We start from the raw sequence: 72,089 nt of genomic DNA, 5'->3' as shown, positions 1-72,089 counted from the left end.
TACACCATATAGCCCATAAAGAAAGAAAGGGGGCAGTAGTGAGCAGTTCAGTACTGCCTGCTGTTGCCTGCATTAAAATGTGCAAATACTGGTTCTTTAAAAACTAGCGCAGAACAGCAGGCTCATGAAGGTCGGGCAAGGAGCCAGGCTCTGGCAGCCATGCAGACATGCCTGTTTCCACCATGGACCTGAGCCTGACATTTTTCAACTATTTTCCTTCACGAAGTCATGTTCACACTAGTGCTCTTTCTACAAGTCATAGAAACTGAATGTGCATTTGACAAGCAGTTTTGTGTGTGCAGAATACTTGTATTTTTCAAGCATTTACAAATGTTACTTAAATGCCAAGAAGATGGGATTTTATGCACATTGATCCAGTTTCCTTGTCCTGGTCCTACTGAAACTATGGTATACAGTTACACCTGCCTACACAGGTGGTTGAACATGTGTGAACAAAGTCTAGGTGTCCATCATCAAGAATTCTAATGATTATGCAGGACCAAGACAAATTACATTTTTGCATCTTAAAAACAACCTGTTCTATATTTCAAATCAGTTTGCAGAGAGATACTCTGACATTCCTTTCCTGTGTTTATTGATACATGTCAGAATTCTGTGTTCCCTTAAAGTCTGTTATCTAAGTTTTGGGCACCAACTATATTACTCCTACTACAAAAAGACACTATTTATGTGTCTTTTTGACAACATGTTGTGTATAGTTTTTGAATATGTGTATGTGCACTAGATACATTAGAGTGTCTATTTATAAGCAGTAACCAAAACATCCACATAGGTATCCTACTGGTTCCAATGTTACATAATCAATGTAAAAAACACAATGTTACACAGTTGTGTACAGTAGTGCTGTAATGTATATTCTTTACAATTGAGAAAAAAAACATTTTGCTAGATGTGATCAGTTCACCTCTCAGTATCATCCTGCTTTGTTTACTTAGCAATTAGAAGCTTATTTCCTGCTCTCCAAATATCAATGCATATTTCATTGTGGGTGCAGCACACTTTGGTGCAAGTGTCATAATATTGTAAAAGTTGGTCAGTTAACTATTTCAGTTTCTTATTTTTAAACAGGATTCTGTTCCTAGAATTTATAACGGTGTAACAAAAGTATTAGAAAAGAGGGGGAAATTCTGACTTTTAACTCATTTCACATTGTCATTCACACGGACATGCTTAAAAAAATTATATTTAGTAATGCCGACACATGCCATATTGATTCATATGAAGTACTTATTCTGCCTGGTTTAGTTAGATGTGCAGTAAAATGTAATAAATACAACCATCCAATTTCACTTGCTGAAGTGAGCACAAATTAGTTCCCTATACTTCAAATTTGAACAAACTTGAAAACAAGCCAGTTAACCTTCCAGAAAGTCATTGAAAGTTGCCTAAGTGGAATAAACTGAAAAAAGAAACTCCATGATGGTATACAACTATTTTGACATATATACCAAATTTTGGCAAAATTGAATAAAGGAATTTAACAAAAAAAATTTTTTTTATGTGTATATAAAATTATAATACAATATGGTAACATACCTTGTTTGCTTTTTACCAATATATTTTTGTGCTTTGTTTAATGAATGTACAGTCTAATATTCCTAGCATGTCTAGTAAGTTTGTCACTGAGACCCATAAATCTTCTAACATGTCTTTGGACTGTGTGCACCTAGGGGACCTGTGCACTCATGGAAGATATATGCAAACTTGATGTACATAGTGTCCTAATAATCAAACCCAGGACCATAGATGATCCTTTTCATAAATGAGTGAAGCAGAAACAAGCATAGTTATATCACCGGAGCCCAGATATCATGAAACAGACCCCTGGCATCGACTTTATTAACTGTTAGTCAATAGTTTCTACCAGAACTGGAACTAATAGAGTTATCTAGGGGACCAATAGCGATAACAATCATGCAATATGACCAGGATTGGGTGACAATCCATATAGTAAAATGATGTTCAATTTTTGGTTGTTCAATATTACATAATTCCTATAACACATGCTGTATTATTGCTCTAGTAGGTTTATATGCTAGAGAGATTTATTTTTACATTTTAAACCACTAGTAATTTTTCAAGGATACTTTGTAAACTTTTCGCAACAGGTTAAGTCAAAGATACATTCTTATCTGACAGCAGCATCATGTTTCCTGGTAAATACCAGCCCAGCAAAGACAAGCTGCCTTCTTTTCCAGGTAAGACTTTATGGGAGAAAGAAGAAAGTCGCGACCATGTTTTTGGCTACTTTGTGGGATGTGTTGCACAGGCAACTGCCTTCTAGATAACCCGAAAAAGCTGTAAATGAAATAGATAATGGAAAGGGAGTATTTCAGTGCTGTGTAAGGCTTTGTACAACAAGAATAAAGTAGGTCTGCGTGGCTTGAGGTGGTCTCTAGTTAGGATGTATATAGTCTGCCTCTGTTACTTTTTAATAGGGGACTTGATAGGTTATCTTCTTTAAAAAAAAAGGTGTGCTGCACCCTGGTTATCTTAAGTCTCTTTCATGTTGTTCCACTGGATCTCTACCTCTCCAGGGTTGCCTAACCATGCTATAGAGTCTATAGTAAAGGTTACAAGGTCAACCTTATGATCTTAGCATTTATTACAATAAAAATACTATAAGTGGCCATATACAATACAATTTCAGGCAAATTCAGACATCACTTGTCTACAGGGATGGATTGGGCTGTGTAGGGATTTCTTGGCTATGGGCTGACGAGTTCTTTTGACCATTGTCTGATGACTTTTTATGTGTTAACCATTTCTCAGAAAGGCTGGAGAGGATACACTTTCATCAGTGAAGCTTGGTGATCTATCAAACCTGGAATAGATTTGGTCCAAGATTGAAAACATTTGTTAACAAACAGCAAATGATTTTAGGAAATCTTTCATCAGCGAAGCTGGGTGATCCAGCAAACCTGAAATAGATTTCCTAAAATCATTTGCTGTTTGTTAACAAATGTTTTGAATCTTGGACCACATCTATTCCAGGTTTGCTAGATCACCGAGCTTCACTGATGAAAGTGTATTCTCTCCAGCCTTGGAGAGCTTTAATAAATCAGACATAATGTGGGGGTTTAAAGGTGAAGGATGTCTCACCATCTCTCTTCCTTTATATATGGGCATTCTTACTCACTCGCTCTATACTATATATATAGATACACACACACACACAAGAAAACTGGTACACTGTGAAAAATTTACCACTGATATCTATTGTTTTACTAAGTGTAAGGCTACATACACACGTGCAATGGTTCTCGTCCTGATAATCGGCTCAGGGCTGATATCAGAGGAGAATCTGGCGTGTGTACAAAGCTAGTTGTCCATCGTCTGAATGACCATCCTGGCGAATCCACAGACAATGGACGACGAAGGATTCTAATGCAAGTGAAGGGGACAATAGGGTACGGGGATTGTGAAAGATCCTTTCCAACAGCAATTATTGCATGTGTGTATGTAGACTAAGATCTTCTGACTGAATATTTTATCTAGTTTAGTCATTCTGCATTCTGTTGTGAAGTAATATCTGCACATGGACAGGTAATAAATATAAAGTTATTTATAGTTCAGCGGCTAGCTTGTTTGTGCAGTGGAGATACTACAATGACAAGAAGAGGCAACAAAAAGAGGAACCAGATGAAGTAAGAGTAAATGTAAAAAGTAAAGAGAACCTGTTGCTCATGCAACTGAACCATAATTCATATATATATTTTTTTTTTTTTGCTTGCTATGGGATAAAATATCTGCTTCTAACAAAGCAATTGAATCCAACATTCTCACTGTGACATTTAAATTAACACAGCCCCAACTTAAAAATAATTCCTAAAACCATTCAAAAGGGAAAATGCTATTTAATCATTGATGACTGTGATAGCATTTGCCTTATGGAACTAAAAAAAAGGCATTTTGTATTACACGAGACCACCATGGGCACATACTAGTATGCAGTTAACAGTAAGGAAAACAAGGATAACTGGAGTTATTACATTTTCCTTGCGCTAAGTGAAAAGATTACTGTTTTAGTGAATTAATCAATTCTCTCCTATTCAAAGATGGAGTGGTACTCAAATACATAAACCTGTTAAAACTCTTTTGAGTGCTAAACTGACAGGTTCTATGCAGGTGTTGAAGTGCAGAGGAATGTTAAATAAAAAGCAGGAAATAATTAATTCCTCCTACTAAGATCTAAAACAGCCATATGACTTCTTATTTTAATTAGTACCAACAACAAGTAGAGCATAAATATGATTGAGATCAGACTTCAAGCAGGGGAAGCAATAGTGTTAAATACAGGTGTGTTATGATAATCAACTTCCAGGATGGTGAAAGCAAAAAGTGTCACTTTGTTATGACACAATGCAGCAGCTACCCTATGGCATGGTGAAAGTTAACCCAAACCTCAGTGATTGCTCTACACCAGCAGCTGACCCTGATCACCTTCTGATCAGTAACCAGATTATCCTTTCATCTGTATTAATATCACTATGTGTCTCTTTTGTAGAACAAGAAGACTGTTACAGGATTGGCTTGATAGGTTACAAGATTGCAGCATGCCTGTATTGTCAGCTGAACAAAAGCACATCTATGTCCTGTACACTAAGACACAGATCATAGAGATTTATCCAACAAATTATTTCATCAAAGATCTGTCCTGAGTTGTGCCTTCAGAATCAGGATTAATACAAATGTTCTATTACAGGTGGATTATTTGTCAGGTTACAGGTGCAGCATACAGGAAGAAATGGCATTCTGTCGCCTGCCAAATACCTTTTGTCCCCTGCTCATAAGCCAGAGAATAAAGTTTATGCAGCTGACAGCAGGCTGAGGTTTGCTTCTATTGGGCTTAGGTACCTGCACACTGTATGGGAATGCAGCAGTCCCAGGTACACACATTGCAAGTCACTTACCTGAAGAAGAGCTTGGAGAAGATGTTGGCTTTCTCTAACGGGGATCTCTGCATGGTGAAGCTGTGTATTGCTCCCAGCAGGCACAGCCTATATTATAGATCCTGGCACTGGAAGTCCAGCTCTCCCACCTTATTCTCCCAGCCTTCTGATGTCACTGCCTTCTTGACTCTGCCCAGGTTTAAGAAGAGGTAAGCAAAGGGAGACAGCCCATTCTTTCATATCTTCCTCTTCTCCTACTTTTTTTTCTCTCTCTTCTCCACTCCCTCTCCCTCTGTTTAGGTAACACACCAGGGGTGTGTTGCAAACAATTAGAATGAGATTGCATTACCCAGGTAGATTGTATTTTGGGTTGGTGTAAGTTAATGGACCTTGTGCTGATTGTAATGACTAAGAAGGTCACACTTTTTTTCTGGGGAACCACACTTGAATAATATCAGGTCAGGAAATCTCCAGAATATTGTATCATAAATTATAAGAATGTGATATAAAAACATTTCTGATGTTTGCAGACCCAGCCTAAATATGAGAAATGGACCTATTTGTTTTGGTGAGTTCTTTTGATAAAATATACTTGCATTATTAAGAAATGGGGATTTCAGATATTTTTTTGGTAGTACATCACACAATGTTAAGTTGTTATTATTCATAGATTTGTAAATATCCCCCCTTTTCTGCTATAACTTTAGAGGGGTACTCAATGAACCAACTGCTGCTTTTTATCTTCTATTTTTCTATAATTGTTTTAGGCTGGAGTTCTGCTTTAACATTGCAAAGGAAATGTAATTGGTTAACAATGTCTTAAACGTTTCTGTTTGTTCTGATAAAAAAAAAAATAATGTATTGCCTATTCAAATGTCCAACGGACACCTAAGACACTGTAAAAAGCAAATGTAAAGTCGAAGGTCCACACTTTTTACTCTTCCATCCCAAATAATTGGTCCTTTAAATATATATATACAGGAAATTTTGTTTTAGTTATCGATAAAGTATGGAAGGGTTAAGCCCCATACAGACATCAGATAGAACTAGCACTGTACACAAAGCACCCATTCTGTTCTATAGAAAGGAAAGAGAGACAGCAAGCAGCACCCCATTATGCCCTCCAGTGACCAGTCATTCCCCTTTGGTCATTTATCAATCTGCTGTGGTTGCCTGATGAACGATATCGGGGGACTGCTGTTACCATAGCAAATTTTTGTCCAAGACAAGCCTGACCGTTCCTCCTAAGTGGGAATCATCTGATAGGGTGTCTAGGTCCTCACTAAGAAAATTTTGTGTTTTTTTTGTCCTAGTGGCTAATGTCACTAATATAGGCAAGATCAAATCCAAACATTTTGAGTTTTCATCAGAACAAGAGTTGAGGGTAAATCCTTAATTGGGGCACCTGTTAATATGGCACCTCTATGGTATATAATTTTGTTCACTTTTGAGGGAATTTATCAATTACCTCTTATATCTTTAGGACAGCAAGTGAATCTTCCTAGCAAGGCAAACACAACAATAAATAATCTGACAGATATTTCAACCCCATTTTTATGCTATACAAACAAAAAAAAAACATTTGGCGTTACACACATGGTGATCAAGCTCATTAGCTAGTAGTTCAGCTTCGGTCAACAACACCAATGAACTTTTTGGCTATCTATCTGTAAGGTGACATTCTTCCCACCCCGCTAATGCACTGTGAACTATGAGTTTAGCAGATATAGCAGCTGTTATATAAGAACCAAAAGTTATTTCAAGGGGTCCCCCAATGTTAAAAAGGTTGAGAAATACTGATGTATATAAAGGTGAAAATAAGATCAATCATCTGAAAATGTTTACCAGAAGTAGTGGGGTTCCATGCAATCTTCTGCCACTACAGCCATGAGGATCTTCACCATATTTGATTGACACCCGGTGGATGGCATGATGATTTTTGTCTAACATTTATTATAAGTAGATAAAAGATTTATCATAAGTAGATGTATAATAAATATAGACCTTTTTGGGTCCTATAGAAGAAGAAAGCTGTGAAATCAGCAGTAATATTGTCCTGTGTGCAGGTATGCTTTTTTATCACATTGGTGGCCTACCGTAACAGATGAATAGAATTTTGAGATAAAAGGTAGTTTATGTAATTTCAGAAATATTATAGAGCTTCCTCTTCTGTGTTTAAATGTTAACTAAAAAATAAGGAACAACCAAATGATAGATTTAGAAAAACACAAGCCTAAAACAGGAAAGACACCAATTTTTTTTTGGCCAAATGATGTTTCTGTTTCAAACATGACAGGTCAAAAAGGGAAAGGGTCAAATAAATATACTAAACTATCTTGCATGTTTCCCAAAAGAAAGCAATGCCTAAGGCAAGCCCAGGTTACTGGAATACAATACGTCATCTTTTGGTATACAAAACAACATAGAAAGGAAATCTTTCCCAAAGCCCATAAATAACTATTATTGTATTATTAATTGAAATAAAGTCTCACAGTATGACAGTCGCTACCCTCATCAAGGCGTTCTAAGAATATGAACAGTAGGTGTATGTCAAAGCAAACTGAAAAAAAAAACATTTTGTACATCTCTGGAATACACAGACATATTCCTGTATTTTATCTCCTTAAACATTTTGTTTGTATGAAGAAATAACTTAGAATATTTTCCTACCATCATTTTTGACATGACAACACATCTGTGATTTCCTAACTGGTGTCTATCCTGCCTACTTTATGTCTGATGTACTAAAGAACACAACCCCCTACTCAGGTCACACGTTTTATGACAAAATAATTAGGTAATTTTGTACTTGTCAAACAGATATAACAGTGGTATATATTTAGCAAGCCAAAAGTGGAGCAAAGAAAAAAAGTTTATTGTTAGGGTTAAGATACATGTTATTACTATGTATAATAGGGATAACTGAAAGTGGTTTAAATACAATCATCATAACAAATGCATATTACACATAGCCATAACCCTTCTGCTAGGTTACCTCAAACCAAATTATGAGGTAGTAGATTTGCTTATCTTTGAAGCTCATCTCCACTGCCCCTTAATTGTAACATCACCATAAGGAATGCAGCAACACACCATTTCTGTCCAGTGTCCTAAACATATTGTTCTAGATGATTAATACAAGACAGAGAGCTCTCACCAGCAGTCAGCTCACTTAAAAGATAGCCACTGGTCAGATGGGAATAAATAATGATGTCTCGATACTGGGTTGGATGTGGAGCCAAAATGCAGAGATCAACAACATGGGCCTGATTTATTAAAGCTCTCCAAGAATGGATAAGATAAATTATTATGGGAGAACCTGGGTAATTCAGTAAACAGATTTGCTAATGTTTGGCAAAAGTTTTAAATACTAGACCAGATCCATTCCAAGTTTGCTTTAGTAATTCAGGTTCAATTATTGGAGTTTGCATTGAGGTTCATATTTCTCTCTAGTAAGAAAACAATTAACACCACAGCAGGGACTTTACCAACTATCACTCAATATCCCATGGCCCTAGCACTCAGAGACAGCAGTAATGTATCCTACACTGATGATCTTACACTGCAGCAATACAGCTACTAGGTTAGAGTAAATGGGTGCTTAGGGGCATTATTTTTCTGGAAGAGTTCAAAGCTAAAGTTTTTAGAGTACTGCCAATCTACAATTACATTTTCTACATGATGAATATAAGAAAACATATTCTTTTCAATTTCACTTTAGTTCAGGACCAGATGATCCCATGAGAGTAGACCTGAGTTTTACATTTTAATATTTGCTTGCACCATCTATAGATCTGGAGACTTTTTTTCTGTTTGCAGTATTTTAGAAAAGTAGTTGAGTTGTTCTCTTCTGCTATTGGAGTAACTGTAAATCCAAAGGTGTACTTAAAGTTCATGCAGTATGACAAATGTGTAAATCATTTGCTGTACAAAATTGCAAATCCTTTGACAGTTAGAACTGTAAACAACTGTAAACAACTGTAAATGAGTTTCAATTGTATATGTAGCTATTTGCTTAGAGTTTTGCTTTAAAGGTGCAGGTTGTAGGCCAATTTTCTGAGTCAGTAAAATACTATAAAAAATTAACAGCAAACTGGAATTTTGACAAGTTAGCAATAGCAGCTTTCATATTTACATCCTAATAGGTTCACTTGCCGATGCTGATGCCGATATATTAACTAATTCAGGTTTTTTACAGAGCTTTAAAGAGAGTTTTAAGAGTTTTAAAGAGAACCTGTGTTCAGGATATAAACATTTAAGTATTTCCATTCTGTTGGCAAGCAGTAAATAAACTTTAAACATATTCCTACTGACCTCTGTAGCTGCAGGTGCTATGGTGTTATTCATTTCCAGTTCACTTCCCAGCAAAAGGACTTATGTCATCCAAGCCATTTTCTCAGCACCTCTGTTTACTTTGCTTCTCCTTCCTAGCAGTAAACAGGGGGCCTTCATTAATTCCTAATGTCACTACATAGAAGGTGCTGTGGAAGGGATACTGCTAGCCAAACTTATTTCTTTTGTCTTTAAAAACAACATTTTACCATCAGCAGAGTGGTACTATTATCTATCCCACTTGAGGACTCAAAATGTCAACAAGTACTGGTTTAGTTGGAAAGTCATGCAGACCTGCAGACCTTGTTTTTTGGTTCTAGATAAATTTGTTTGCAAGCATTGTAAAGAGCTTGACATTAATTGCAGCTCAAGGCCTGAAGTTTCATGCCCATTTGTATGAAGGATCAACATTGGCAGGTCAGAGGTGAGCAGAGCTAATCACTTCAGTAATTAGGTACCACTTAGTTGTAAGTAAAAGTAATCATTGTTTATTTAATTTTATCAGCTTCTGGTCAAGATGACCTACTAGGTGTAAAATTGCACAGAGGACAAGAGATAGAAAATCTGGATACAAAAATGCCATTAGACAAAGAATCATACTCAAGTCACACCATAGATAGCTGGTATGGTTTCTGCAATGGTATTCTGCTTCTCCTGGTAGTGTTGAATACCTGACCTACCACATAAACTGCCACCAGCAACCAGCAGGTGGCCTTCAGGAAGGCCTGTCCTTGGAGATTGTAAGTGTTATTTAGCCGATTCCCCACTGTGCTCCTTGGTCCTGATCCTGACCCGCTATTTACCTGACCAGAGATATTTGGTATTTTTGTTTTCATATTTTGTTGGTTGGTTGGTTGTATTTGTTATTTCTGGGTTTTTCACAGTGTTTGGATTTTTTTACATATATATATTTGCACCTCTCACAATCTCAGTTTATGTTGCTATTAGTGATCACCTGCCTCACTGCTTTTGCAGTTTGTAAATGTAAAACTTGCTGAGACAATATTTGTTTGTTACACACTTTACTTGAAGACACAGCACCATCTACTGATGACCAACAATAATGGACAGAAGATAATTTCCAAGTTAAACATCATAACCAACTCAAAAATACAAAATACTTTACCTGTAAAATTTGGAAGTGATTTTTTGTGACGACATTTTTTCCACTTTAAAATAAACATTTTAAAAATACTAAACAATGAATGTATTTACTCAGATCAGATGATTACAGTTTTGAATGTTAAAAGTGAGGACCACATTTCATTTTGTGACCCTGGGTTTATACTTGAGTTCAATTATTTTTCCTGTTTTTCTCAGGTAAATGTAGGTAAGTCAGTTTATATTCAGAAGGGTTTATTTTCATACTCTAAAGCAAAAACATGCTCCTGATGTCAAATAGTTCTTGCAAGCCTAAATGTATAGTGGCCAAGCTAGTGTATGGTGGAGTAACAGGAAACAGTGGAAAACAAAATGAACGAATTTAAAAAAAAAAATCAGAGAAATAAAAAATTTACATTAGGTACTAATAAAAACGCATTATCGTTTTTTTCCCAAATACCAGCCACAATTGAAGATTTCCTGGAACTGATAGTATATGCCAGTCAAAATAATAGACTGCCACACAGGTGCAAAAAAAAAAAAAAAAATTACATGCAACGAGAATTAATCTTATGGTGAAATCAAATGGAACAATCTGTCTTTGGCCTTACTTGTGCCCTCCACCATTAACTAGGCAGGCACATCTTGTTCTTCTGGGTCAGCCAGGTTCTGAGTACCATGGCCAACATAAACAATATATATAAGGTATATACCATTAGCATTTTCTCACACATGTACTGGTTGCTGAAAGCAAAGGACATAGTACAAACCAATTAAAATGTGTGTGGCCAGCTAAAATCCTGATAAGTAAGCAATATTTGTGCAAGTAATATACACATTTAAATCTTTTTCCGATTAGCTAACTAACCAGGTTTTCACATTGTTTCAACATAAAAGTGTAATTTAAAAAAAACCTGCAGTGATTCTGCACATTGGGAATTACCTGTTTCTTAGATGTTTTTACACTTTTATGTTGTAAGCTTTGTTGCACTATTCACAAAGGGAAAATCACCAGTTGCAGACAAGTTGTTATATATTACTAACATTGTCTGCCACTAGAACATGCTTCTGGATACAGCAATGGCTTTGTTAGTAACTTTGTTATCTAATTTTTTTAATAGAAGACATTTATACAAGTCTAAAGGCCTTACACCCTACAGACCTCTGATAGACATCACATTTCTGTCATTGGAATCAATCCGCTATGATCATTTTCAGTAACAGATGAATGAATGAGCAATGTACACACAATGTTGTTCTGTTCTATTGGGAGGGGAAGATGAGCGGCCCCTCCTGTGCTCGCACAGTGTTTGTTTATGTAGATGCTTTAAGTCTTAAGTCTTAGTTTAAGCCTTAGTATTAGTCTTAGTTGTAACTTTAAAGCCTTGCTGCAGGGTCACAGTTAGGGTAGGGCAAACTAGGCAATTGCCCAGGGCCTCATCTTCTCTAGGCCCCTAATAAACAGAATGGCAGAGGTGAAGGTAGCTGTCAATTTGAGGCCTCAACTTTCCCAAGACCACTAATTGTATCTCAGATCACCCCTGCCTTGTGTATACATCCATAATGAAGTGTTTGAAAAAAAGATGTGGATGCTACAACTTTTGTAGCAGAACCAATATTTTACTGAGAACTTCTTTAACATAACATAAATTCAATTAATGCCAAGAACTTTTTGCAAGATTTTGGCTGCTCCACATGAATCTTTCCAGAAGAAGGGTATGGCACATATGGTATGGTAAGGCAAGAATAATCTAACTTTTTATCTTTCCCAGTACTTTTTTAATTTACTTAGTGCTTGACTTGGGCAATAATGAAACAATCAAAGATGAACATTTTTGACATCTGTGTACAATTATTTTGTCAAGTTGTCAACATTTTATCAAATTGTGGTAATTTATGTCAGGGGTGTCCAACATGTGACCTGTTGGCATTAAACCCAACCAGAATGCCATTCTGTTTGGCCTGGATTGTGTGTCCTAGAATATGAAATCACAGTAGTGTTTTTTAACTTATAGATTCAGTATGAGTTACTGCTGTTTGTTTTATGCCAATAAAATAATAATACAGACACATTAGAGGGTGGTATTTTTCCTGTGCTTTCAGCCAATCAAAGATCACAGCTTTTTATGGCATTACGTTTCATCTTGGTAGTAATTATCTGCTTGGGCCCCAGTACAGTATTACATTTATTTTTTGGCTTCTCAGAATAAAATGTTTAAGCACCCTGTGGTATACTAAGTTGATTACCAAATGTTTTGGGTGTTTTGGAAAAAAATAAAGTGTGAAAAGTGAAACAGGTCCAACAAGTCCAATGAATTGTAGCATGACTATGATGAATGGCACAACAAATTAGGACAAAATAAATTGTGGAAGATAATCAAATATATTCAGTCTAATCTGATTACACTTTCAATCCTAATTCCTATTTTTTGTTTTTTCATTCTAAGTAACCCATGGCCCCATGGTAAAGGAATTTACAAAAAGAAAATGTTAACAAGTTTAGATGTCCTGTCTCTTTAAGTATTCAGTATTTAAAGCCTGACGTTTTGGGGAAAACGTTTACTAGGATAATGATTAAAGGTATATGCTGCACATGATCTATAGATTTGTAGGTAAAAGTGCACTTTGTTACTTTTATAAAATATTGCCAGCATTAGTTTTTTATGTTCAAAGTTTTTTTCTTTATTTTCACCTGGTGAGCCTTCTAGTGACAAACTACCTGCCAGTTCGGCAAAAGATAAAGGGGATCTTAGGACCTCAGTGATAGCTGGTAACAATGTAAGAAATAAGAATACAGGAAGTTATCAGCTGACATTTTTAACAAGATAACATTGTTTGAGATAACACTGCAGACTACAAAAGACACTGATTTCCAGCAGGATCATCAGGGTTTTGAACATATCAAACATAATTACCAGAATGCTTGCATTGCTATATTTATCAAGGCAAAACAGAACCAAATCTGAGAAGTCCACAGGTAGAGTTTAAATACCCCTTAAAAAGTATAAAAAGGTTAATGGTCAGCAAATAAATATTTTAGACCTTAAAAACATCATTATTTAAATGTATCAAATATACATTACTAGGAAGGTCATTAGGTCTAAAAAAATTAAATATAGTGTCTCTTCTGAAAGGAACTAGTCTTGGAAGGCATATACTTTAAATTAGGTGGAGAGGTGGCAATACATCTTGGTTTTGATATACTTGTAAATAAAGCACTTGTATCAAAAATAACTAAAATAAAAAATAAACCAATAACAGATATTTAAAAATCACATATCCTAGCATACGCTACATAAATATTGCCAAATGTGAAAAAAAAAATTAAAAACATTACCATATATGCATGCATAAATTTAGTGTCAGAAACACCAATGGATCACTTGCCATGGAACAACTGTAAAGCTGATGTAGTCATAATGTATGATCCAAATATTTAGAATGGAATAGGCAACTAGTATTTTCAGAAGTATGTATGAATGGCAGCTGTGATTGTTCACAGGACGGATTTTAGTTCAGTGATGCTTCATTTCCTCCAAAGCTCTCTTTCAGTGCTGCCACCTGGTGTACTTTACTGGTGCTGTATCTTCTACAAAGACATTAACAACCACTCGTTTTTTAGCATTTGTTGCAATAAATATATCACCAATATGTAAAGGAGTAAGGTTACAAAAATGTATACAATGTGTGGTTGTATTTTTATCAATATATTTTATAGCAAGAATCACTTTCAAAATGTTAAGTAAATTCTACCATTAATAAAGTAATATAGAATATGTTAATTGCCAGTATTTATTCTCTGTCCCTAATATCAGATATTCATGTGCATTATACATGATAAATCAATACTATACATGTATCCAAAATTGATTTTTGTTTGCATAGAAAAAGTGAACCATCCAACCTTGCCCCCCTTCTCAATTAATTGACCTAATAGTTGAACAGCTCTAAAGTTACCAATGAAGATTGGTGGAAGCTCCCAGTCCCTCCCAATCAGCAAAAGGAGGACATAAAGAGAGGTTTTCTATAGTCGTAAGTGGAAAAAACCTAGACAATAATGATCTGATTTTCTGTTTCTGTCAAAACAGATTTGATACATCTGAATTTGCCTATCATTGATATTTTCTGTTATAGTATGTTTTTCATGAGTATTTATTCAGACTGAATAACAGCTGTGTGCAGGTTCGCATGGGTCAAAGTACCCTTGGTTTAAGCTTCAAGTGGCTGTGTTGACAAATTGAGCCAGATTTCCTAAAGGTCTCCAAGGCTGCAGAGGATACACTTTTATCAGTGAAGCTGGGTGATCCAGCAAATTGATCCCAGGTCTGCTGGATCACCCAGCTTCACCGACAAAAGTGTATTCTCTGCAGCCTTGGAGAGCTTTAATAAATCAGGCCCATTGGGTCTGATTCATCAAAGCTCTCGAAAACTGAAGAGACAGACAATCATGAGTAAACATGGATGATCCAGCAAACCTGGAATAGATCTAGTGTAGAACTGAAACCATTTGCCAAATGATTTTAAGCAATTCCAGGTTTACTGAATCACCCAGGTTTTCCCAAGAAAGTCTATCTTCTCTAGTCTTAGATAGCTTTAATAAATCAAGCTCATATTCGGAAGGCATAGTCTGTGACAATCACACAGCTGTCCTAGAGCAACTAATAGGGTCCATTTAAACCTGTGGATTACTGGGGCAACCAGCAGTGAGTCAAGTGCATGTAGACAGGATATGAGTAGAACTGAGATCCAAATAAATAAACATGAAAAAAGGCTAAACTGTATTTAATAAAAAAAACAGGAGCATGGCCATGATGAACTTTGCTTTATCAAATTAAAGCTGAATTAAACCCAGTGTATTCACACCTGACCCTGTTCCATCAGGGGCACCACCAACTTCTTCCTTCTGATCTTTGACCATCTTGATTGGCTGAGCCAGGATAAGGCAACTCATGGACTGGAAGGTGGGAGTTTATTCAGTTCCAACACCTGCAGAATATACAAGAATTAGGCAGGTATCAATGATTTTTCATCTCCTGTGCCTTTCTGCAATTAAACCCTTTCTGGTGACAAATTTTGAAAGTGGGGGGCCATACTCTCCTACCTTTGCCTCTGTCAATATTCCAAAGGATTTCCTGTCCTGTTTAATATATATGGAAAGTAGCTATCACAGCATTATTAGCAGACCTACTGTTAGTTTGACAGGTAGCCTGCTCTGTTTACCAGGAGTACTATCTATAGCTCCAAATACACATGAAAGGACCAAATGTCAAAATAAGTTCTTTTATTATGCCTTAAAACACTAAATATTTTTATCCCATATTTAATGCTTTTCTACTACCGGTATTTGTATATTCTAAAATCAGTTTTTAAACATCACTTGACAAAAAAAAAAAAATACTTTATTTGTAAATAATTTCACATTGCTTTGCATCAATGGAACAAATCCAAAAAAATAAAATGCAATACAACCTACTGTGTATATTTACATGTGAAATGTATTACTGTTTTCTATCATACTTTATCTATATGCTTCTTTTCAGTAACATCAAACTGGTTAAACACATTTTGGCTCATGAAAGTATATTACATATCAAAGCACTGTTTTACACTAGCAGCTGGAAATATGTTTCATAGCAAAAACAAATTTAAAAAGCTGGGAAAACATGTCTCCTGATATGCTTGAAACTGCGTCACAAACTGCGTAGGAACAAAAACACCAAAAAGATTTCATTTTCAAAGATACAATCATAAAAATCTGCACCCAAGGAGTAACCGTGTGGAAAACCTTTCTCAGCCAATTGGTAATAGTTGCCAAATAATATCAAATATAACAAAATATTATTAAATACACCTTTATTCAACAGCTGATTAACTAAAAATGATGGTATGCATACAGCAGAAACCAGATTATCCTAGTTTTGCAACTGATTCATGCAGAAAGAATAGATGAAGCCTTTCTAATGGGAATGGGCAACACCTGCTCCAATTATTATTTGAGTAAATCATAACCTAAATATTATTAAAATTAAATACAAACAAAATTATACATTTGTCTAAACCAACATCATAACGTAGGTGAGATGCACCAAAATCCTACTATTGATAATATAGTTCTTTATTGTGTTTTTGCAATTATAGAGCAATGAATAGGATTAAATATTTTAACAAAATCCATGAGACTTATATTTCAAGAAGTTATTGATAGTCTGCACACAGGATTGTAAGNTCTTCGGGGCAGGGTCCTCTCCTCCTGTATCACTGTCTGTATTAGTCTGTCATTTGCAATCCCTATTTAATGTACAGCGCTGCATAATATGTTGGCGCTATATAAATCCTGTTTAATAATAATAATAATAATATTAATAATAATAGGAACATGTACTAGATAACTGCACACACAGGAAAGTAAGTTTTGACTTCCTCAACAGAAGGTAACATATAGAAGTACAGACCAGTGAGAACTTCCCCCTGGTAGAGACAGTTCACTCCCACATTATTACTGTCTAATGTTGTAGGAGAATCATCTGTTGAACTAGGATGCATGAAGACTGTAGTATTCTCCTTTAAATATGACTATCCCATGGAATATTTTAAAACAAAATATACACTCTGGTACAATGATTCTCATCCAGGTTTAATGGAACCCTAGGGTTTTTTCCAGAGTTAGGGGTTCCTTGAACAATCAGCAGTTTGTGACTCTCCGCTCAGTTAAACCTATACCAGTGATCTTTTTGGCAATCTGTTAGGATGACATTCTTCTCCATAGAGAAGATGTAAGAGACAGCATTGTAAGAGACATTCTTACCACTGACCACCACGCTAAGAGTACTGTGAGCTCTGGATATAGTAATTATAGCAGGGGTTTCCTGAAGACCCGAAAGTTATTTCAAGAGTTCCCCGATTTTAAAAACATTAGGTAAACACTACTCTATTTGGTGACCTTTATAATTTTGTAGATTAGGTGATTGCAGCCTTTTTACATAAACATTAGGTCTATTAGACTTAGCAGTGATTCTGTTTTTGGGAATGTTTCAGGAAAATACATAAAGGGTTCAACTCTCTCAGAGAGCAAATAAGCCAGTTGAAAAACTGTATTAGAAATTCCTGGTCTAAAGTGTAGGATGAACTTAGAGAGTTATTGATTTATCAGATTACTAGTCATCTTTAAGGATAGACAGAGAGGAAATGCAGTCTTACCAGATCATTGCAGAACAGCCTTGAACACTTTATTACTGAAATAATTAAGTGGAGAGGATATAGGAGTCACATAATAGTGGTCAACAACTGTAGAAATGTTTGACAACTTAGCTAGCTTGCAGAATTTAGGAGAAACCACAACATGTTCTGAAAATCTGGAAACTATAGGTTCTAAAGCAGTATTCTGAAAGAAGATATACTAATTACAGGGGCTTTTTTTGGTACCATGTTAAAGAATTACCAGGGTAGAGACAATATCAACATAGTTAAATTCTCTTCTTTCAGTTGGCAAGTAACATAAGTCCTTAAGTTAAGAGTTAGCCAATATTACAAACCTCTACTATTTTTTTTAAATATCTTTACATTTTAATGTCAAACTCCAGTTAAACCAATATGGTATGGAGTTGTATTAAGGACAGCAACCTTTTCTAGTCACTTCCAGGGAGACTACCAATTCTCTGTGCTTTCCGACACCCTGCTCTCCCTTTACCAACCTTCATGTTATTTAATTCTTTGTGTTGGGTCATGCTGTTTCAAACCATGTCTGTGTCACTATTTGTTTACTGTATGCAGGTAAGCTTCCTGGTTTCCTTCAGGATAATTAGGACTGTGCCTGTGACTGGGTTAGAACATTGTTGTTTTGATGATCCAGCTCAAGGTGCTTAAACCATTTCCAGTCGCCTGGTACACTGTTTACTGTTCACTTGCAAAGTCACACCAGCAGCTAGCCTTTTTCTTACAGTTACATCAACCATCACCTCTCTTGTATCCATATTTATTGTGTAATATTGTGAAATCTAGTTTTGTGTAATCCCTCTTTGGCCTTGTTGTACTTGATACATCTGTATGTGTTTCTCAAGTGGCAGATGCAGCTGGGGGCCCCCGTTGGTTTGGGGCCTCGCACATTGGCACACTCTGCACCTCCCTACGTCCACCCTTGTGTTTCTCACATACGCCTTTTTATTGTTTCTGTTACATCTGATGGTGTCCCACCTGGATCACTTGTATTTTACCTGTATTTAGGCTCTAGCTATTTATGTTCCTCAGCAGCCTCTGACCTATTTGTTAGCTCAGAAGCAGTCAGTGGAGGAATTCCAAAGGCTGCAACCTGGGAAGTTGTATGCAGCCAAACAACAACCTGTGGCTAATAGAGCCATTTGAAGAACTACAACCAAATTACAACCCTCTTTTGTGAATGTGGGTGTAGGGGTGACAAAAGGATAACATAGTGTAAGCCTCCATCTATTGCTAGTGACACAGATAATTAACTGTCACCCCTGAGCTTTGATTCCACCCATAATAGGAAGGAAAATATATAAAAGTAATAACGTATACTATTTGTTAATCATACACATTTCTAAAATGCATTCATTTTGAGGATTTCAAATCTTACTAAGAAAAAGGCAACAGGCTTAGCAAACTATACAAACTTTACATTTGTACAGTATATTGGTACATAAAGTGAGATTGAAACAAGTTGTATGAAGTTACATGCATGCATGGGTATTAGCAAGAACAAAGAGGTCTTTATTTCATAAAAATAATGATACTGCTGAACTGTTTTGTGATTTGTTCATTCATTTCCCATAGACAAGCTACAATCAATATTGTTTCAACAAATACAGATGTATTAAAACTTCAAGTATTTAGATCATGGAAAATGACGGGAACAATTTGCTCATGTTAATCTTAGCCTACCATCATTATTACAGTTAGCACACACCTTACTGTACAACTGTATTATGTATACAAGCCAAAACAATAATCCCCAAAGGAAAAACATATTTTAAAAAAGGCTCTGTTTTTCTATATACAATCTGACTAGCACATGCGTGCCAAAACATACCATATTGTTTGTAGCACACCCTTTCAATGGGTTTCAAGTGCAATTAATTCTCTTTATAACCACACAAATAATTAAAATTTTTTACAGGTATTAATTAAGCTGGGTTGATTATAGTCAAGCTTTTCCTTTGGGTGGAGGGGTGGGGGTTCACCTTAAGTAAGCTCTGCAATACCTGGACAATTTTTCCATAACTTGGTGAACCACTTCACATCGCTTACCCTTAAACACACACAGCAGACTTACTCTGGTCTCCAGGCCATGTCTCAAGCACTCAAAAAGAAACAGAGACAGCATTTGGATGCTAGCTGTAAAACTGCCCCTCTCAGGTCCCAATATAACGTTGTTTCCACCATGTGAAAATGGCAGTTCCTATCTATGGGCATTCTCAGCAGACTCCCTTCAATTCATTAAAAGCCCAGCATTCTTTGCTCAACATCCATCACTTGGATGTGTGAATGGATGTGAAATATTGTATTGGAGGTGATTACTGCAACCTCCAAACAACTTTCTGCAGACCTCCACCGCTAATTCATTGATTATTGCACTATAGCATTTGAGAATATTATGGATGATTGCACAACTGTGTTTGCTGACCCTGCAATGAAGGGCTACAAGTTGAACTCCAAACCCTCAAAAAAATGGTAAGAACAAAACACAGAACAGCACACTCCACATACAAAGCATTCCAGAAACAGAAGACCTCTAAGGCACCATCAAAATATTGTTTGGCAAATGACTGACAATGGACAGAATTTACAGAGCAAAAGTGACTAGATGGTCTACCTAGAAATATTATTATTAAACTGAACTAAATGAATGAAGCTCTCTTGCAAGCCACTCAAAACAATAGCTTCTTTGAATAACAAGATAGCACCTACCACCACTTCACCTACTGACTAATACCCAGCTACTCAGCGTTAAATATTTTGTCCAAAGAACAATGTCAAGATCTCCAATCCAGATCTTCTGAACTTCATGATGTACAAGTTTCTTCACTATAGATTGCTGGCTCCTTTTTACTTTATAAAGCGCTGTATTATCACATACAGTCAACTTAAAGGTCCTTGCTTCTTTGGGGCACTAACTCTACTAATTAATTCCACCCTTAAGATTTCCAACTTTGAGAGAGCTAAAATTTTCTTGCATAATGTATACATTTCTAAGAACATTACCCCTTGCTAGAATGCTACCTATACTGAATATCTCTATGAAACTTTTTTTGTTTTGTCCATGACTTACACACATATGATTGATTCTAATTTCCTATAAAGCGAGTGCTGATCAAATTAAGACAGAAGCGTCACCTTTCTAAAAAAATTTGATATACTCACAACCAACTGCAATATCGTATTCAACAAACCTAAAAACATTTTCTTACCCACTTTCAGACTACCCAGACTGACTGTCCACTCATCTAATGATCCCACAGAGCTCTATTATAGTATATCATCCTTTTTAGTGGTGTTTAGAAGTATTTGTCTCCATACATTTTTTTACTGGATCAACCATCTATGGCATTTTCTTACTGAATTTATGTCTTCTCCATCCATCCTAAATTTTTGTAGTATGAGGCACTGTCCCTCTTCTTGGTTATGAACTATTACTACTTCTGTATGGTAATCTTTTATTTGATTGATCTTGAACTTGAAAGCCTTTTGGTAATCTATATAAATTTTATAATTGGTAAAGCCTGAAAGGCTCATCATTCAATCCCCATGAGGTGGACAAGGGGCTATATCTTGCCCTTGTCAATGTACAATACTCCCAGGTTAAAGATTATCTGTTATTACCATTGTTGTTTGAAAGTAATGATTATCTGGCCCCTTCATCCTTGCCTTCTATCCCTGGTCCTTTACCACAGACTATTTTTGGTCTCCTTGGTGGCCCCCGTGCTTGGGTCTGACTGCCATTCTTTGTAACTATCATAGGTGTTTCTAATGACCTTTTAAAGCAGAACTAAAGTTCCAATCTGCAGATTTGCAAGAAAGCACGTCCTTTTTGCAAAAAGGGAGAGGTGATGTCCTTTCTGCAATAAAACAAACTTTCCTGCCTAGTCGTTGTCTTCTTCTGTCAGCATTGGATTGCGGGGATACCTGATACATCTCGGCTTCCCCTATGGCAGTTGGGGCTGAGTAAAAAGGACCTAAGATCAAAACCAGGAAGAGAAGAAAGAAGATGGCAGGTACAGTTATTTCATTTAAGAAAGGACATTGCCCTGATTGATCACTATTATTTTAAAATAAAGGGTTTAGTTTTAAAAAAAAAACCTATGTTACTAATTATTAGTCAATATGGTTGTTGTTTAAAAATGTTATTTGTCCCGGCCCATTGCCCTCGTCATCTGTGTGTGATCTTCCGTAGGGAAACAGTTACTCCATCATCCAAGTACCCTTTCATTCATGTATCTAGCAACCACTAGCTCATTAATAACAGACTTGAGTGGGATGTTTTACTTAGCCTTTCACTCCCCCCCCCTTATAATTGTTCCTTAGGTGGATCTGTTTGGTGGGCAGTGAAAGCAATGGCTGATCATACCCTCATTAAATATGTTTCATTCATTCACGTTATTGGTGTTGACCCCTTGCTGTGCAGAATGTATGACAAGATGATGGCTTTGGTGTATAGCAGTTATTCCCATTTCTAAAAACACAAATTATACTTTTCACTCTTCTTATTGTTTTAAGAAACCTTTGCACCAATGTTAAACATCATGGCCTAGCTATCCTCCCTTCAGAATAATTCTCTCTATAGCCACCATGCTCACAGTATGGCCACTATCTTCTTAAACTATTACTGCGTATCTGCGTTACTATGTTGTATGTATCATTTAGCATTATTGTGCAAGTACCCATGGCACTGCCCACTGGGAAAACCAATACTCACTATATGCAGGAAATCTTCATATAACAGGAGTTAATACCGGTATGTAATGAAATTATCATAGTTTGAGTGACTATATAATAAGCACTCCATTAGACATGGGGACATATTTATATGTCAGTAAATGTAACATTTACTAAATATTTACTGCAGATGAATCGTTCACTGTAATTAAAAACATATGCACTGTGGGAATTCAAATACAAATAACACAAAAGCTGAACTGAAAGTAATTTCTTTATTTTGAAAGTTTTTTTGTGACTTTTCAATGTAGTTTTCTTTAAAATAAACAACACTAGTATCTTACAGTCCACAGTGGTTACAACATAAACTGTACAGATAATATACAACACACTATTACGTACGGTATGCTTTGATTAGAGGAAGATGATAGCACGGATAAACCAGAGATAGTGCATGTTTACATCATATGATCAGTTGGAATATTCAGCTGACGTACACATGTAATTTTTAGGTGTGGACAAACCTACGCATATCACTACCTCCTGTTTAGTTCAGGCACTTTTATTTTGTCATCTGACACACTATTGAATTATCTAAAACATGTGTTCTACGACTACATCACTATTATTTATTCTTGGTAAGAATTCCCATTTGGTAAAAGTGGTAACTGCCAATATATAAATCTGTAAAAGAAAATCATAGTAAGATGAAATTGTCCACATTAAGCACAGCTAGAATAAACATGAATAAATGGGTTTTACAAAAGCATGTAGTTGCAGGGACACAAAACATCAACATAAATAAAATCAAAAGCTCCAGGCCCGTTCATATATAACCTGCAAACAGCTGCCTCAGTGGACATTGCAGATATTTACAGGATATCTTAATTGCAAGAACAAAAATGTAATATATTACAGCATACAAGGCCTTACATGTGGCAGCTGCATTATTTTTTTCTTTAGAAAAAATAATTCTTTTGCTAGTACACTAAAAATCAGTAAAAATCTGTTGCAATCCTGCAAAAAAAAAAAAAAATTCAGTATCCTTGTCACTTCCTATACACTAAAATGATATTTCAAACAATGGTATTAAGCTTTTCATGGAGAAAAGCAGCAGTGTTTGTACCCAAAATCAGGATAGTAGCCTAGAGTGACAACACTGCTTGTCCAATGATTACAGGTAGTCCCGGGTTAAGGACATCTGACATACGGACTCCTAAATACAAACAGAGAGGCTGGAAGGACGAAGGTGCAGTTAGCACGTTACTGTTATGCCTAATATAGGCATTGTGATTTGAAACCACATCTTAACGCATTTTATTTGAAATACGCTTTTATTATTATTAATGATACTATGCAGGATCCTGGTTGTTACGTCATTGTTTTGTATTATTTTGTATGTATCCTGTTTTTGTATGTCGAAATTTTCCTGAAAACCAAAAAAAGAAAAAAAAATCTTTTTGGAAAGAGAAACATTGAATATATGGTGCTTTAAAAGTCCCAAATGTATTTTTTTGTAGTATTGAAGTCAGAAATACCTATATAACATGGTTGGTACAGGAACAGTCCAGAAATGCATGCAGTTCCTCTTTCCCATAACTCTGGAACAAACATTCCTAACAAACAGTGAGCTTTGAATACAGCTTAAACTGATCTGTGTGGCTGAAGGTACTGTGGAGCCACTGATACTCAAATTTTATCAATTTGATATTGCATGGAACTCAGCTTATCCTGATCCTCCCTCCTAGAGAAGATGCTTGGTGTTAATATTGGGGAACACATATTGCTCCATATTGCTGACTTCCATATGTGTGCAGTAAGCATGCATTATTGTATTTACAAATGGCACCCAAATGCACTAAATCAATGCACCTCCAAGGCACTGTAAAAGAGTACAAATGTCTATAAAATGAATTGTCTGCCATACAGTGCATTATTAAACATGTGGAATGCACTACATTGGACCCCATGGATGTATGGCCTAAAAGCTCACTTTCTGTATATTAGAGTGTAAAAAACATTTATTCTAGAAATGGGATTTATAAGGTGTTTCAAATTCAATTTTATGTACAGGCAATATTCAAAGCTGACAACACCAACTGGGATTTCAGTGCAGCAATGACAGCGTTGTCAACTCACACAGGAAGTTGGAGGCATACTAGCCTTTATAAAAACACTTTATGTTGTTGTGCAGAACCATAGCATTAAAAATCACTTCATTATGCAGTAAGGGCATTACTACTGAGAAACGCAGATGTTTCTAGGCAACAAAACCTCTGCCTGTTCCTGTCCACCAGAGGGCGACTTTTATGTATTTTACCAAAGTAAAGGATGGGGGAGAGCAGGAATGACGCCCCCTACTGTCAAAGCCAGCAAAGCGTTTACTGTCATGTGACTCACCCACAGGCTCCTCCGCTCCGTGACGTCAGCGCTTCTTCCGGCGCCCTCTCAGAGTTTGGCGGGTGATCTGTGCGGGGCCTGTGAAGGAGTGACAGTGCGGGCAAGATGGCGGCCAGGCTGCTCCATGCGGTTCCTGGGGGAGGAGAGAGCAGCGACAGTGACGATAATTGGGATATGGGGGATTTCAGACATCTTACAGAGGTATTAGTTGGGGCACATACAAGGCCTTGTAACCTTCATATTGTGTGTTTCCTGTCAGTCAGAGCTATTTGTGTAGTGTTATAGGGAATGGGGAGAATACACGGGACATTAGGAGTCTTATAAAGTCCATAAAGCCAGCATTGCAGGGCTTATTCTCCTCAGAAATGTTTATATTCTGGCTGGGAGGAAGCTGTAGGTTGGTGGTGGCCCCTCCATTGTCACAGCCGGGCGCTTACTGAAAAGTTCTGGGTGCTGCACCTGGTAGATGGTGGGCCAGGGAGAACACAACAGGGGCCTTCAGAGGTCATTGTGGTAAATGGGTCTGTTCACATATTTTGGTGTTAGGTACCCATAAATCCTGATCAGTGTTATCCCCAGAAATGTTTTGTAGTGGGCGGGGCAAGACATGGCAGATTCAGAGTTTATGCCATAGGTATCCAGTACCCCCACCCCCGCTATACTTTGTTCTAACTTTCCAATGCCTCCCCTCCCCTTTTACGTCCCTTTTTTCCATCATTTTTGTATCATACCAGAACTGTGCCTGTGACTTCCAAGTGTTTTGTGTGATGACTGGTAATAGTGTAATGAATGTGTGTAACAAGTTAAGCTTGGATTACATTAGCAGTAAAAACTGCCAATTTCCTTACCTTAGTGACTGCTGGCAACTAATGGGCACGTGGGATGGGTAACAGGCAGTAACTGCTAGGCCCTTTAAATCTGAGGGTTTCCAGTAGCTATGAGGGTACCTTGCGTATTCTTAAAATTCCAGGTTGATATGACCAATGGTTTAGGACAACCGGTAGTCCGTGAGAAGATTTTGGGGGTCTGCGTCTTTGATTGGTCACCCCCGAGCGGGGTCAGGAGAAGGACCCCGCTGGGGGGACGCACCGGCCAGAGCCACGGATCACGTCAGTTGCTGGGTTTGGGGAAGTGGGCAGGCTTTGTCCCTGGACATAACATGGGTTATGCAATCATGACGTCATTATTGGGGAGGGTTCTCCCCCTTTGAGTGACACCCGGCTCCCCGCGCATGCACGGTCAGGAGCTGGTAATATTAGTGGTCCGCGGGACCGAAAAGGTTGGGGATTCAATATTATCATTAAACAGGATTTATATATGAATATTAAACAGGATTAATATATCGGCAACATATTACACAGCGCTGTACAATAAAGTGACAAAGGAGGAGAGGACCCTGCCCCAAAGAGCTTACTATCTAGTAGGTGGGGGAATTTACACACAATAGGATGGGAGATATGTAGTGCTGGGAAGTAGTGAGGGTTTAAGAGCCAGAAAAAGATGGTTAGGCAAGTCTGAAAAAATGGGTTTTGAGTGCTCTTTTAAATGAGCAGAAAGAAACAAGCCGAATAGGACGAGGAAGACCATTCCAGAGAGTTGGGGCAGCTCTAGAGAAGTCTTTTACCCGTGCGTGTGATGAGGTTATGAGTGAGGAAGTCATTAGTAGGTCATCGGAGGAGCGAAGAGAGCGGCTATAGGGGTATCTTTTTACCAGGTCAGAGGTAAGTGGGACAATACCTGTGTAGGGATTTGAAGGCAAAGCACAGGAGCTTGAATTTGATTCTAAGGTGAATTGGAAACCAATGAAGAGAACTACAAAGAGATGTAGCAGAAGAGGAGCGGTGGGAAGGATGGATGACTCTATCTGCAGCATTCATAATAGATTGTAGAGGAGAGAGTCGTGTTAGTGGAATACCAGAGAGAAGGATGTTACAGTAGTCCAGACTAGAGATGATAAGAGCGTGTACAAGGAGTTTGGTGGTCTCAGCGGACAGGTAGGGGCGGATTTTGGAGATATTGTGTGGTTGAAAGTGACAGGACCTGGAAATGTTCTGAATATGGGGGGTAAATGAGAGGGCAGAGTCAAAGGTGACACCAAGACAACGTGCCTGAGGGGAGGGCCGAATAACAGTGTTGTTTGGTTTTATCCAGGTTGTGGCTGACAGGCAGCATGAGACCTATATGAACCAATACATACAGACAGAGACTTGGTAAGCTGCTGGATATGACAAGCAGCCTTTACACACACAGCTATCACACTGTGCTGCCGATCTCGCTGTTCGTTGTTTTTTTTTTTATAGAACATAAATATTAGGGCTCGTGTCCTGATGTTATCTGTTCAGATCACAAGCAGGCTCTGATGAGAGGTGGATTGAGGGGGAAACTATGATGGGCGGATTGCCCAGGAAAAAGCCTCTGCGGAGAACCATGCTATTGAAATGAGGATGGTGGTGTGTACATTGGGACAGATAAGTATTCACTGCCTTCTTTGATGGGATGGCTCAATATGTAAGTTTATAAAGGGTGGTAATGTCTCTTTATTTAAATATGTTGCACCTTCATTTAAAAAAAAAAATGAATTCATCTGGTAAAGGTTGAATGTCTTTTAGGATGAATTTATTCTGTACAGATAGTTAAAAAGAATATTGGTTTCTATTAAACTGACCACAAGTCACAAACTGCTCATTACTCAGGGAACCCATAACAACCTCTGGAGGAACCCCTGGTTGAGAAACACTGATGTAGATCCAGGAAAGTTACAGTTGGTGTATCTCTGTGAATCCTGTGGGAGGGTTAAACCTTCTGTCACATTTGAATTGCTATCTATCCCCCTCAATTTATAGGGGCGGGGTTATACATCTAGAATGAAAGTGGGCAAAACAGTCATTCCCAGCAGTGGTTGCCAACCTTTTCGGACCCACGGACCACTAAATGTACGGGCTCCGGACTGCGCATTTGTGGCGAGCAGTGTGTCAGTCAAAGGGGAAGAACCTCCCCCCAGTGTCATGTCATGATGTCAGAACCCACCCACTCTCTCATAGGTCTGAGCCTGCCATGGGAGATTGGATGAGTTGTGTCCAGAGACAACCTGCCCACTTCCCTGAGCCTACGATGCACATGGGAGACATGGTCTGGGTCCTTCCCTTGACCCCGCTCGGGGCGCACTGGCCAGAGCAGCGGACCACCAAAATGTTCTCGCAGACCACCCGTTGGCGACTGCTGATTCCCAGAACAAGGGGAACTTTTAAAGTGGACTGCTGTTCCCTCATTTTGGGAGATTGTTTCTAACAAGCATTCAGATAAGAAGCTCTGATTTCTTTTTATATGCTTTATCCTGGTTTGGACATTCAGCGTACATTGAAAGGAAATGACAAACATGGCATTTTGGGTAGGTGGTCACTGATGTATATGTCCTGTCATTTACCCATGCTTTTATAATTTTAGTAAAGCAGCATTTACATTTTTTTATTTTTTTTAATAAATGCTCTTCACAACATATGTTTCTGTAACTATGTCATAAAGAAAATATATATAAAGAAAATGTATATCTCTAGAACACAAACAAGCATTTGGTGTCTCAGAGCAATGAAGATTTGTTAAAGAATGCTCTAACTGCTGGAAATGTGAAGTTAGTGGAAGAACTCCTAAATTCAGGTGAGTTGTATTACACATATATTTTTCTGTTTAGTGGAAGTTTTTATTGTCTTTTTTTTTATTTCACATGTAACAACAGAATGTCAAGTCCACATTGAACAGATAAGGTTTTTTACTTGTATTACAATTTTGTGCTTCATACTTTTTGTCTTTTTGTTAATGGGAGAGCAGAGTCTCCAGGGGATACCTTTGTGATGCAGGCTTTGGCTGCTCCTTCTGTGCATGCCTGATCTCCATGCAGGGGCAGTTTTTTTCCCCCTCACAGCGGCTACGTCACACCTGCACAGTGCAAGATTGGGTGACGTATCAAGAAGACAAGAAGAGGACTGAAGTGAAGACATACGAAGCGCCGGGACGAAGAGGAACTCCAATGCAGTGAATAGTTTTTATGTAAAATATAACTTTATTTTGTTTAAAATTGCTGCTTTTTTGTTATTTTCAATTAGGCTAAACAGACTTTTTTTTAACTCTTTTAAACTCCTATACCAATTTTAAATGCGTTTATGGGAGTTTGATCAAGTGTTTAAAAACAAGTTTTTAAAAGCTTATAAACAGCCCATATAGCTTTTATGTGAGTTTGTAAGAGTTTTTAGGCTTTAAAAGCAATTGTTTAAATACTTCTAAAGGCTTGTAAACTCTTCCATTTGTTTTAAATGGTAGTGTTTATGAGCGTTTATAAACATTTACAAACATGTAAAAATGTTAAAACACGGCAGTTCTCTTAACCCCCCTAGCGTTCTAATTCTGTCTGTATTTTCATGCAAAGGCTTTAACATTTTTTTGCATGGAAACTTATTTGTGACCATGTTAAGCATGTAAAACATTGTTTTGTCTTTTGCAGGATTGAGTGTTGAATGCTGTTTTCAGTTTGGATGGACTCCACTGATGTATGCAGCTAGTATTTCAAATGTGGAAACTGTACGCATTCTTCTGGATAGGGGAGCAAATGCAAATTATGAAAGGGGTGAGTCAAACAATAATGGGCAATATACTTTCCTATACTATGAAGAAATAACAAATATTACCTGTACACCAAACAAGGTTCATGTCTTTTGGGTAGGCTGTGATGTTTATGCATAAGGTTTATTTGTAGGGCCATCATCTGTGTTAATGTAGCTAGCTTTATCGGCATCCCTATTAGTTTGTACATAAGTATTTGGTGCTACGGCTCTTATGTAGGTATGGTAATCATTTTTAGGTTTAAATGTCTTTTTCACTAAAATGTTTGTAATTTAAGTAGAAAAAGTGCATAGAAAAGTAGAGCATACCTATCACCAAAATTTTTACTCTATATAAAAAAGGGGTAAATGACTTTTATAATTACATTTTTTCCCTAAAGTGAAGCCCCTCCTCTTTTGTCTTTACTGCTGTGACGGTAAAGGCTGAAAGGGATTGCAGAGCATGCTGGGATACTTGCGTCATGAATCTCAAGAGGCTTCGAGCTACTCTCAAGTCTTTTTCAGGCATGTGGACAAGGACTGTCCCCACAATGAAAACATAAGTTTTTTGCACTCTGATTGTGGGGTAATATGCAGATGTGGCCCAATTTACCAAGAAAATGTGACACCAACTGTCTACAGGCTTTGGATATGTTCAGCAACAATGTAATAGCATTTTTTGCACTATTGAGCTTTCCATTACTGAAGGTGCAATAAAGTGGATGGCACCATTAAAGCACAACTCTAGTACACTGCAAACCTTGCTAGGGTAACTTTTATGTATAAATACCATATATACTGTACGTTAATATTGTCCCTAAAAACTTTAGACTGTGTCTGATGAACTTTAGTAGAAAAAAGTTTTGTTCACAAACTCTTGCAGTTTTTTGGATAGGTTTTGAAGTGCTTTGTTATTATGTTTACTTCATGCACTCCTACTTTCTGTAGGTATAAATAATTTTTTTTTTTTTCTAGATAAGTTTTCTGTTCTTATGGCAGCATGTACTTCACATGCAGCAGAAGAAAATATTCAGAAATGTGTAGAATTGCTTCTGTCAAGAAATGTTGACACAAATGCTTGCTGCAGGTAACTTGTCTGTTATATATTGGAATATTCAACATGAAAAGTAGAACAAACATATATATCTTGAATAAAATCAATGACGATTACTTTTATTTTACATTCAGTCTCATCCTATTTTAAAAAGCTACACTAACGATGATGTGACTCTTCTAAATGTATGTGGGGTGGGGGGGGGGGATGCTTTTAAATCTGGGTTTGTAATTTTAGAGGTATATTCCTAAAGAATTGCATCTGACAAATAACAAGCATCAATCACCATCAATGAAAATTACATTTCTTGCTTTATGAAACTGCCCCTAAACTTCTTTAACCTTCTGAGCAGTAAGCCTGAGTGTGGCTCAGTGTAAAAAACAAAAAAAAACAAACAAAAAAAAAAACAGCTGATAGCAGTTTTCCTAAGCACACTGGGGGTAGTTAAAAAAAATAAAAAATTACTTGGTCCCCCCGGCTTCCTTCAGTGTCTTGCCTGTCTGATCCCATCCTCTGGCCACGTACTCTTTGTCCGATCTGTCGCACGGCAAGTGCGCTTATGTCTAAGAATTACAGGGCTACAATGTAAAATAAATGTTCATGAAAGACAATGTACCGCTTTTAGACATAAAAATCCGGACAGAAATGAATCCCCCAGGAGGTTAAACAAATGTGTAAAGCCGACTGAAATTGCTTACAGCATACCTAAACTCAGAAATTTCACTTTACATAAAAGAGTAGACAACCCTTTTATGTTAAGTAAAACTTCTGTTTTTTGAATGAATGGGAGCGCAAGGCCTCCCAGGATACCTACGTCAGCCATCCTGGGAGGCTCTTGGGTGCTCCTGCCATTACCCGAGTTCCTTCTGAGCTTGCCGGGATGACGCGGGACCTGGTGGAAGAGACCTCCGGATGGATCGGACTGCCCTGCGCGATTGAAGGTTATTTGATTTTTTTTTTTTTTGTTTTAGGCACTTTTGGGTTTAGTTAAGCACGGTGGTGTAGGGGTTTAGAATGTCTCAAACCCTGTACTTGTTACCTAACAAATTGGCCTTTGTGTAAATGTAATGTAAAGGATAAATTCAGCCTTAAATAGAGGGCTTTTTTAATGAGCCAGTCTGTGCTTGATAGTCTGAGTGGTATTCTGACCATACACCTTCTTGATCAGGAATCCTCCTTTATTGCCTGATTGAGTGCTCTAACCCCAACCTTCACCTATAGACTGACGTAACAACACGGCTTTTCCAGTTGTTTTTGTACTCGGAGATCTAATGCTATGTACACACGTGCAATAATTGTCGTTGGAAATGATCCTTTCCAATGACAAATGACTGCACGATGCATGTACGAGAGCTGTACATACAGCACTGTTCTGCTCTATGAAGAGGGGAGGGGGAGAACGACGGAGCAGCATTCTCTCCCCTTTACTTCCATTACGATCGCTCCTCGTCTGTGGATCCACCAGGACGGTGGTTCGGACGATGGGACTACGAACACTACACACGCAAGATTCTCGTCTGATATCAGCCCTGAGCCAATTATCAGATGAGAACCATTGCACGTGTGTACCTAGCCCTATTGGCTGCTGATTGTTTAGGGTGCTTCCTGGTAATTTAACTTCACTTGTCGGGCCAGTGGAGCAGCCCCTAGTCTGCTGGTGAGTGCAGAAAATGTATGCTATTGTGCTGGAAGATGGAAGAAAGAATGTATATAAATATGTTTTTGATCTGAAATTGTATTGCTAGAAATACTGGAGTTAGGCAAGAGCTCTTATTTGACTACCTGGCTTTCTATACTAAATTATAAAGAAAACCAAATAGGATATTTATGTATCATGCATGCTTATAACATTTGTCAATTTGCAGCTCCTTAGGTATATCAGTAAATTGTCCACTTCTATATGGTTTCTTTTACATAGGTACATTTTTGTCCATTTATTTTTAAAATAAAAATTTGTCTTTAACGTGATTTTTAGGTTAGGTTCTGTTGCAAGCTCTTTTTCAGCAGGACGCATATAGATGGTCTTTGAAAAGACAAATAGAAAAAATTTATAGGTGGCCCTCATCTTGACAAGTCATAAGCCAAGCAGAGCTCTCTTTCTTAGAGCTGTGTAAAAACAAGAGAGGAGAATGAGAACTGAAGTGTGTTATTACATACCAGGGAAATGCATTGACTTTTTTTAGCAAGTGTAGATGTTTTTTATTCTGGTCTTTACCAGCCGAGTGACATTTCTTTTTTCTATTTTGTTCACAGGTTTTTATTGCTGTCTGATTCCCTTTCTTGAGAGGTATGCAGACAGCAATAAAAACCTGACAGACAATTGAATTTGTCTACATACTACACAAAATGAACTTCTGTTTTACATTGAAATAGTTTACTTGTTTACTGGATGTAGACAGAACAAATAAACATTCTATTGTTAGCTTTGGAGAAGTAATGTCCAGATGAGTTAGCATCAATCTATATACAGTATCTGCTTGTGAGAAGGAAGGTGACTTTAATTTAGTATTGCAGGATCTGTTCAGTTTTCTTTTGGATGTTTGTTACATGATTCCCTGTGTGGTCAATGTGTCATGTGGTTTTTCTTCAGTGCTTACATTTCTGCCTTATTGAAATTTACTGTCAGTCCTGTATTGTAACAAGTTTTGAGATCTTCTTTCTCCATATCTAATGCAATGCAATTAGACACCGAGCCCAATAAAGCCTTTATCTGTATGAATCCTAAGCCATTAAAAGATGCAAGTAATGTCTCAGAATACTGACCCATATCTTTGATAAATTACTATCCTAAAGCGGTACCTCAACATAAACAACCCACGCAGTACATGGCCTTTGTACCTGAGAATTACAATGTAAGGAAGTCTCTCAATTTTGTGGTTAGAGCCCTGGGCACACCTTGGATTTATATTGCTGGAAAGAATCTTTTGTGATTTACACACAGCTGTGTTCTGTTCTATGGAGATGGAAAGGAGGAGGACAGGCCAGTGGCACCCCATTTCTTTCTCCTTCATAGAGGAGTAAAGCAGTCATCCCATCTCAGTCATTCATCAAATTGCGAGGACAGATTGATGAATGACTTCAGGGGGACTGTTATAAATGCAATTTCCACCTGAGATGATAACGAAAGTTTTTCTTGGATGAAATAAATCTAGTGTATGTATGTGGCTTAGATCTTGATTGAACTCTGTTTTGTTTTTTACACAGTGTGCTGCATGCAAATGGTTTAAACATAGGTATGCATAGGTAGGTATTGTCCATTCTTCTTTTTAAGTTCTTTATTTGCCTTTTCAGTAAACTTACATATGCGCAGATGAGGTAATTAGCATGTTGGCACTGTGAATTGAGGATTGTTTTAGGAAACTCATGTTATGTTGTTTTGCTTGTAGCTGAATAGATTACCAGGTGTTAGATGTAATTTGCTTTAACACCAGTTTAGTTCAAATTTATGTAGTGTAACTCAGGTTATGTATGCTTTATATATGGTTTACAGCTTTTCAAAGAGGAAGTCTTGTGGGTGTGTTATTGATGAGTTTTTGTGCAATGACATGCATTATGGTAACATTTACCATGAAAGCATTATTTCTTCTTCAATGTAGATGGCTAAATGCTCTTTAAAAGTTATTCAAAGTTATCTTTGGTTTTGTTAGGTTTAGCTGGGCCCTCAGCTTTTTCCATTCTGTTTTAGGGACCTCTAAGACTTTTGTGCAGGGGCTTATGTGGTTCCTCTGTTTCCTGTGGGATCTAAATCTGATTATCTTTGTGTTTCAGAACCAGTTAAAGACATTTATCTTAACCACATGGTTGTCTGAACTGGTGGCCTTTTCTTGCAACAGAGGAGTCTGCTTACAACACGCAGCTGTTTCTCATTTCTGCAGTGCTATTCCTATTTAGTTCAAGTCAGGTAGGCTGGCTGGATCTGCCTGTGTGTGGCTGGGACTGGCAGCTGAAACCGAGAGGAAGAGCTGCATAGAACATTTAGGAGACACTTATTCACGCAGGCCAAAGTAACATTGTATTTTAGCGACTAGTGTTGCAGCTATGTGTTGTTACAAGTGCCTTACCACAACGATAATGCACCATGCATGCATTGGTGCATAGTGGTGCCTATACTTTTTGAATGGTATGCATGCACTGCGATGCGTCATGTTCCACAAATGTAAACCATAAGACGCAAAAAAATATGCCCCTGTACCTCTGCATTCGGACCATAAGACGCACCCTGATTTCCCCCCCACTTTAGGAGGAAAAAAAGTGCGTCTTATGGTCCGAAAAATACGGTAAGTTCTATTGCAGTGTCAAAATAAATTGTTCAGGTTTTTTTCCCCAGCCCACTGTGGTGCGTTAAGATGTGCCACTCTTCACTCTGTTTTTTCACACAAGACCAAAAATATGTGAATGGGATTTAAGAGGGGTTTTCTACCATATGCTTTTGTGCATGGCTATTTGATCATTTTTAGAGCTGCATTTGAGGCTTTATACTTGATAGGATGACCACCAGTTGTGCAGAGTGTCTAGAAAGTTGTAAAATTTGTGTACAGAAATGCATGTACATGTTCCGACTTACATACAAATTCAACTTAAGAACAAACCCACAGTCCCTATCTCGTATGTAACCCGGGGACCACCTCTAATCATATTGGGTAAAAAAAATCTTTATGTTATTATTAAATGTTTTGTTTTCTTCTGCTATGGCTACAGATACACGCCACAAAGATGTTGTTTCATGTGAACTATTCCTTAATTTAAATAAATGTGCTGTATTTGTTTCAGGAAGAAGCTTACTGCACTTATGCTTGCTTCAAGGGAAGGATATACTAAGGTGGTGACACTACTGATTGCTCATGGTGCCGATATAAATGCACAAGATGTAAATGGATTTACAGTAAGAATGTTTTTTTTTTTTTTTTTTTTCACCTGAAAAGTATACATATGTTGTCATTAAGTAGTTGTGTTGGTTGTGCGTACCTGTAATATTGAGTGTGTTTGTGTTGGGGTTCTGTGTTTAGAGCAAGGTGAGAAGCTGTTGTGGTTATAGCATTTGTATACAGGTTTGGTGTGATGATTGTGTGAAGGGTTCACTTGCAGATTCAGTGGGTGTGCAACTGAGGTGTTAAAAGCTGGATGTGAATCGGTAAAGCTAGTTTTAATAGGTAGAGAGAGGAAGTGGGGGTGACTCATGTACCCCCTGTCTCCATATATCCTATTTGCTTACTGCTTTAAAACTTCCCCCAGTGTATTATGCAGAACTGCACATGCTTGTATTGCATACGGAATGTGAATTTGAGAAATTGATACTACCTGTGGCCGACCTAGCCTACAGAGCTGACCCCTGTACAGAATGGATGTGGGACCCCCGCTGTGTGCAGCCGCCCATGCCACCACCCACTGACACAGCAGCACCACTGCAAGCAGGAAATCTGGATGGGTCGTATGAATTTACAGATCTGTTAATTTAACCTACCCATTCAAATGTCCTACAGCTGAATTTCCTGCTGCTGGGAATTCATCACTAAAGGCTATCTTTCCAGATAAATGGATGAAGGGTCAGCCTAACAAATCATGTTGTAAAAAAAATAGGTTTTGATCTATAGTTAAGTACATGCCAAGCCATATGCCTCTCATATGCCTCTCTACTCATTTTTACCTTTACTTGTGTTTATAGTTTTATAAGACTGCTATATTGCACTGGAAATCTTTAGTCTAATGTCTCAGTGTTCAGTTACCTTTTTCATTCATGAAGGCTCAGCATTATAAGTGGATATCTTGGGCTGTCTTCATGTAAATGCCTACTACCCCAAATTAACACCCACTCGCGAAGGTATTTTTATAGGTGTATATATAGCTGTTGCTTTTTTTTTTTATTAGGGCTGAGTGCTATTGCCAAAATAAGCAGATTTAACTTAAGCTTTAACCAGTGGAAACAATAGACTTCTTATTTGACGCATTTCTTTTAATATTAGCTGTTAAATGAATTCCTTTTACTTTTTGATACCTCCATCTAGTGACTTATTTACACATTTCCTTTTTTTAAAAAATATAGACGTGCAGTTTTCTAAACATATACCTATACCTCCATATCCCACAGATACCTATTGAGTTTTTTTTTGCCTTAGGACAGTCTCAGTTTCTAGTAAGAAATTGGGGGGGGGGGCGGTTCACAAAAGCAAAGTTGGCCCTGCTGCTTTTAAGGATGGGCACAATTTTACACACGCATACAGTCTTTTAGATTGCTCATACACGACCTGATATTTGTGCAAAAAAAAAAATTTGATGATTTCCATTCCATATCCCCCCACCCCCACCGCTAGCACCACCACATTTCTTCTTGTAATGCAGGCACTGACTTGGGCTGCTTATGATGGACGCAAAAACACAGTTTTGAAGCTGCTGGAGTTGGGTGCTGATAAAAAGATAACAACCATATCTGGGGACACACCGGCTGAGGTGGCTAAGAAAAACAATCATTTAGCAGTAAGTATGCAAACGTCTAGATAAAATGCTTTAAATTTTCATCTCCGAAGAATGTGAAATTGTGCAAAACTTGTGTGACTGGCATGATATTAACTAGAGAAATAGGGGAAAAAAGTTAAAATAAAATTGATAAAGTGCTTAGAAACTGTATCCTGCTACAAATTACATCCTCTATGTAACTCATGTTAGTAGTACATACCATACAATTCAAAGTTCTGAAGAAAACCTGATGCTTCCAGAAATCCACTACCTGATTCCTAAACAGCATTGTCAGCCCTATTACTATACCAAAGATAAAGGGCTATACTGTATATAGCATACTTCTCTAGCCAGGGTTTGCTTATGTTTGCAGTTGTGTATTTTGTCATTCATTCCTTTCAAGTTAACTCAAAAAACAGCAACTCTAAAAAAAAAAAAAAAAAAAAAAAAAAAAAAAAGTCTCATCCCAAACACTTCTTATTTTCATGGCTGCAACGCCTGCTTGGAGAACCAGCAAACCATAGTTTTTTTAAATTGTGGGTTTGGTGACAGTCTGTTTTTAAGTTGAATACGTCTTTGTGAACAAAGATCAGAGTTCTTTACCCTAGTAATAAATCATAAAAGAAATGTATTAAAAATGCAATTTTAAAGTTCTCTTGACTATCAACATATCACATAAAGACATTAGCATTTTACATTGGAGTTGGTCTCTCAGTCCCTCACATAGCACTTCAATTTCTTACAGGCAACCCTCAAATCGGATGCATTACAGCCATATTACAATAATGTAAAACAAATGTAAAAAAGGCATATATACATACCTTATTAATGCACTTTAAGAGTGCGCCTTTGAGTGCACTTGCACTTTAGTTCTCCTTTGCTGGACTACCTCTCCCATCTCTCTTTCATTTTTTTCGTTAGATTTTACTTCTGCTCCGGTGTAATGCATTGCAATCCATCTTTTTTTTTTTTTTTAAGTCTACCAGATAGTACAGTGTTCAGCCCACTTAAAACGTGGCAGGCCCTGGGTCTCATTCACACCTATTATCCCTATTGGCAGAACACATTTCTTTCTGTGAATATTCAGGGAAGAGGGAGCGTGAAAAATACACTAAGGCTACAATCTGAGAACTGTACCTCTTTCATATTTTAAGTGGCCCGGGAAGTATACTGGGGGCTAGTAGTATTAAAAAAAAAATTGAGCACTGTGAAGCCTGATAGTGTATTACACGTGTACTTTTTATTCTTCAGATGTGCACTCCTAGTAAATGTTTGTCTGCAAACTAGAAAACTCACCTGATTCAGATAATCTTTCTGTGTTTTTTTTTAAGGGGTTAACAACCTTTTAATGCTAATCAATGGATTCTCCAATAATATGTATACTTTGGGGAAAAAAACAAAAAAACCTTCAAAGAGGGAAAAGTGGCATCGGTCTAAACGTGGGTCAGGCTATAGCTGTCAGCTGTTATTATCCTGACATATTGCTTGCTCTTAATTAACTTTGGCACCATAACCATTGTCTGTGTGTACCTTACAACTAATATTACTTTGGTGCAACAAATCTATAGTTACACAAACTTTATGTATTACATAAAATGCTTTATATTTGTTCTCAATATTAACAACACTTCAATGTTTAATGACATATTTCTTATCCAAAGATTTTTAGCATCCTCTCATTTGCTGGCAATGGTAATCAAGGATTTAACTTGTCTAAAGAAGAGTCATTGTTTAGATACCTAAAAGCAACATGTGGGTCATCTCCAAACCATACCCTTAGGCAAGTACCTAATCATTACTATTTACTGTTTTGAAACCAAAGCCCAGTTATAACATTTTAAGGGAAAAAAAACAAATTGTTCTATAGTTAATGTATACAACCTCTAGGGGGCAGTATTACCCTCTCATAGATTTTACAGATTTTATTTACTGTGATGCCAAGAATTTATGAACGGGGTTTTTTTTATTTTTTTTTTAATATAGGAGTTTGTAGCTTTAAATTTCTATTAGGCTGTATCTTTTTGTGGAAATACTTTAAATTCATAAATAAAATGTTATCAGTTACGTTTGCTACATATATTTACATAAACTATAAATCTGTGACTTGTGTGTGCTTTTATTTATTTATTTTTTACCTTTGTGTGTGTGAAGCTCGCTATTATACTGCAGCTGTTTTAATAGTGTTCCCTGGGTTAGCCATCTATCTATATATAGGCAGAGGTGATATGGCTAAGACTGTGTACACATGTGCAGTCCAACGAATGCTGTACACTAAGGCTAGGTACACACATGCAATGGTGTGTACAGTCCCCATCGTCCATTGTCTGAAGGATCATCCTGGCGGATCCACAGCGGATGAACAATCGTAATGGAAATGAAGGGGGAGAAAGCACCTCGGGGTGCTGTTCCGTCTTTTTCCCCCTCTACTCTCCATAGAGCAGAACGGTGCTCATTCATGCATCATGCAGTCATTTGTCTTTGGAAGGAATCGTGATAGACGAGAATTATTGGACATGTGTACATAGCCTTAGCACTGTTTTATTCTATGGAGAAGGGAGGGGAAAGGTTGCACATGTACCCCACTATGCTCTTCTCCATTGACATGTAAAGCAGTTGTTCATGGATCTGTCTGGACGGATCCATGAGCGACATTAGGTGACCACTGTACACTTGTTAGATTGACGTGTGGAGATAGCCTAATGGTAATAGATGGTCTCTTTTTTAAAAATGCAATTTAGTCTTTTTAGCAACAATTAAAAAACCATTATGTGCAAGTGTCTTGCCCTTGTTTAGTTAAAAAGGTGGCACCGTTTTTCAAAAACCTGTTAACAGTATTGCAGTCATGATTTGCATTTCTCTTGTGGATTTTTTTCTTACCTTGTCTATTCTAAAAGTGTTTTCCTTGAGGAAATGCAGGTCATCTGAAGAGCAAGTACAAACATATGGTATTAAAGTCATAAGTATACAGCAAGTAAAAGCACACAGCAAATAATTGTGTATTGTTTATAATAGAATGCATGTTTTTCAGCTTAAAGAACAAATCTGCTAAGCAGTGTGTGCATCTAAATAGACAATATATTCTAATTCTTTACAACACCAATCTTTCTAAAAATAAATAAGTCCTTGTTCAGAAAGTTACTTGTGGAGGCTACTTTTCCAGCTTTTCTGAAGGAAGGGAAATGCTGGGTAGGTGTTGCCTTCCCTATTTAGCATTAGAGTAAATAAAAAAGTTCAGATAGATCTTTGAGTCTGGTGCTTGATTGACTTAGTTTCAAAAACATTGGTTGCTACATTTTTTGGTTGATATATGGAGACTAGTCTAATATTTTGCCAATCACAGCTCCCTAAAAATGTTAGAAAAGTGTCAATGCATTGTGTGTTACTCAAAAAAACAAAAAAAACACAACCTTTTTTTTTCCCCCTAACTTTGCTGACCATGCAGTAAAACCGCACATGGCAAGAAGCAGTAGGGACAGCTACCCACCATTAGAAATGCTAACAGAAAAGCTCCATAAACAAAAAGATGGTGATGCACTGTTCTCCACAGATATTTTTTGAAGCTGAATGAGAAGCCGTAGGTGAAGGGGTGACCCCTTTATTGTGACCCAACTTTTCAATAACCACCCAACAAAAAGTTGGGTGGTTACTGAAAATTGGCAGGTGGTTGGCCTAGGGAGAACACTGCTGATGAAACTGTGTTTTAAGTACTTTCATTCTTCCTTTCTAAATGTCCATCTGAACATAGCAAACATTTCTCTTTTGTAGCATGCCATAGCAATCATCGGTAGGATCTGTCACATTATTTAGATTTCTTAACAAGCTAAGTAATTCAAATAACTCAGCAAGCTTCTCATTTGTTCCCCCTGTGAAACGGAAGTTCAAATTAGCCATGTTTATCTTGAGCATTTATTTCTAATTTTATTAATCTACTTAGGAGACTGTGCTTTATGCAGCATAGTACTGTCCGTGACTCTACATTTCTGGTATCTTTCTTTGTGTTTTATTATGTTTTTCTGTTGTGTTGTATTCCTGTTGTGTGTGTGTGTGTGTGTGTGTGTGTTTGTTNTTTTTTTTTTTTTTTAAGATGTAAAAAAAAAAAAATCAGTTGATCTTGCCATATAACTGTGAATTAATAACCTTATGTTGACTTGTTGACTGCTATCAGTTACGGTGGTGTTGTTTTTTTTACTGTAGAATCATGCCCCTCTATTAGCCATCCTTAGAAGAGGGGTGCGATTCTAGTTTCTGTTGACCATATAGTGAAGGATGAGTGAATGTTGTCATCATGGGGCAGTGTGTGGTATTGACAGAATCACAGGAATCCAGGAAAGAAGCTTAAAGAAAACTTATTCAGCCACCACATCTAAGACTCTTTAGCTGTGATATATTACTAAAACACTGAATTTCAGCAATTGTCCAGGTAAATAGCAGGCACATTTATGTGGAGACTGCCAAACTGATTTCATTGGAAAGCTTCAGCAGTGCTTTTAAACTGCATGCATTTTAAGCTCTACATACACTATTTTAGATGGTCAAAAGAAGTGGAGACTTGGCCTGGATATCATGAATATTCATTGGTGAATTATTAGACTCGTGCAGTACATTTAATGCAGAACATGAAGCCTTGAAAATACGAAATTCAGTTGGATAGCTTGGGCAACAGGGGAAAGGGAGTATCCCTAATCTCAAGAACTGGCATAAATTCCATTTTTAGTAATGACTGTGTTCCAAAATTGGAATTTGTGTGTGTTACAACTGCAAAACTTTGCTAATCAAATTATAGCACATATTTTATCACTATTTTTAACAACTTGAAATATTATTGCTTTTATACCTTTTATAAAATAGTTTCATCAAACTGTTTATAACACATATTTTTTATTTTTGTTTTATTAGAAAAAAAGCAAACATTTCATTGGAAATGTTTTTAAGTTTATTTCCATATGTCAATGTATGATGTAGCCTTACCATTTTAGAAACCTAATATGTTAGTGTATCAAAAATAGTAAGAAAAGTAATAGTAAAAACAAAAAATACGCACACAAAGAAAATGATAATGAGTGAATGTAAAACACCATTAAACTTACCCTTTAAAACACAAAGGGGCAAAGTGAGTAACATTGACTATCTTGTTACTTTTGTACTTCTAACACTCTGGATTATATAGGGAGCAAGTGAAAAGTTTGTTCTTGAGGATGATGTGTTGAATGGAGAATAGGCTAGCATGAATTTCTGCAACTTTTGAACAAATTGTGAACGCTAGATGACTAGATGAAATTATCTCCAAAAAATCAGGTCTTTGTAGAACGTTCTTGGTATGCAGTTGTAAGTATCTACCAAAAGTGGTGACGGGATTATGGGCACCCAAGGGTCATTGATGAATGTTGAGAGGAGCCCAGCCAATCTAGTCCACATATGATTTGCAAAAAAACAGCTGTAATTTAGCTATAATTTGATAATTAACCTAATGTTAGCTATGAGAAGAAGGTTCCAGAACACATGGAACATTGCTGCACAACAAGTCAGCGTGCTCTTGTTGACCCCTGTCTTTTGCCTAAACTGGCTACAATAGACATGTGAGCATCAGCACTGGAAATTGAGCAGTAGATGAAAGTGACCTGGCTTGATGAATCGCTTTCTCTTTTACGTTAGTTGGATAGCCAGGTGTGTGCTCCGGCGCTAAAAAGGGCATGAGGATGCTTTATCTGAAGAAGACATGCTGAAGGAAGCAGTGCGAAATCAGCGACTATGAATGTAATCTAAGTCCACCTTTGTCAAGGCAGCGCAAACTTTGACAAACACAAGAAATAGCTCCTTCCAACACAAATCACACACACTTATCAAAATACACATAACAAAAGCAATCAAAACATATCAAGGGTAATGTAAGTCAATGGAGCAGCATATATCATAAAGATATCAGTGGTTTAACTTTTAAATAAGAATATTATGAAAACTAGATACTTTCCAGATTCAGAAGTATGGCAGAATGCAGTATTAGGAAAACACTGACAATACATGTGGATGATTTTCCACATTAGTAGGTGTCTTTGTAAATCCAGCCAAGGTCAGGCAACACCAAATCAAGGAATCGCACAGCACAAGTATCCGCTCAGTAGGCCAAGATGCCAGAAGTGTAAATATGTAACTGTAGCAAGCTGCAACAAGTGACCAACAATGCAGTGATGACAAAGAGCAAAGACTCTGTAAGAAAGAAAAATGTAAAGGGAAGAAATGTAATACCCTTCAAAAAACACAAATATTGCATATAACCATGAACCCCAAAAAAAGTTAACTCATATAAAGACCGTTTTATAATATACTATAGTATAGATCCAGTAGAGGGTGACACTGGTCACTCCACAGACATTTCCAGGCATGTAGACTTTTTGGTTCTTCTGCACTTTTTGCTTCTTCCCAAAATTACCTAATTACCACAGGATAAACATCTGACGATATGGGTTAATCGGTCAAGTCCAACACTTTTGGAATTCTGGCTTTCTTAAGAGTCTTTTGGCTCTCAATACACTGCAGGTTGGTGTGGCAGAAGGGAGATGATTTTTAATTTTTTTTTTCTTTCTCTAAAGCGCATTTTATAAAGTTTGTAAAGTTATACTGATTAAAACATGAGCCCATATTACTAAGGAAATTTTTATTTTTAATTTTTTTTTAAAAATTCTTTACCCTGTCAACTGGAAAAATACAGCCCAGTTTTTTTTTTTCCAATCATTTGCCATATTTGCATTAAGTTTAGACTTGCTGACAAAAATTTACTCTTCGGGATGGTTTTATTTCTTTTTTCTGCTTTGTAATAGTGTAAATGACATTGCTGATTTTTCTTGTTTTAGCTGTTCTGCATCCAGTGATCTGGAAGTATTTTTACATGGCCTGGGTCTTGGACACCTTTCGGATACATTTCTGGTAAAACTCTTAAACTGTATGATGCATACCACTAAATTTTATCACTTTATTCATTAAAAAAAGAATTGATTATTTATTCTCTTTATATTAAAACTCATTATTGAGCTTTCTGTGTTCTACTGTTCTATAGTTTCTTTCTGCACATAGGCATCTTGTATACATATTTTAATTGAGACCTAAATTAGAAAATTATTATTTTTTTCATTGCATGTTCTAAGCTATACTCTTGTAGCCATGGGAGTGTCTATTCGGAAACCTTGATTGTTTTTTGTGACTACACGTCACAAGTCCTTTGCTTTCCTGGCACTACAAGATGGATCACATGATTCCCTGGCTAATCCATGAATTACCTCACTAATCGAACTCCACACTGCTATTATTTTGAACAAGCCCTTTCAATGAATGATTCAGTTACACATAATCAGCAGCATGCTTGTCATGACTGTTGGGTCTGTTGGTTTTCTAATACTCTACTAAACATACTAGTAAATGATTTGCTATGTAGTAATATAATTTCTACCAAAAACAGTGATTGTTTAGGTTAGTGATGTTCAATTTTTTTGCTGCTTATTCTGAACACAACTTTATTGGCCATTTAGTAAATCTGTTGTTTGAACCAATTCTGACTTTATATATATATTTGATCTTCATTTGTCTTGCAGGACTGTGACATAACCTTAAAACAGCTTTTATTCTTGGAGGAAGGTGATCTTAAAAAGGTAAGTAAACCTAGGTTAGTAAAAAAAATTTTTTAGTAATAATACTTGGGGACCTTATTTTCTTATCAATCTTTAGCTATTATAGCATTGTGTTTGCTTTCTTTACATGTGATTTGGCATGTCGACTTTTGACATTGGTTGAATAAAATCCCAAACTGTTCATATACCTTTTAAACAGCTCAACAATCAGAGAAAAAATACATTTGCTTGATCATGCTTGAACATACTGTTTGTGCAAATATACTTTAGATTTTTTTTGCCCCACAGCATTTAAATGATCCCATGCGCCAACCAACCATTAAATTATGGTTTTACTTGTCAGCTTTTTTCTTTTTTTAAAAGCAGTATAAAATAGGTGCAAATCTTCTGCTGGTTGATTTTGTGCTACATGTCTTTGTATTTAATTGATGGTTAGTTGTTAGCTAGTTTCTTAAAGTAGCTTGTTGGTGTTCCTCCTAAAAAGTGCAATTGTTACTGATCTCCAAAGAACTAATTCTTTTTTAGCTAGCCTAAAGAGAATAAGTTGTTTGATTCATATGTTTTCTTTGGCGGGTTTAACAATAACTCTGTCTCATAATTTAATGACGACTACTAGGTCTGTGTATGATCATGGAATATAATGATCGTCATTTGCTCTAGTATGAGAGAACACGTTTAATTATGCTGTAATCAGAGTGATACCAACTGAACACAACTATTTTTACTTGTTTTCATATAGTGAGAGTATAAAAAAAAACTCCATTTACATTTGCCAATTTCCGAATGCAATCCTCAATTGCAGCCACAAAAATGAAGGTCTCCTGCAGTGTGAAATTAGCTAATTTGTTTTTCAACAGAGATGTTCTGTGTAGTGTAATGGTTATAATGTTAATGAAGGTGTCAAGCTCTCTGGTTTTTAATGTTATTGCTTTTGAGAAATAAATGAGACATCATGATGATTTGTTTTAAACTAAGCATGTTTGTAAAAGTACAGTTTACATTTTATTTCAGTAATCCAGTTCTGGATTAAAATCTGGTCAATTTAAATCTTGTGTAAAATTTATTAGTTTATGTCCATAGTTTTAAAAATGTGGTTACCTTGTAGGATAAGTAATTTGTGTTTAAAAGCAGCCAGTTTCACGTACATGGGACACTTTTTTGCATTGCTACACATTGTGCTTTGCTGTTCCTTTTCATAATTAAAGTTTATGAGTTAGTTAATTCATTAATAAACTGTGGTTGATATGTCAATAGTTTTATTCTTTCCCAGTGTGGTTGATTTGAACATCTGAGCTGATCTAAAAATATCGTGACAAAATCCACAAATGTTTACTGAATCTCTATTCTTGAATGGTCAGGAGGCAGAGATACTTGGTGACCTACTGCCAAGTTTTTATCACAGCTGTTACATGAAGAGTAGGTACATAATTGGGTATTGACTAAACCTATTTCATTTGGCTGCACTATAGCAACAATTAGGGGGTTTAGATTTTCATTACTCATTGTGGTAGCCAGCAGATGGTTATCTTTCCCAGCAAAGTCAAGTTACCTGCTTGTCATGCTGACTATGCTGGCTGTATTAGCCTGAGTAATTGACCTGGAATAATTATTCAAATATAGTCTTCTAAGATATCTCTATATCATACTTGCTTTTTGTTGGTGATGTAAAATATTGACGCTAGTGTATACCTTCTAGGCAGATATTTTCAGGAGGAGGTCACCATCCGAACCCATATATCTCCTGCTAGATTTAAAAAATGTTAAATATTTGGAAAAAATATTGTGCACAATTAAATTCTTTAGATTATAGAGGGTATATTAGTTAGTTTCCCTTTTCAGTCAGTTTGTACAATGTGGTATAATCAACTCATTTTAAAGCTTTAACTATATTGTTTAAGTTACCTTTTAGGTGGTACTAAAGTTGATTTGGCAATGAGCGCCGCAAGGCTTTTTATGACCAATAGGACTATGTATGTCTTTCTTGTGATGGATGTTTCATCCTGCCTAGCTAATTTTTTTTTCTTTTTATGTACACATATGCAGGAGTAATGTCACTCTAGCCCTGCCAATCAACATAGCAGACTACTTTGTACTTGTGTTCAAGTGTTGAGCACATTGCAGTCCTACATATTCTGTCATTTTATTGCATTTACTAATAAAATGTGTTTTATATCTGTAAGACTATATGTTCTTCTACCTATGCTAAAAAATATGGAGCCAAAACATTCGTTATAGTTTTAAATAGAGTGGGAAAGGATTTCTTTTCTAAACTGTTAAAATAAATTCCTTTCTCTATAATAAAGCAAAATGTTTTACCAGGCAAAGTGCAGAAAAATCCAATGGCAACACAAAAAAATAAAGGAAAATCTTGAATAGTAACAAAATCTATAGCATATTTGTTTTTTTTTTTTTTTGTTTTTTTTTTAATCAATGTCCATTTTCCTGTTGTATATTTTCCTTCACTTTGTCCCCAGAACAGAAAGTGAGGGGACATTTTAATACAGCCCTATATAGCAATAACACTCTTTGAAAACCTTTCCCCACTCTAGCCAAAACTTTATTTTCTGTTTATGAAATTGTAAGAACCTGTTTTTTTTTTGTTTTTTTTGTTTTTTTTTTTTAACAAGAGGTCAGAACCAAACCTCATTTGATTGGAAGTATATTACAACCGTTTATTTACAACAAAATGTGTACATTTATTTTTATTCTTTCTCAAATCCTTTCTGTGTATGAGGATAAAATATCTCACTGTTACTGTAAAAAGTAAAATCGGGTGAAGAAAGCATCAAGACAGATATATTGCGTTCTGCTAGAGGAACTTCCCTAGATAGTTGTAAAGGGAGAGCCAGAGTGTAATTTCTCTAAATTTATTATATATACTTCTTCACCTGTGAGGATTAAGGGTGACTGTATATTCACAGTATTTTATTTTGTCCTATCCAGATTTAATTTAGCAGTGTTATTTAAAACCTGTTTCCTTAGATCAGCATGACAATCCTTTTTACTTTTTTGTATTGCCTTAAAGTAGGTTTGTCAAACACATGTGGGTGGTTTATGTTTGTCTTATTTTAAGCTTGGTTTCTTCCCACTGTTTTTTGGAGAGTTTAGAAATTCCTAATTGGCCTAGGGAATTCACGATCCAATTGACTTGGGCCAAATAGTATATATAATATTTTCTAGTTTTTAGAAAGTCAAAACCTAGTTTAGATAAAATGAAATATACATTTTATTTTATGTTGTATTTATTATATTTGGGATAGTGCTGGAAATTGTCAGAATTCAACAAATATTTTGGTAAAGTAAAATCTTGGAACAAAGATAAAGCATTGATTTTGATTCTATAATTAGTGAAAGCATAATGCTTGATACCCATTACATTTATTAGACCAGCAATTGCCAACTGTGGTCCACCAGCCAGAGCTGCGGACCATGTCCCCCGTACGGATCGCATGCCGAGGGAAGAGGGCGCTTGTGACATCATGAAGTCACTATGGGGGAAGTTTTTCCGCTTTAAGTGACACCCGGCTCCCCGCACATGCGTGGTCCAGAGCTAGTAATTTTAGTGGTTCGTGGGTCCGAAAAGGTTGGCGACCACTGTATTAGACCAAATTGTTTCCTGATTTGTAGCAGTTTTATTCAGCTTTATACAGCATTTTGAAAATTTGTTTTTTTGTTATTTTGATGTCCTTTGCCTTTTTCTTTTAACATTAGGAGCAATCTTTCAATGTACTATCAAAGAAATTCCCTCAATCTTCAGTAAAAATTCCTAAATGATAACTCTTTAGATAAAATCATTGCATGGATTTATTTTGAGCTTGAGTTATTTGATGCAACGGGTGATCCGAAGGGTGATCCAATACTTTAAAATGAAATGTGTGTGTCTCGCGTGCCTTTCTCATGTTGACAGTTAACATTTGTTTAAAACAGGCTGGGGTCACAGACACAGAGGACTGTACAAAAATTATTTCTGCATTGAAAGAGATCCAGTCTGAAGAAACTAAACTTGAATCACCAACATTTTCAAACACAGAATCAAGGTAAAAGATAATACAACCAATACATTATAGATAGGAGGTGAGATTACACTGTGCTAACATTTAGAACTTGTGAAGTGCCAAATACAGAGGGTAACAGAACCTGAAAATATAACACTCATGCTGGATAATTATTTCAGTCAGTATTTAAGTTGACTGAAATTTTTGATTCTACATTTTTTGGACATTGATACACCCAACTCAATTTTTCTTTTTTTTTTACAAAAGATTTGCTTAGGTTTCCCATGTATTATCAAAGTACGGCGCTGCGTAATATGTTGGTGCTATATAAATCCTTATTATTATTATTAATAATAATAGTAAAAGCAGTTTTATTTGATATATACATTGGTCACTGCATACACTTATTTTTTTTTTTTTTTTGAATGCTGTGCAATTTAATCCAAAGACACTACTTAAAGAAGCTCACCATGCAGATTGCAATTGTTAAACGACTAGATTAAATTAAAAAAAAAGTTGAAAATTTACAACTGGATTATAATATTAGTTATTGCCATAACACCATTAATTTTTTAACTTTTATTCTAGTTTTGGCTTGCCAGATTTGTATTGTTATCTGGGCTCTGTTGGAGAGATTTGCTCTCACTTTAGGTCTTGGTTTGTGGCTTTTTGGCTAGTGGAGAAAGTACAATAATATTTTTCTCACGCCACTGGCAGCAAGCTTTCCACCTCTGTCCAATGCTCTAGAACGTAGGTGCACCCTTAGGCTCCATTAGTGCAGTGCAGGACTGTTAGTCCTGCTTTATGCACAATGACACCAGAGGTGTGAAGAGAAACAATTTGAAGAATTACACAAAGAGGAGGAAGCCTGCTAGAGCAAGGAATAAGGTATGTATTTGTGCTTAATTCTTTCAACCTAGTCAAGCAAGCATTTAACCCATACGTTGGGGAGGGGATATGCAGAGCCTCCCCACCAGAGTTCTCTCCCACCACATTTACCAAAATTTGGAATTGTGGCTGGAGTAGAATGTTTCTAATGGTTATAACTTTATTGTGATGGTCTGTGTTACATATTCTTTATGAATTATTTTGATGTAACACTACTGTATGCTTTGATTTAAAAGGCAATAAACTGCTCATTAAAGGTAGTTTCTGTATGCTGGAAAAAAAAATATTCCTCTAAAGCAGCCACACTGGGCATCCCTATGTCTTTTAAATTAAACACATATCTGAGACCAGCAGTTGTGTTGGGCTCTCCAACATGGCCAGGGCTTCACAGCATTCTTCTATGTTCTCAGCAAGTGTACTGCACAGTTTATGATTCCATATATAGACTATAATGGCAAAGAGTTTACATTGTACATTGAGAAAGCTCATTATGGTCAGCCCATGTGGCACATATGTAGTAAATTGCCAACAGAAAGATAGAGAACATGCAACTACTGGTGTGAGGTTTGTGTTGATTACATAAATTAACATGCATATTTAAAAATCTGTTTAAAGCACAGTTATTCTATTTCCCTCCTCCTACACAGAATCCTTCCTAAGGTTTTAGCCCCTTCGATTTATATCCAGTGGTGCCTGCATTTTTAAACCCCAAAAGGCTTCTATTGAGTAAATAGATCGCAGATGACCTGTCCACACATTTTAGCTATAAGACCATCATTTTCAAATATCATTTGAACTCAACTGAAAAAAACACTTAAGGTTAAGTACTGTTATCTTATCCTGGTAGGTACCCTTTGTGAGTTGATCGTATAACTTTGTTTTATCACATGATTCAGGACTGTGTTTGCTAAAATTTCACCTATACCTAAATATTGTGCCTTACTTGTATGATATATTTGTTACCTTTAAAATGATATATTAAAATACACTGTGTATTTTTTTTGTAATCAAAATATATAAATATTTTTTCTTTCAGCACAGATGAACTTTTTGCATTTCTTCTTAAATTGAATCGACAGTGCATTTCTCTTACCCATTTAGTGGAAACTATAAATAATCAAATACCTTCAAATCCCCAGAAGGTAAATGTAATTTGTTTTTACATTTTTCCTGTAAAATATATGTAAAATGTTTATTTTTTAAAGCTAAACTCACAAATAAAAACATGCAAAATAATGTTTAACGCTTGTATTGTTCAGCATCAGGGTCTAACCTGAACGGATTCCAATGTAATATCTGTTGCTATCGGACCAAAAACCAACCAATTTATAAAGTGGGTACTAACATTCAGTTACATAAGAGAGACATGACAGAGGTTCCAAACCAATGCTAGGGGAAAAAAACAATTGGAAAGGCAGAATATTGCACAAGTGTGCAGTATTTTTAGACTTCCAGTTGTGCAGTTACCGATGTGAAAATCTGTAAATTTTAAAGTCTGCAGAAGGTAAAATTAACAGCGGATCTGCACATGTGTATCAGGTCAAATCCAATCAACTGGTTTTACACTACATTACTGGACACTACATTCAACTTTTGAATAGATATGAATGCAGATTTGTAATCTGCATTCATATCTATCTAAACAGCCATTTTCCAAGTTACCATCAATGTTGTATTATAATTTGTTGTGCTCCTGATAACATTAAAAAAAAATGAATGACATGATTTAGTACTGCTTAAACCTCAGTTATGCAAAGCATGTCGCTCTTGCCATAAACAATCCACAAGCCCGCATTTTTTTTGATATTTAAAGTTACCACTTTAAGATTTTTTTTTTTTTGGTCAAATCATTTTCCTTTAAGAGTTTAAGAGCATGCTCCTTGTTCCCCTGCTATAGAAAACTGTGTAATAAACAAAGAACAAATAAAATGCTAATTACAAACAAAATATTGTCTTATGCATGACTGTGTTTTTACTAGGTAGTATTGGAATGGGACTCGACTCAAAACTTCCCTTCAGTGTGCGAAGACCTTGTGGCAAGTGCCGGAAATCTCGGCAAAGAATTGTGCAGACTTCGGGATATGCTACATAAGGTTAGTCTCTATCCTGGTGTCTGTCTTGTTTCTCAGAACAATTTAGGTGAAAATATTCAGTCTTTACAATAAAGGAAGATTTATGCTTGAAATGTGAAAATGTGACAGAGCGAGAAGGTGGAAGTGTTAGGTCTAAGGTGGGAGTGTTAGGACTATTGTGTTAGCACCAAATTATTCATTTACCATCCAACAACATCATGACAAGCTCTTGTCAAGAGGGGTCATTTTGAGGGTTGTTTTGGAGGAAAAAAAGTGACAGGACGGGATTCAGTAAATTGAGCACCACTGTCACAAAGGAATCTGTTGCTGAATGATGCCATGTGGACCTTAAACATTAAAAAAGGCTTAGAACTGTAGCCTGCAAATGTACAATAGAAAGGAGAAAAAAACTACATCAGGGGATTATAGGTAGGTAATAAATATTGGGCTGCAAATAAGACATATATGACCTTTTGGTTAAGAAAATAAATAGTTCGAATAGGAGTGCAGAATGTTTTAACTAAGCCCACACAAGCTGTAACGGAAGAAGTTTTCATCTCTTTCTTAGGAAATGTAAACTGCAAAACTAAACTTCCAATTCCAACACTTCCAAAAATAATATAACTTGGGAATCTAGCTCATTTACTCAAATACTTGATTCATAGACTTGTTCCCTGGCTGTGCTTAAACTGTGGACAAATGTGTTCAGGTTTTGCATGCATTGAACTACATTAATTTATTGACCTTTATTAGTGAAGTTTATTATAAAGAGTTTATAAAGAGTGCTTGCTATAGAAGTCGAATAAACTCTGCTATGTATATCTGTCTTGAATGATGTTAACTGTCTGCTTACGATCTGATTGTATACATTTCTGCCAATGTATGGTTATTTGTTATTCTAAAGTTTCTGTACAACAACTGTTATTTCTAATTGTATGTACAATTGTTGATTATTGTTAAACCTCAATAAATATATATAAAAAACAAAAAAGTTGAGCTTGATATCTTCGCTAAGAATGAATCCGTGTAATAGGCTGTAATGTACCTAACTCCCCTTTTTTTAGATGAATGGTGTTAAATGAGAAAATGTTAGGTTTTTCTTAATAATATATATATATATATATATCCAAGCACAAACGTGTATATATGGTGTGTGTGCACGCGCATATTCAGTATAGCATCTCACCGTATAGCGGTGTATGTATAACTTGTGTGTTTGGGTTTTAACAGATAAGGTTGCTACGCTAGGTGGAACATAACTGTTTGTTGTCTTTTGAGTTCACTGCTAGCATTTCATCCTTGAACACTTGGTATATGCAAATATCTTGGCCTACTCCATGTTCATGTGCATCCTTGTTCATCACTCATCACTATGCCAACACATCCCAATGGATCAATGATTGGATGGGGATAATTGAGCAAAATTGACTTTGCAAGCGGATGTTCTTATTTGTAAATTATTAGCATCCCTGGGTTTCATGCTTTTGAGGTGTTTTAGAAGTAATGATGTGTGTGCTGGCATCTTGACATGTATAATTTAAATAATGCCAACAGCTCAGTAGAATGATCTTTAGTACAGGTTTGCTTTAAAGAAATATGCCTCAGTGCTCATTCAAGGCAAGGTGGCAGATCTGTTACTTGCTAGCTGTCATTTTATTCTAATAGCGCCATATTTTTATACTCTTATGCACCTGGCCTACCATTTTTTTCAGTGCTTGTAAGCTCCAGATGGCCCTCTTTTGTCCCACTGTACTGTGTGACATGTGAAATGACCTTTTTAGCATGCATCATGAGACTGACATAAACTGAATAATTTAAAGAAAATGAACACAATTGTTAAACTCCTGTATAACAAACCTAACCCATAGGCTTCCTAGTAAGAGTGTCTAATCACCACCCAATTCACTTACACATGCATACAATCCCGTTATATTGCTTAAAATTACCGTGCTTGGGCCGCTATTTACTATCATGAAATGGTTTCTCAGTTAATACATTTTGGACTTGCACATATGCAGAGTATTGTTTGCAGGCTAAAAATTTGTAATTTGCTCGGTAAGCTGAGAGCTGTGAGTGTGCATTCAATTACCATAGCTGTATTTCATGATGAATGCATTTTGCATAGTTCTTGAATCTATGAACTTTTCTCAGTACCCAAGTACAAGAAGATTCCAATCTGTATTTCCCCATAATAGTGGTTACTTCTTTCACACTTTAGTAAATTGCTTTGAACTGTGCTACAATGACTTCCTTTTGGCAAAGTGGCATGTAGCATGTGGTACCTCACATGTTACCCCAACACAATAGTTAAAATGGCCCCTAACAGGGAAAATGTGGTTCTCCTTCATTACAATATTAAAATGATTTACTGGTTCTTTCAGTTTCTTTTGTAACCTTTGCAGGTTTGCTCTAAAGGCTCATATACACCTGTCAGACCTGGTATGCTGCATTTTATTTTGTTTTGTCTGTCAAGGAAGCCCATTTAAATGGTGCCAAGATTGAACAAAACAATCGGACATACACCTAAACATAAGTTCATGACTGTTGTGTTACACTGCAGCACATGTGCATTTGGTTTTTGTATTGGGGGTCATTGATAATGAATGACACCTCAACATGTTATTGTGCATTGCAGGAACACCTGCACTAATGTAAATCACCCCACTGGAAAGGTGTGAACAAACCTTTAACGTACTTCTACCAATAAAATGAATGTAGATTTTTTTTTTATATGGTACGAAATACTATAGCATTATTATTACCTGTATTTTTATAGCGCCATATGTTGTAATGATCTGCATGAAAGTGCAGTCTGTCACAGCATGCATATATGCTGATACTTTGGTCAAGAGGCAGAGCTGTCCGTTGAAAAATTCCCTGTCCCTTCTGAAGTTTATTATTCTGCTGTCACAATGTTTATTTTACACAGACTTCTGCTAAACCTACACTCTGTAGCTTCACAAAGCATTTCAGTGAGCCGTGATACTACAAGGTTGTATCTCGTGCCAATGATGGGTCTGTACAAGCTCATACAAAATACAAAGGAACTGAGCTTTGTTGTAATTTATTGTGCTGTAAGCAGTGGGAAAAGACAACTGATAACAAAGGTTACTGAAAAAAAAGTGGAAGAGTTTGCCTAGTGGTTCAGTGTTACCAAATAAGAGAGGGTTGTTCTGATTTCAGTGAATGGGAGAAATAAAGGGTTGTCACTGCACACTATTATGTTCACCATGCAAGTAGGAGAACTTTGCATGGCACTACAGATAAGCATGGTCATTGTCTCTTTACCAAAGTCTTTATCTTCATAAAGCTGACAGTTGTAGGACACTGAACAATGACAGCATTAGAGACAACCTTCTTTGCACAGACACGTCCTCTTCTAATTGGACACTGGTCACTGAGAGGGTGCAGTCCTGAGGATAGGCAGCTGCTGCTTTTAGGTTTAAAAAAGTTTTAAGTTTTGAGTTTAGCTTTAATGTTGATGTAAAATTTTGCACTTGGATACTTGGATTCCAACATACTTAAAGCACCACCTAAACTCAACATTTTTACTTTACAACCAAGGGTAGACAACCTTTCTATTTAAGGTAAAAACAAAATAGGGTGCAGCATTGTGGTGATCAAGGCTTAAAGCTTACCTAAACTCAGAATTTTAACTTTACTTTTTTAAAATAAAAAAAAAAAAAAAGTTCCACCACAGACTCCTGGGATACCTACATCATGCATCCCAGGAGGCTCCTAGGTGCTCCTGCCCATGCCAGCGCGAAGAGGAATTACAGGACGACACAGGACTATATTGTGGGAAGGACCAGCACCATCGAGGGACCTGCGGGATTAACGGTAAGTGTACTGTAAAGTGTTTTTTTTATTTTTGGCCATTAGATTTTGGGTAATCTCTGCAAGCTTCATAAGCTCTTCTAGACATTTAGCCCTTATGTGACAATTTTATACCTGTTCCTTTAACACTCCTTCCATTTTCACCAAAGTTTATTATGTATAAACTAAACATTTATTATAGAGATAATGTAGATCTCCATAACAACTACATTATCGTACCGCAGATGATTCCCACAACCAATAAAACAGTAAACGTTTACTTCCATTATTGGATCCAAAGGGAAAATGATCGATCATCATCAATCCAAGAAGGCTTGTAACTACACTACTGTAAGGACAACTAGTTCTAAGAGACTACTAATCCCCACTTTAGCAGCACCTAAAGGATGCTGGTCACATCTAAAGCCATTAACAGTTTAGAAGGCAGATGTAGAAACAAAGATAACCTGCAAAATTGAAAATGTAAATAGTTCTGAGTATTAAAAAAAAAAATAGCCATGTATTATCTGTTTTATCAAAATAGTGGATTTTCCAGGGGACTTCTGTGCTCCCTGTTTGCAATTGAATGAGTTTAACAAATTTCTATTAGGTCTGCAAAGTTATATCTGCTCTGGTCTGCCTACGAATGTTGACACAGTCCCAAGTGGTAACTAAATGCTATAAACTGTATAATCACGTCAGGTTATGCTGGTGACATCAGTGTTTCTGTAGTGGGCCGTATGACTGTGGTCTTCGTTAAGGCTTTCTGCAGTGACTTAATTAAATTTTAACTAGATTTTGTGTTTGTTGGTTAGATTCCTTCTGTCTCATGGTGCAGCAATATCAGTGTCCATATACAGGGTCTATCGGACATTTATTACCATCAGCTACTAACAGTATAGTTTTATCTTACATTCATGCATCAGGATTTCAACAACTTGTTTGTTGTATAGGTCCAGGTTAAGCCTCACACTTAAACCTTGTTTTTGGGAACTCAAAGTTGTTGTGGTTTCTATCATTTATGTTGTCATCTTTTTTTTGTCATGAGCTGGTCCCTTTATATTGGTGTGGTAAAAGATTGTGTGAGTACTGTGGTTATGCTTTCATTTGGTAAAATGAAAAAAGTGCAAATATTTGACATTTAGGAGTTTTTTTCAAGTTTATTTTATTTGTCACTAATAATCTGCTCTATTTAAATAATGCCATTGGTATTGATTATTCTTATTTTGTGTCTCCTTTTCAGTTTCAGAAGAACCAAAAGAGCAATCCATGCCGTGTGCCCCCACGGGAAGAACAACAAAGTTGGCAGTGGAGCAAATTCCTACGGAGGACCACACTGACAGTGTTTGGTTTGGGATTTATATTCTCTGTTGTATCAGTATTCAGAAGAAAGGCTACACTGTAAAGTACAGTAATGGTGTTTTTTATGTTTACAAGGTATTCTCTTGTGTTCTCATGGCATGTGTTTTCTGGTGAATTTTATTTTTAAGGTTGATAACTAAAAAGCAAACTTCCTTGTATGATACAGTCTGTTCCTTTACCACATATACATAGTAAAAAGGTGTCCTGTTTGCTTTATTTGCTCTCATTTACACTGTTCAATTTTAAAAAAATGTATAATTTTTCTACTCAAACTAAAGTTGTAATCTTTTTTGATTTTGTATTTCATAATTCTCTCCTTTAACATATACTAATTACGCCGCCTTCTTACTAATAGGTACTACTATATTTACTTTATATACATCATCGGTGTCTTGAAATTTACTTATGTTTGAACCTTTTGTTGCAAGACTGCAGGTGTCAGGTTTTCCACTTTTCATGTAGAAATAAAGCCTTTTTACAGACTGTATTTATTTGTAATATTGTCAAATACACTAAAAACATTTTACTATTAGAGATCTTAGAACAGCGGTGGTTAACTTGAAAATTATAAAGGATCTCAAGTGTGGTTCCTGACACTTTTAGTGGGCCACACAATAGCAGAACTGTACCTTGCTTTGAGGTACATTGCATTGTGATCACAGGTTTCAGTGACCTCATTAAAAAAAAAAAAAAAAAACTTAAAAGCACCCAGTATTGTCAGTGGCAATGGTATAAGTGAACATATTACCCCCAACATTTATGTAATTGACTAAGAAGGTAACCCTCACATTAGTGATAGTGCTGGAGGCTAATATTACATTGACTTCTGTCCATAACCCCAATAACAACCCCCAACATTGGTATTGGTGACTATAATAAAATACCCAGTACCAGTATTAGACCTCTCACATTGGTGAAAGTATTAAACCCCCTGCCCCCCCCCCCTCCTACCTGATTGGTGGACAGTGAGATTTACACACCCAGTGCCCAGTATTGTTAGTGGTCACTTACCTGATCCCATGCTCCAAATCACTCTTCTTCTCTCCTATCTGGCATATAGCTCTCAGGCAGAGATGTCTTTTCAAGTTATGTGGTCTGGGGTGCTTAAATGCACAGCACATTTCTGCTCTGCAGAACTGCAAGTGCCCACCTGGTAGCAGACCTTGTCTAGGACATGGGGGGGTTACACAAGGAGCCAAGATATTAGGATATTTAAAAATACAGTAAATAAATTTGCTTTCTATCCCTAATTGATTAGTAAAGGCTTTCAATTTTCAGTGGGCTGACCAATTAAAAGAAACAATAGAAGAGAACCCTGCCCTTGTAAGCTTACAATCTAAAGGCATAGGCAAAAAAGAAGTCAGATTCAGCAGGAAATAAACTAGGTTAAAGTGTATATTTGTCTGAAACATTGAGGTTTAGCGGAATACTTTAAGGTTTTCAAGGGTTGAAGGGTCACATATGTTTGAAAATTAAATGTATACCTGAATGTGAGAGGAGGTGAATGGGCGGAGCAAAATAGCTCAGTATGCATTTGAAAAGTGATAGCCTGTTGGTAGGCCAAGGAGGATCTCACAATAGTCAACATGGGATATGAAGAGGACATGCACTAGCTTGTTAGTAGTGTTATGGATGGAATGAATGAAACATGTTTTTGAGTCTCAGCTGCATTGTTGACAAGCTGAGATTATGAGGGTGTTAAAAAAAACATTTCATTCTTTTTGTAGTAAAGTGGATTCATATGATGGAAAATAATCAGTTCTGTTCTGTTTACTTAAAGTTGTAGAAAGTAGAAGGTCATGAAAGAAGATTCAGCAGAAAGTATGTCAGGGTTGCAGAATAGAAAGGCGACAAGACAAGGAACGTAGGAATAGTTTTCTTCTGCATATTAGTGGTATTGAAATCCAAATAAATTTTAGTTGCTTAAGTTTGTAGTTTCACATATAGATAAAGCATAGCAGACACAGTAAGTACCCCAACAGGTTGTAGAGGGGAGTTGTACTTTAAACAAGAAACAAAGACATTCCAGGAAAAAAAGAGAAAGTCCAAATAAATGCAAAGCTCTTTATTTCTAAAGATGAGTGTCTGGAGAAAGTGTCAATGTGACAGACAGACAGGTTCTTTGGATGTGAAGAGAAGAAACAAGCTGGTCTTTAAAGATGTCCGTCCGATCAATGTCATCAGTGAATTAATGCTATAACCCTGTTTCTTCTTGGAAGATGGCAAATACCTTTGTTGCGAAGAAAGCATGTTAGTTGTGTTTACAGAGTATAATCAGAGGAAACAAAATTTTGGATAGAGTGCGCAAGGACTAAAATCTCTTGGGTTTTTACTTCTGTACACAGGTCAGCAATAGAGTAATCGATAGAAATGCTAATAATGTTCATGTAATTAAATACATCCATGGTGTGTATGTGTGTGTGTTTTTGTTTTTTTAAGAACATTTATGTAACATTTTTGTAAAAGGAGAACAATTGTAAGGCACATGTGCTTAGTCTGCAACCCCCTTTCCCATACACACTTTTTACAAGTTTTAGTATTTTGTACTTTTTAGTTGTTGTAATGGCTCATGGGATCTTAAAATGATCTTTTGCTCATTCTTTGCCAGTGGATGACGCTATATCCTCATGCAAACTGTGTAACAAACTCTATAATGTCTGAGATGGCAAGCGTTTGTGATATGAGGATGTTTTACATGATACCACAGTATCATCCAGTGATCTGGCTGGACTATTAAAGAATATTTTTCTAACAGAAGTTGCAGGTAAAATAATCATGGTTTTTACTTGAGTGTATATGCTAATGAAGTGCATTTATAAGCAGCACATTGCTACTACATACCCTTTCCCTATGGACCTGTTAAGAATATACTTCATTTTTAACACACTGCTTCTGTCTTTTGACTTAGTTTTTCTTAACAAACAATGACACATTGCAATATGGTATGCAGTGTTGTTGATTGTTGAGTATGTATTTACCTAGATTTAAAACCTGTTAAGCACCACTTGATTTTTTTTGGCGTATCCTGATGCACAAAACCTTAGAATTGAAAAGGTGTGTTTTTCTTCTCATTAGTATATGTTAACAATTTAGATTTGATTACATACATTTATATTTAAAAAAAAAAAAAAACTCCTGTCTCAGTGCAATATGTGTACACTTATTATTTATGTTAATTAAAAAAAAAAAAAAAAAAACTCTTTTTTTTTTTTTTTTTTGTACTTTTTCCTGTAATGTATTTAAGGAGACAGGTCTACCCCTCTTCGTTTTTATAAATCATGCTCTTGCCACTGCTTTTCTGCAAAACTATTTTATTTATAGTATTTTTAATTTATTGGCTGTAAGTAACCAACTATCCTGTAAATGGCAATGTACCTAAATTATTAAATCTTCGTATGTCTATACATAGACCACAGGCAATAGGCAATACTGGTGACTAGTCCTTGTCATATTTTACACAGCCTTCAAAGTTTAGTTTTTTGCCCATCTCTATGGGGGTGGGGGTGGGGGGGGGATAACAATACCTTTCACCCACCTATTTCTACCTGATTTACTTACCTTACTTGCTTAGATTGACTTCACCATTTTGTGACTCTCCACAAGGGTCTCTGTTGTTTAGACATTTATTTGAAAGTTGAATCCAGACTCAATGACCACTATTTGTGCTACTATTTCAAAGTCTTTAGTACCCTGTAAGGATTTCTGTGATGGCCTCATCTGAGAGAAGAAAGAATGGGTGCTTAGCATGTCACTTGGCCACAGTTTAAGGTGCGAAATGGGGTCTTTTAATTCTTCATTCTCTATTCACCTGTCTGATCCCCTGAACACAGGTAATCCTATACATGTCTTTGCAGGAGAAAATAGAGATTGTGAGACATGATGGAGAAAGGAGCTGATAAGTGATGTGAAAGCTGCACAGCTGAGATATCTGTGGAGTGGCTACAGGTAAGAGACTGGAAGAGAGGCTGGGAAAATGTAATGGGAAACATCTAGCTGTCGATTACGGGTTTGTTAAGAGACTTTGTAAATACTTTTCAATCCTGTGAATGATGCACTTGCTGTCATTATTTAAATTTATGAAGGCACTAGTGTTCTTTATGAAATATGTTCAAATAAGTCTGGACCTTAGAAAAAGGGATATACCTTTAACTATGGGTTGTGTTATGCCATTTTCACTATTTAATCTCATTAATGTCGCTTTGTACAACAACTGTTAATGAACGAATATGAAACTGAAATCACTATTGTGGAGTATGTTCCTTTTAGCTCTTAAATAAATTACAGTTATTACACAAAGCTATTTTGTTTAACATATGAAAATACTGGCATTGTAAAAACATACCAGAATATAGAGAAACTGGGCAGATCTTTTATAGTAGCAGGCAGTGCAACATAATACATGTAAAGTTTACAGATTTAAGTTCCATGTCCAGTATTTAGTGCATTAAGGTGTGTGATGTGAGCCCATTCACATGCCTCCATGCATGGTAACACTTCTAGCTTTGACGCTACTTAGAATGAAAATGTGTGCCTTGTGACTGGCTCACTGCTTTTTACAGATGTTTGGTTGGACTTTGAATTTAAATTCATAGAAACTTCAGTTATATTGAGGTTCATTGGCAGTTCTTCAATATATCCGGACACTGGGGCTGCTTCTTTATGTTAACATGCAGTGCATCACAACACACATAACACTGCATTAAAACAAGTTACATGTCCATTATTTAGTGCATAATAGACTGCATTAAAACGCAGTAATGCTTCTAGTACTACCATATATACCTGAGTATAAACCAACTTTTTCAGCACCCAAAAGCACCCAAAATTTGGCAAAATTAGTGCTCCCAGTTATTTATGCCACAGGTATCAAGTAAACCCCCATTATTTTGTAAGTGTTTTACCTACCCCCTATACTTCGTTCCAATTTTCTAACACCTGGTATTTTGCCAAAACCGCTCAGTGCTGTGTATTTTAATCCAACTTCATAGTGTTCCATGTTTTAATTGTGTAATCCCCTGTAGTAGTGTAATGTGATGAATGTGGTGTAACAAATTAGGCTTCGTTCACAATAGCAGTAACAAACTGCCAATTACCCTCCTGAGTTACTTTCTGGCAACTGCTAGTCACCAGCTAATTCAACCTTACTGCCATTGTGAATTCAGCCCAACTTCAGATTTCGCCTCCTAGCGCTATACCTAGATAACGCAAAACTTTTGTCTGTCCGTGGCATCATTACAACATAAAACAATGACCATCAAAACACGATGCTCTGTTACACGACTGTACTCTACCAGTACCTGAGCCTTTTTTCTGATTTTGATAGGGTTTTTATGTTGTAAGTATGTCATTGTGATGAAATTTTAGGGGGTGTGTTGTTTTAGGAACATTTATCTGCATAAATATGGAAATTATATCCCTTATCAATGCATACAGATATTCAATAAAAGAAGGTTCATGCACAAATAATAGCTAGTCACTCAGTTTAATTAAGAAAACAAGGTGAAACAAAGTAAACAGCAATATTGTCAGATATTTAAACACAGGAACTTCTATCAATGATATATATATATATCACATGGACATAAAGTTATTAGTAGTAACCCCTGTAATAATCTAATAATGCTTAGTACAATACAGCAATTACAATGTAACAATAATAACATAGACATATACTAAACAATATAGGAATGAAATTCAGGAATGTGTTATAGCTACCTGTAAAGATGTTGATGGGTACCCCAGGAGCCTGATTCCCTAAGGACTCATCATTCCCTTTCTCCCTTGTTATTATTCCAGCTCCCCTTTTATATAGTTAAGTCCCATTAGGTTACATTGGGACTCTTGGATTGGTTAGTGGGTGTGTTCTGTACAATGACTATCAGTTGGCACACACCCCACTAGATTGGGATTGGTTAAGGTAATTTGATGGACCTCCCAACTAAATTTGATATGAGAATCTCTTGCTGGAATGTAAATTTAAGGGTCAGCCAGAGGTCCAGCTGGGTTATCAACCCAACCCATCTGTTTGATTATGCATCCATCTTCTGCTGACTCAGGCTTGATGGATTAATTGCCCCTTGAGGGTCCTACTGGTAATCCATTTGTTATAAGAACTAGATCTTGTGTACTGGCATGTTTTATTACCCTGTTTCCCCGAATATAAGGCACTCTCTTATATTTTTTGAAATGCCAAAATATGCCCTAGGTCTTATTTTCAGGGGATGTCTTATTTTTCCATGAAGAAGACCATAAATAGTTTCCTAGAATAAAGCTTGACAACAAAGGTAGGGGGCAAAAAATGAGCAGCCCACTTCCCTTTTGCAAAAGCACACAAACTAATAATTACCTTTGCAAGCTCCAGCATTGTCAGGGATGAGATACCAGGTGGACATTCCCTAAAAGACTTAAAAAAGGCCTAGAAATAAGGTGACAACACTCCTTTTTAACTGATAAAATAATACCCTTTGTAGGGTTCAGCGTAGTCCAAAATACATTCTGCAAAGTCCAGTCCAGGTTGTCCCCAATTATAAATACTTACCCAATTCTCCCCACCTATCCTCATAGGTCCTACTCAGATGGACAGGATCAGATCACAGGATCGATGAAGTTCTTCATCTCCTTCCACATCCTGCTCAGATAAAGAGGATCTGGTCAAAGAATATATGATGATGCTCTCCATCTTCATTCCTGGCAAAGGTAAACCTTGGCCGTCGTGTTATGATCTCTGCAAGAAGCTCGACTTCTACGTCATGTCCGAGGTCAGCAGGACAAACACCTACATAGTTTACATATGTTCAGGCAATATAGCAGTATATCCCCATATCCTGACCTCAGTGTTGTAGGGTTTGTGGGCGAAGAGCTAATTGGAATTTGGAAGCCTCTTTAAGAATGGGAACACCAGATGTTTATCCTGTCGGGAATGAGTATAGGGCAATGTAGTGCTCCTTACACAATTCCACAAAGAGTTAAATCATCCTTACAAATAAGGAGGCAACACTAATTTTATCTGATAAAATAATTTTCTTTCCAAGGTTTATCAATTTCCAAACAGACATATGAGATTCTATGAAGATTGGTCCAGCGCCGGTTGTCTTCACTGCACAGTGCTAGGATTTCCACCTACCTGGGCAGGGTTCTGCATTGTTTATTGTTGTGCCACTGATGCAGCTTGTTGGCTAGCCAGTTACATTTTCTGAGCATTGTCACAGCAAATTCAGCCAGGCCAGCCTGGGAAAGCTGCCCCTGTCTGTACCCTCTAAAAAAAAATGACAGGAGCTATGCTCAGCTGTACAAGAGAGTGACTGGAGCTATGCTCAGCAGGACAAAGACCTACATAATTTACATATGTTCAGGCAATATAGCAGTACCCTTTTCCCATCCCCAAAATAAATTTTACCTGGCCCATATTAATTAGATTAAATCAGTCAAAAAATGAACAATACATAAAAAAAATATCTCTTTTTTTTTAAAGTAATTTTTACCTTGATATGGTGCATTGAAATTCAAAAGTAAGATTCTTTGAAGACTGATCACTGTCTGCATCATGAAGGCTTTAACAGGTACATGCTCATCTATCCTTATCGAAAGGTTGGTTTTAAAATTAATACTTTGTGGATAGAATATAGGGGCAGCGAGCTTGTGTGCCCCCATCCTAGCCATAAAAAAGGCTGTGTGGGTTTGCAATAGTAAAAAAGGGGCAAAAGGTGTGTAGCCAAGATTACCTTGGCAAAATCTGACACGGTCCTGTGCCCAACCTGGACCCTTATCCTCACATCCTGACCTCAATGTTGTGAGGTCTGTGGGCAAAGAGCTAATTTGATTTTGGAAGGGGAACACCAGATTTTTATCCCCTCAGAAATCAGTATAGGGCAATGTAGTGCCCCTTATATTATTCCTGAAAGAGTGAACCTCCTGGGCGTTGAATTTCTGTTCGGATTTATGTGTGTAAAAGCAGTACATTGTTTTTCATGAAAATTTATTTTACAGTATAATATAATAGTATGAGTATAATAAAGTTTGAAACACAAAACCATGTCAAAATAATAAATTAAATATATTTGAAAAAAATACATTTATTAATATATTTATTAATAAACTTTGACATGGTTTTGTGTTTCAAACTTTATTATATTCTAAAATACATTTTCATGAAAGACAATGTACTGCTTTTAGACATATAAATCCACTGTATTGCATTCAAAACAGATATTTTGTATTAAATGCAATACAAAATAATTTGAAATTCACGTCATGCCCCTAGCGACAGCCGCACGCACCGTCGCCACGAAGAGGACGTGGCCCGTGGATGGCAGGACTCTGGAGGACTTTAACTACCCTGAGTGTGACTTGGGGTTACCGCTTTCAGCTTTTTTTTTTTATATATTTTTTACCCTAAATCACACTCGGGCGTACCGCTGGGGAGGTTAAATGAGCCCTAGAAATAACCAGAACACTAATGTTAACTGATAAAATAATTATTTTTGCAAGGTTCAGCAATGTTCAGGATGTTCACAATGATAGGATTGCCGCTACCCTGTGCAGGGTCCTGCATTGTTTATGTGCTTGCCACTAATGCAGCTGGCTGGCTAGCTAACTACATTATGTGAACAAAGTAAATCTAGCCAGGCCAGCTTGGGAAAGCTGTCCCTGGCTTTTCCCTCTGAAGAAAATGACAGAAGCTATGCTCAGCAGGACAAAGACCTACATAGTGTACATATGTTCAGGCAATATAGCTGTACCCCTTTCCCATCCCCAAAATAAATTTACCCTAGTCAAAATAATTAGATTAAATCAATCAAAATGAGCAACAGTACATAAAAATAATTTCTCTATTACTCCTTTTTAAGCAATATTTAGCTTGGCGTAGTCCATGCTCATCTAACCTCACGGGAACGTTGATTTTCATATGAATACCTAGTAGATAGGAGATGAGGGCAGCGAGCTTGTGTGCCCCCTCCTAGCCATTAAAGTCTGTGTGGACTTCCAAAAATAAAAAGGGCAAAAGGTGTGTAGTCAGCTTTACTTTGGTTAAACCTGACCCGCGAAGGAGGTAAATGTGCCCTAGAAATAGGGAGACAACGCTAATTTTAGGTGATAAAATAATTACCTTTGAAAACTCCAGTGATATCCAAATAGACATTTAAGATCCTATGAAGATCGATCCAGCACCTGTTGAGTCTCAATTTGCTGGTTGTTGGCTGAAAATCCAAAAAAATAAAAAGTTCACAATACGCTGTCTCTGTTCATTATTCATTCGTTCATTGACCCATGTTAAACTCTCCCAAAACTATGGAAAAAAAACAAAAAAATATTTCCATTATATAAAAGGGAATATCACTCTTTTATATACACTTAGGTCCATAAATATTTGGACAGAGACAACTTTTTTCTGATTTTGTACATTACCACAATTAATTTTAAATGAAACAACTCAGATGCAGTTGAATTGCAGACTTTCAGCTTTAATTCAGTGGGTTGAACAAAGAGATTGCAATAAAAATGTGAGGAACAAAACCTTTTTTTTTTTTTTTTTACACAATCACTTCATTTCAGGCTCAAAAGTAATGGGACAATTGACTCAAAGGCTATTTCATGGGCTGGTGTGGGAGTGCTTGTATATGGAAGATATGCTGTGAAAAGGCAACATGCGGTTAAAGGAGCTCTCCGTGCAGGTGAAACAAGCCATCCATAAGCTGCAAAAACAGAAAAACACCTCCAAGAAATTGCTACAATATTAGGAGTGGCAAAATCTACAGTTTGGTACATCATGGGAAAGAACGGCAGCGCAGTGTGATAGCTGTGTGTGTAAAAGCTGCTTGTCATATTCTGCAGCCTAACAACTCACTGTGTTCAAACCTTCAGATCTCCTAAATCGTTGATTGTAATTACTTGAAATTTTTAGGGTACAAGGTACCCTCATATCTACTAGTAACCAATTTCTTTAATGAATTTTAAGAAAGAGGGGTCACAAGTTTAAAACGTGTCAAAATTGAACACTGGGGTTGCTGTTTCAAAAGAGAGTATGTCTAAGAGCCCAAAATTGAAAATGCAAATTGTGGACCCCCAGGACCTCTTACATAGTAAGAAGCATTGGGGTGGGGCCCCTAAATTTACCTTACACAGAACTAGATTTGCCATACTATGCTACCCTGTCTGCTTCTCTACCTTGAACCCTAATTTCTCTAGAATAGAGAGGGGCAGGGAAACAAAAATAAAGGTGCAAGTGGGGGGGGTCACTTCATCACCATGGCATCATTACAACATAAAAAAAAATTCTGTCCATCAAAACACACCTCATTTTTACACATGACTGTAGTCTTCCAGTAACCCCATTTTGTTTTAGTGGGCAAAGTTTATGTTCTAATGATGCCATAGTGATGAAATTGTGGGGGATGGTAGCCACAGATGTTCCCCACACATTTTTGGTTTCTTACACCCCCCATTCCAGGGAAATTGGAGTTCAAGTGTTAGAAGTGGGCAGTAATGTGTAACAGGGCAGCTCATTTTGTTGGGCAGAGTTCTAATGTTCTAATGTTGCTATAGTAATGAAATTATAAGGGGAATTAGCCTAAGGTGTCCCCCACTTGCATCTGTATTTTGGGTTTCATACACCCTGCGGCTCTGGAGAAATTGGGGTTCAAAGAAGAGAAGCAGACCGGGTAGCGTAGTTTGACAGTTATAGATTTGTGACAGGTAGGTATACATTTAGGGGCCCTAACCCAATCCTCCTTGCTATGTAAGTGGCTCCGGGATCCCGGAGCTGCGGATGGGAGGCTGCCGTAGGAGGCACTGCAGCCGAGTGAAGCAACCAGCTAAAACCTTCTGGGGAGAACTATGGTCTGGTATCTGTTCATTAAGAAGTCTGATTATATCTAAAGTTCAGAGCTGTCTTGTGTTCTATGCATATTTCCTCGGTTATTTTATGAAGTGTAATTGGCCCTCTCTAGTTGTTAGCTTCGGACCACAGAATGATTAGTCTATATCATGAGGCAATACTGTAATGTTGGTTTGAGTAGTTTAACAAAAGAAAACAGGCCAGGACTTAGTTCATAAAAAAAAAAAATGCAGTGTTATCTGTTCACAACAGAAACAGTGCATTTGTGTCACATCAAGTATTTGCATACGTGTGCTAATAATGAAATTGTCTCCTAGACTGGTCTAACTAGATTTTAAAATCTAAAATATTTTGCACAGTCCCAAGTCCATCAGTATCTGCTGTTCTTTTAATACAGGCACTTATAAAAAAAAAGTAAGCCACAGTAACTGTTTTTGTTCCTGTCTTCTATTTTGCTTGTTCATCAACCTTTTACAGACTTCAAGGTTTGTAAAAAGTCATCCAAACTGGGTATTTGGTGTTGTGCAGAACTGTAAAATTACAGTTAAAAAAAAAATGATTTGTTTTTTTTAAATATTCTTTACTGCCATCAACTGCAGTAATTAGTGATTACATTCTAATGAGGCTGGCTTCACACTATTTTATCACAATAACACACGGTAAAAAAAATCCCCACACAGAACTTCACTAGTGCCAACATACCCCCTGGGCAGTGGAACACGCATCTTGTGGTGCACTCTCGAAAAAAAACAAAAAAACAAGGGCCAATCTAAATACTTATACTTTCTAATACTACTTTATATCTGCCTGAATTACTTGGAGACTTAGGGTCACTTTAGATGACTAAATATTATCTAGCTTTACAATTAGCCCAACTCACAAAATATTCTATTCATAAAACCACTTTTTGGCCTAGCTTTCAGTTGATTGGCCTATGTCCATTATGAGGAGATGGATGTCTAATGTAGGTTAGCAACACAAATATAATGCCATTACTCCCTACTGCCTGTGAATTTGGCACAGTGTAAACTGCTCCTGTGTCCTAATATCCATACAATTATTCCTCTTTTCCAACAGGCTTTATTCAATTTGTGTAACTTCATAAACTGCTCCTCCTGTGGTAATGCACAACTACAAAACTATGTGCCCTGAGAGTTGCAACTTTTATTGGACAGTCATTAAAAGCTTTACAACCCTTTATTAATAATTTATTATTTCACCCTATGTCAAGAACATATTGCACATCTGATTACGTTTGACCCCAAAGCTATATTTAGTTTCTCCACACCCTTACTGTTATGAATACCCCAAATTTGACTCCCTATCTGCCAATAGACAAGCCTTTTATTGTGCTGTGCTCCCCCCAACCTTTCCTCTAAGAAATGAAGTTGCAGGGCTGCAAACTCCAGTTTTGGTCCCTTGCCCCTCTACCTAGTTTTTTGACGTCCATCCATTTCTTTTGTCTTCCCACAGCTAGCAGATCTTAATCAGACGCTGATCATTCCCTGATCATCTGAATTAGGATATGATTTCTCCAGTCCCTCTGCCAGAAGGTTTGCTCAAAGGGGGCATTTACTTCACCTTGAATTTCAGTACACTAAATATGTACATTCACTCCCCAAACTTCCGAATGTCGTTAAACCAGGTCTTTAGTGTACACTTGGGAGACTTTCATCACACATGCTTACTCACATATGCCCATTTTTCAGCGCACCCTGCATTTTGCATTAGGACTACTGCCCCATCAGTTTGTGTCACTACTGGGATTAACTCTGTTGTCCTCTCACTTCATCTCCATTGTGGGATGAATGGAAGACCTCCTGTTTGATAGCATAGTCACCCTGACTATCCTGATGCTTTCTTTGGAACGGAATCATTGCCCATCTGGATGTGGTATATATTGTATTAAAATAGTTCCTGTACTAAGCAGTGCAGCATGTTCCAGCCTTGTCAGCAATATTTTATTGAATGTATGTTCTAGGTGTAGATGCCTGCTTAGGGCATAAGGTTGTTTAGGAGTTTCATGTTATGTTTGGCATGTTAGCAGTTAGACTGCTTTTGGACATTCCCAAGGTAAAGGATGTTCCTTTTCTTGGAGTTCATTGAGTGACAAAGTCTTTTTACCTTTTGGTTTATACTGCTGCCATATGATTTAGAGAAAAAAGGCACTGCTCCAGGCCTCTTTATATTTTGATGATAATAGAACATGGTAAGCTGGAAGCTTTGTTCATTCTGCCAATATTATTATTGTTATTATTATTAAACAGAATTTATATAGCGCCAACATATTACGCAGTGCTGAACATCAAATAGAGGTTGCAAATGACAAACAAATACAGACAATGACACTGGAGGAGAGGCTCCTACCCCGAAGAGCTTACAATCTAGTAGGTGGAGGAATTAACACACAATAGGATGGGAGATATGTAGTGGTGGGAAGTAGTGATGGTTTCAAAGGACAAAAGAAGATGGGTAGGCAAGTTTGAAAAAAGGTTTTTTTGAGTGCCCTTTTAAATAAGCAGAAAGTAGGTGCAAGCTGAATAGGATAGGGAAGACTGAAATGGAAACCAGTGTAGAGAACTGCAAAGGGATGCAGCGGAAGTGGGAAGGATGGATGGGTCTGGCTGCAGCTTTCATAATAGATTGTAGAGGAGAGAGTCGAGTTAGTTGAATACCCGAGAGGAGGATGTTACAGTAGTCCAGGCGAGAGATAAGAGCGTGTACAAGGAGTTTTGTGCTCTCTGGGGACAGGGGCAGATTTTGGGGATGTTGCGTAGATGAAAGTGACAGGACCTGGAAATGTTCTGAATATGGGGGGTAAATGAGAGTGCAGAGTCAAAGGTGACGCCAAGACAACTTGCCTGAGGGGAGGGCCGAATAACAGTGTTGTTAACAGTTAAAAATATGTCATGGGGAGATTTTGAATTTGATGGGGGATGATGATGAGTTCTGTTTCAGGAATCGGTCAGACATCCATGATGATATGGCTGACAGGCAGCATGAGACCTTATCCAGGACTGAAGGAGACAGGTCAGGGGTGGACAGATAGATTGGAGTGTCATCAGCATACAGATGGTACTGTAAGCCAAAGGAGGATATGAGACTACCGAGAGAGGAGGTGTACAGAGAAAAGTGAACCAGTCCAAGGACTGACCCTTGGGGAACACCAACAGAGAGGAGAGTGGGAGAGGAGGAAGTACCATTGAAAGAAACTTGAAAGGAGCGATCAGACAGATAGGAAGCAAACCAAGAAAGAGCAGTGTCACTGATACCAATGGAGGGCATGATTTGTATTAGAAGGGGGGGTGATCTACAGTGTCAAAAGCAGAGGAAAGATCAAGGAGAAGAAGGGAAAAGTTGCCTTGAGACTTAGCTCTGATGAGGTCATTGGCCACTTTAGTAAGGGCTGTTTCAGTAGAATGGGCAGATTGAAAACCAGACCGGACAGGGTCAAGGAGAAAGTTGGTGCTCAGGTAATCGGTGAGTCTTTTATAGACAAGGCGTTTAAGACGTTTGGAGACATATGGGAGAAGGGAGATAGATTAGTAGTTAGAGGGTAGGGAGGGGTCCGGTGAGGGTTTCTTTAGGATAGGGGGAACTATGGCATGTTTGAAAGCGAAGGGGTATATACCAGTAGAAAGGGAGAGGTTAAAAAGTTTGGTTAGGGCAGGGGCCAGGGTAGAGAAATGGGCACGAAGTCGATCAGAGGGAATTGGGTCAAGCAGACAGGTAGTAGATGGAGATAAGGAGGAGACTTCGTCCACAGTAACAGGGCTGAGGAAGGCCAGTGATGATTTACAGGTGGAAGAGGTGGGTATGGTTGGAGTGGCTCAGTGAGCAGAGACATCATGTCTGATTTTGTCTATTTTTTCTCTAAAGTAGGTGGCAATGTCTTGGGCAGAGAAGGTTGTTGTGGGGGGAGCAGGTGTGGGGTTTAGGAGGGAGTCAATTGTTGGGAAGAGGTTGCGTGGGTTGGAAGCTTGAGAGGAAATGACAGATGAGAAATAATTTTGCTTGGTGACAGTGAGCTTTGTGTTTAAGCTTTGTAGTCCATGAAGTCAGTGCTGAGGCCAGATTTTCTCCACTTGCGCTCAGCTGCATGAACAGTCTTTTTTGTGGCTGTGTAGTGTGATTGTTGTGCCAGGGTCGGGGTTTGGCAGGGCGGCGGTAGCGGAAGGTGGAAGGGGCAATATGTGGGATTTGTAATTTTCCATTATTGTGGTCTATAGCACTTTAGGATACATAAAACATTCTATCATAGGCATTAATTATGCCTCTTAAAGGATATCTTAACCTACGAAAATCTAATACTTTAAGGTGAACAAAGGAGTATAATGTGATTTTGTTGACTTCTTCTGTTTGAAGGAAGTAATGTAAACACTAGTTTGTTGGATTTATTCAAACAGTGCTGACAGATAAAAGTGATGATATGACGCACAAAGCTGACATTTCAGATTTGCCACATAGAAAAATTAGGTACAGATATAAGTGAAGGCCAGTTCTTCTTAAACTGGGAAATCAGTACTTTTTTACACAGCAACAGTAGATAGTTTTACGCAAAATTAAGGCAGCATTTATAGAGAAGATCCAACACATGCTAACTGTAAACCATAGTGGTGAATATGGTATGGTCTGGGGCTGCGTAGCTAGTCTGGTATTAACTTAGCATTAAAATGTGCTTGAGAATGTGAAGGAGCCTGTTTAAAAGCTGAACTATATCTTTAAACACAATATTGATCCAAAAGAGAAAAAGCTGCCGCTGGAAGCCCCTGGGG

The 72,089-nt window shown here is 37.0% G+C and overlaps 2 protein-coding genes across 3 annotated transcripts in view; one reads left to right on the top strand and one right to left on the bottom strand.

The window, feature by feature from the left end:
- The window catches only part of CFTR (CF transmembrane conductance regulator), an 84,983-nt gene extending 79,957 nt beyond the window's left edge, over nucleotides 1-5,026 (bottom strand). The window contains exon 1 of the mRNA XM_072401562.1: nucleotides 4,935-5,026. Coding sequence (XP_072257663.1) covers nucleotides 4,935-4,987 — 53 coding nt within the window. The 5' untranslated portion in view covers nucleotides 4,988-5,026. The remainder of the gene's footprint in view (nucleotides 1-4,934) is intronic.
- Nucleotides 5,027-24,623: 19,597 nt separating this feature from the next.
- ASZ1 (ankyrin repeat, SAM and basic leucine zipper domain containing 1) lies at nucleotides 24,624-56,967 on the top strand. 2 transcript variants are annotated; one of them, XM_072398738.1, is made up of 13 exons: nucleotides 24,624-24,833; nucleotides 28,187-28,286; nucleotides 29,128-29,250; nucleotides 30,200-30,311; nucleotides 35,049-35,160; nucleotides 36,615-36,749; nucleotides 38,390-38,508; nucleotides 43,577-43,649; nucleotides 44,312-44,368; nucleotides 48,275-48,384; nucleotides 50,267-50,372; nucleotides 51,214-51,323; nucleotides 56,362-56,967. In XM_072398738.1, exons 1-13 carry the CDS (start codon nucleotides 24,738-24,740, stop codon nucleotides 56,456-56,458), a joined length of 1,350 nt encoding a protein of 449 aa, XP_072254839.1. In that variant the 5' UTR covers nucleotides 24,624-24,737; the 3' UTR covers nucleotides 56,459-56,967. The 2 variants fall into 2 exon arrangements, with proteins under 2 accessions (XP_072254839.1, XP_072254838.1); XM_072398737.1 differs by having other exon boundaries at nucleotides 51,210-51,323.
- The last annotated feature ends 15,122 nt before the right edge of the window (nucleotides 56,968-72,089 follow it).

The sequence above is a fragment of the Pyxicephalus adspersus genome, chromosome 2 (assembly GCF_032062135.1).
Source record: "Pyxicephalus adspersus chromosome 2, UCB_Pads_2.0, whole genome shotgun sequence".
Classification (NCBI taxonomy): Eukaryota; Metazoa; Chordata; class Amphibia; order Anura; family Pyxicephalidae; genus Pyxicephalus; species Pyxicephalus adspersus.
The sequence above is the reverse complement of the archived record's forward strand: the minus strand, read 5'-3'. Positions and strand labels throughout refer to the sequence as shown.

Coding starts and splice junctions, on each gene's coding strand:
- ASZ1 (XM_072398737.1), top strand. CDS start 24,738: ATGGCGGCCAGGCTGCTCCATGCGGTTCCTGGGGGAGGAGAGAGCAGC. Junction 28,287..29,127: donor GGAAGAACTCCTAAATTCAG/GTGAGTTGTATT, acceptor TGTCTTTTGCAG/GATTGAGTGTTGAATGCTGT. Junction 36,750..38,389: donor AGAAAAACAATCATTTAGCA/GTAAGTATGCAA, acceptor TCTTATCCAAAG/ATTTTTAGCATCCTCTCATT.